The 70,458-nt window shown below is 43.7% G+C and overlaps 3 protein-coding genes across 3 annotated transcripts in view; all 3 read right to left on the minus strand.

Annotated features, from left to right (window-relative positions):
- LOC128275725 (ubiquitin carboxyl-terminal hydrolase 7) overlaps positions 1–1,774 on the minus strand; it is a 4,387-nt gene extending 2,613 nt beyond the window's left edge. The window contains exons 1-2 of the mRNA XM_053014322.1: positions 1,679–1,774; positions 1–780 (exon numbers count right to left, since the gene is read on the minus strand). The exon at positions 1–780 is cut by the window's left edge and continues 2,613 nt beyond it. Of these exons, the coding sequence (XP_052870282.1) occupies positions 1–776 (776 nt within the window). The 5' untranslated portion in view covers positions 777–780; positions 1,679–1,774. The remainder of the gene's footprint in view (positions 781–1,678) is intronic.
- An 11,538-nt stretch (positions 1,775–13,312) lies between these two features.
- LOC128272344 (CD63 antigen) lies at positions 13,313–19,823 on the minus strand. Its single transcript, XM_053010136.1, has 5 exons — positions 19,744–19,823; positions 14,868–14,940; positions 14,637–14,752; positions 14,181–14,567; positions 13,313–13,511 (listed from the first exon to the last, which is right to left on the minus strand). Exons 1-5 carry the CDS (start codon positions 19,804–19,806, stop codon positions 13,446–13,448), a joined length of 705 nt encoding a protein of 234 aa, XP_052866096.1. The 5' UTR covers positions 19,807–19,823; the 3' UTR covers positions 13,313–13,445.
- Positions 19,824–33,375: 13,552 nt separating this feature from the next.
- LOC128273062 (dynein axonemal light chain 1-like) lies at positions 33,376–34,191 on the minus strand. Its single transcript, XM_053010975.1, has 3 exons — positions 34,037–34,191; positions 33,752–33,863; positions 33,376–33,672 (listed from the first exon to the last, which is right to left on the minus strand). Exons 1-3 carry the CDS (start codon positions 34,189–34,191, stop codon positions 33,376–33,378), a joined length of 564 nt encoding a protein of 187 aa, XP_052866935.1.
- Between the last annotated feature and the right edge of the window lie 36,267 nt (positions 34,192–70,458).

Below are 70,458 nucleotides of genomic sequence, written 5' to 3' on the forward strand. Positions count from 1 at the left end.
GCCTCCGTTGGCATCTTGTACACCGCCTTCCGCAGCTGGTTTGTGAAGTATAGCGTCTGAAGCAACGAGTTCATGTAGCAGGTGGCACCTTGATTCTTGAGCCCCACGTAGCCAGTGTGCTTCTTGGAGTCCCAGAAGATGCCGCGCGGTGGTTCCGCGTTCACGTACACCTCCAGCGTGATCGTGTCGTTCTCGATGTACCCGTTCGCCGGGTCCTGTATCTCCTGCCAGTTCATGAAGGTCGAGAAGCCCCAGTCGTTCTCCTGCATGCAGAACGTGTGCCGAATGCGCCGCACAAACGGTTCGGCGTGCGGATCGACACGCAGCAATCGTAGCTCGGCCGAGGCCGAACAATTCCAGTTGTTGCTGGAGCTTTCACCGTTACACTGGAGGAAGAAACCAAGCCCCTTGCCGGGTGACACGGCATTCTCCGTGTTTCGGGGCATCGCCAGAATCTTCCACGGCAGGTTGCGCACGTAGTACGCCGGCGAGAGGACCGATTCCGTCATGCGGCTAAACTTTGTAATTTGAAAGCTAAAGGTCGCCTCCGATCGCACCTCGTCATTCATATAGTCCTGATCGTCCAATGCCATCGCTTCGCCCGCCCCATCAATATTCTCGATCGGAAGCCCGCCGCCGCCGATACCGCCGCCGCCACCACCGTTAGCAGCCGCCGTTGGTGGGACCACCGCATTGGTGAGGTGGGGAATGTTTGGCGGATCGATCTCATTATCATCCTGCGTATCCATTGCCTCGACCGTTTTGTCGTAGTCCATCGCGCTAGAATGAGAGGTTTTACATCGTTTCGATTTCGGTTCCGCCGCCATGTTGGGCGATATTTTGAAGCGCAAAATGAAAACAATAGGAACGGAAACAGGCCCAGGCGAGGGAATACGATGGTTGTTGGTAGGGTGGCGCAGATAAAAAGTGGTCAAATTTGGTTTTTGTTGGTGAATTTGATTGAATGCGGCGTCGTTGTTGGTGGGACATCGGACGTGTATGGGAAGCGATGTCGGCAACGTTGAGCAGGTGGCAGAGGGCCAAAGGAAGCAGAAATAGTATAACAATTATTAGAAACAGACGCGTTGTGGGAAAGAGAGAGAGAGAAAAATAAAAACAAACTATCAGAACAATCGGATGAACATTCTGTCTAGCAAGGAATGAAAGGGAAAGGGAAAATGGGACGGGAACTAGCTCGAAAGATCTCTAATGATCTGTAGGAATGGTCCACGTTACCGCTCTCTTCTTTTACAGCAGACAATGGCCATTATTTTATGCGCGAGTCCAGTTATTCTTCAAATAATTGAATAGAAACTCAAAAACAGACTTTGGAAGACAATTGACCGGTAGATTCACTACAATATGGCACAGTACGATCGACGAACGTAAGTCTGGAAGGCCACACGAAGCGAAAATAAACGATTTGACATTATTCTGTAACGTCAAATCGTTTATAAGTTCGCGGATTCATATACGATTTGACATAAGTGGGATTGGTTTGACATTTTTACGCTCGGATTTACGGTTCGTCTGGCCCTCCAGAGTGTCTTTAGGGTCAAACCATCACGAGTCTTTCTCAAAAGTAGAAAACGAGCCGAATACTTTCGCAGGAAGTGGTGGGAAGGGAAGGGAAACCCAAAGGACAGCCACTGCGGGCTGGCAAGGAGTGGATACGTACTTCAAGCCCCCTGTCGGAAGAAATTCCTTCCCCGTTTTTGCGGCCGTCCGATGCTGACGTTTTCCACCGAGAGCCGTGAGAAAGCGGGCCAGAAAGTTGAAGTTTACACCGCTTCCTCCACCGCTACGATCACCTTCTACTCCACGACGGCGTTCTCGACCGGTTTCGTGCGCCTTAGCTTCGCCCTCACCGACGGCGATGATGTTACCAGCTTTTCGACGTTTTGCAGCTACCACCAAGGAACTGACGATGGAGCTGAGTGACGATGTCTTCGAAGTTTGCTTCTCCTTCGATTGCTGCTGCCCAGCGGAAAGGACGATGCTTTCTGGCTCTTCTGTAGCGACACCAATCGACACCGATCCTCTGCCCTCTGCGGCTGGTTGTGACTCCGATACTACGTTGTTGGGGGCAGTTTTGTGAGCCTTGCCCCAGCGAATGCCGATCCTTCTAGTGAACCACTTTCCCGAGATTGACGACGAAGAGTGTAATTCCTGCGGTTGCAGTCGGTCCTGGTCCACCGATCCTGGGGAGGATCCTTTCTTTCGCCACTTCCGCAGTGTCACTCGGTCCGGCTTTGCCAATATTTATGATGAGTATATATATTCTTATGTTGGTCTCTGCTGCCCTCCAGAGTCCTTTTGCAGCTCCTGTGTGTGAGGTGGTGTGCGTAGTAGGCAATGCGTTTTGTTTTACCGAGAAGAGAAATGAACGACCATAAATTAAATGCACAAATGACCGAAACGGCGAGCAAACGCGCGTAGGTGAATCACAAATTTAGCAAATTCACGCTCATCCACCGATGCCGCGGCGGTAGATAGGTCAGGCGGGTAGCAATGAAAACATTTTCGAGAGCGGAGAATCTTGGCAACTTCTTCGAAAATCCACGGAGAGGTTCTGTCATTGCTTACGCCAATGAGACAATTGCCTGCTCGGTGAGCTGTGAGCGGTGAAGTGAGTTGTATAGCTGCGCATGAGCTGAGCTAGGTGAGCATGAGTTGTCAATGGGAGAGAAAAAGGGACCGCATTGCAAGTTTTCCGCCGTCGAACTGCCAACGCACACCACCGTTGGCACAAATCAATCGATCGCCACCCTTTTGTTGGTGTCTGATGTATTATGGCAAATCCAATTAAAACATCAATTAATTCATTATAAGTAGAACGACTTGCGCGTGACAATCCGCTATGTACACAGTGCAGTTCTGTGATAGTGTTGGTGAGATGATTCTTTCCGAAATGCCTCACTGAATCGTGTCAATCTTTTCTGCTGTCTCTGGATGTTGTCATACATTGCAAAGCGATTGCTTAATTTCTTACATAAGATAAATCGAATAGCAAATAATGCAAACGGAATATATCGCTAACCGCACCACCGAAAGGCACAAAAATTCGAGTGCACAAAATATTTGCACACACTTTCCATCCCAAATGTGATTCACGGTCTTTGCTTTCGCTGGCTTCTCACATCTCAAGCTCACAGGTTGACAACCGCATCTGATTTCGTTTCTCACAACTCATTGGTACGCCAATTCCGTACGATGGTGAGCACGCGACTCACTCCCCACAAGCTCACGCTGCTCTCGTTCTGTCCCACCAGCACATTCCTACATTCCTGACCACTCTGCAGATTCGTCGGCATCGGTACGGGGGAACTGGAGAAGACCCATCCTCACCTTTTCCGATGGATTGAGCCCAGCGTGTGTCTTCTGAATTCACGAATCGCGATTTGGTCCTTTCTTTGATGAGGACAGACAGCCGTTCCTGTTGTCGGTGCCTCTACTCTAGCCGGTTTAGCCACTGGTCCCGCTCTGTTTTCTTCTATCGGATTATGCAACGATACGCAGGGCGACGTTTAATTTCTGGTTCCTCGATCTCGTCGCATTCAATTCCGGCTTTCGCTAAAAACATTCGTTTGGATATCGCTGCTGCGCTTTACGTCACTTCTGCTGCCGTCGTCGGGAAACTTATTGATGCGTTGCACTGTGCATCACAACATTGATAGCCGCTCTCACAAATCTCCACCGAACGTCATCGAGCGAAGCTCCTGTCAGCACGACGACTACTAATGGCAGGGATGGCACGTACTTTCGGATATCCTTTCGCGACACACTAAACCCATTGGGTCACTTTTCTCACGGCACCACTTGATTGATATCAACTACTCTGCACAAATAGCTTTCCACATCCGTGCTTCTCTACACCGTGACTGCCTGCCTGCCTGTGTGTTTCTGCTGTGCATATCCGTCCGATCCCAGTAGCGGAGGAAAAGCAGGGTGCAAAAAGAGGGATAAAAATTAGCAAATTACCCTCAAGGAGGAGTTTTTAAAAATATCTGAAAAATAAAAATAACCCCTCTTTCCACTCCGCCTCCGCTGGGATGTTTAATTTTATAAATCGAAACGAAAGCGGAGAGGAAGTGGATGTTTTCACGCGTGGCTTTTTTCCTGCCCGATCGACGCACAGTCTACCAATACTTTTGCACCGCAAAAAGTTGTTCCTCACTCGGTCTCCCCGCGATGGAGAAGACAGCAATCGATGAAACTCTGCACCTCACAATGTTCCATTCGTTCATTTGCTCCGTGCATATTCAAGTGCAGCAACCCGAAGGATGTGGCCCGTTTTCCTAGTGTTCGTTTCTGTGTCCGTCCACAACAGCAGCGGGACGTGATTTTTTCCACGTCGTCGTCGTAACCAATCCGGATACGCCATCCGAGACCGTGCAGCGGCAAATTCTTTATTCACTGGTGCGTATTTTCTTCTCACACGATGACACAGCGAGAAGAAAAAGTGCCAACACCCCGCCGCCACCGAGCCGCGCATCATCATGGCTTGGGCAGCGGAGGTTGTTTTCTTCACCACCGCCACTGCCGCCGCCGCATAATGGCAGCAGCTCGCGCGGTGTGAATCCTTAACCTTTTCAAGGGGCAACGCAAAAGTGTCTCACTACTATGGTCACTGTCAACTGGTGTTAGCAGTCGCGTACCTTCGCCCGGAACTGCCCTAGCCGCTGGGCCACACCGATTTCGGCGTTATTTTTCACTAGTTTATGCACAACTTTGCAGCAGACGGAGCAGGGCGACAGATAGAAAACTCTTTCGTGTGTGACCTGCGAAGAAGAAAGGCAACCCCAAAGCAACACACACTAAAGAGGGCCGCACCGAGTCGACACTACCACACGGCGAATGCGGCTGAATTGTTACGCAGCGGTCGAGCGGTGCCGCACGCACACCGTGGCACTCCGCAAGCGACGACCGAAAGTGGTCTCAATTCTGCTGGCGACCTGCGTACCACCACCTCCGCTCGATCGGTGCGTAATCGTTCGAAATGTTCCTGCCCAACATGCGAATATTCTGCTGGGCACTTCCGAGGACGGCAAATCCAGTGAATGAGCGCTGCTAACCTTCACGGACGGACCGAAAAACACTTCTTTATTCCACCAGACGAAGCGGTTCGCACACTCTGGTGCGTCGTGTATTGAAAGGCGAATCGGTAACACAAAGTATCGTCCTGAGCGGCGGCTGTTCGTGTTCGTGCGTTGGATTTATTTTGACAACTGGCGCTGATTTCGAAACTGCACACAATGTGACCAGCCGAAGGATCGACCAACCTTCGAAGGTGTGGTCTAAGGCGCTCAGATATTTTGACAGATGGGGAACTCACGTCGATATTCGAAGAGTGCGCGCGGAAACGGCCGTTGCGGAACGGGCGCGGAACATTATTTGTAAACATTTGCATTTGCGTTGAACAGTGCCGCGGCAAGAAGTTTGTTTCACGGTAAGGAAAGATTGGTTTTTTGATTGATAAAAAAATATGAAAATTAATGTTCCAATTACTTACCTTACTTTTGTGTAATATCAACATGTTGATGCATTTAATGCACAGTTGCCACCGAAAACATATCTCTTAATATTATAAGTGTATCAAACATAAATGCCGATAAAATAATTGGTTATGCCAGCAGTTTCCTTGAAGGTCGAACGAAGTCCTCGATAAAAATGTGTTGTGCGGTGCAAACAGAAAGAAACGTTTCGAGGAAATGAAAGTAATCCTGGCCCGAACGATACAGGACTGCCATTGAAATTCCATTCACCGTAACTGTATAGCGCATTTTAAATTATGCCTAGTTTTCATAAATTCGGAGAATGCTTATGGTAAAATTTGATGGTTACGATGCTAAAGAGAAATTAATGGTTAATCTATTGAACATTCAAATGGCAAAAGGTTTGCTCAACATCAGATCAATCCATTATCTATTCTATTCGTTAGGCTTTGTAGGCATCTAATCGAACTTCAAGCTCCCGATTAATTTTACATCGGCATCGAAAAACTCGCGTAGCGTTTAATTATTGCCAGTTTTCGCCAAATAGGGTAAACAAGAATTTGCAAGCGCCTCTCAAGATCATGATCATTCACGAGAAGCGCGACGGTAATCATTCAGACGAAAATCTCGATTTACACACTGGGTCAGCTTATGTGCTGTCCCCCGGTCTTGTGTATGTATCCCACAGACAAGGCCACATCGTAAAAAAATCCGTGCAAACTTGGCGCCGGTGTCCTGCTCCACGGATCAACAGCGAAACCCATGGAGTACCATGACCTTTCGCCGACAGTAACATTCGCGGCGCCAGCCACAGAGCATGGTGTCTCCTGCTGCGAAGCAACCTTCGACCATTCATCATGCCAATTATGCTATTATGGCACTGCTTCAGGTGCCTCTGTTCCTGCTTTCGAATCGCACAGTTGGTCAGATGGTCCCCGATACGCAATGCACGTGTAACGCTGTGACCATACGGCGGAAGTAAGCACACTAGACTTCGTTCCAATGCTGGGTTCGGAGTTTGAGTAATTTAAAAACAGAAAAAATCAAGACAAAAGTTATAAAAAGTGCACCACAATCGACCGAGGGAAGGAACTTGCAGACCAACATGCTTGTACAACAGGCACATTAACATACGTAACGCCGTAGAATGCACCATATGTTGCTGTTGTGGCCATGGCCGAGTAGAATGTGGTAGCTTAGTTGGCTCAACATGCCTCAAAATAACCAGCGGCCGGTTCTTGTTCTCAGAAAACAGTAACACTTCCGTTCAAATGCAATAACACGACCCAAAATATAGGTTGACCATCATTCAATTGAGGAAAAAATGCAGAGCAAAAACAGCATCTTAAAGCAAACTGCCTGCATAAGTACGGTAATTAGAGCAGAACAAATCGCAAACAGATGTTATGTTTATGGTTTGCGATCCATCCCACCAGCGATCAGCAGTGGTACAGTAGAAGAGGTTCTTGTTTTTCAAGAATGATACGAGATACGATGCGATTTTCCAAGAACGATGGTATAAAAAGACAAAAACACTAAAACATAAACTGTAGAATGATAACATATAATAACAGACTTTGGCGTATCGATTATTTAACATAATCCCACATTAACAGTCAACTAATTTACGATCACATAAAATCCGTACCGCTTGCATAATTTGACCCGACTTTGCATTTGCATGTATGTGTCGATGGCTCTGACCTCAAAACATCATCCAGAGAGCGATTCGCACTTTCCGATGCACGTTGGACGAATTAGCAAACATAACATCCTTTTCCACGCCAGAAACTATTTCGATGATCCCGAGTGTGCTCCTCTGCACATATCGGTTGTTGCAACGATTTTTCGCAACACTTTGCGACGTGTTATTTCTCACTTTCAATCTCACGGGAGTTCATCCTCCGCTTGCCCGGGGGAGACTCATGGAATTTGTGTGTTTACTCATGGCGCAAAGTATGGCGACAGCTTGTTGACTGCTAATGAGTTTCCTTCTTCAGGTTGTACTGAAGGTGCAGTTGTCGGAGATATTTCTGGGGCCCCGTTCCGGTCAATAGAACCGTGCAATGCACTTATGTTTCATGCTCCGAACTTGATGTGGGCCGTACGTAATCATCACGGTTAGGCAATTGTGTTGAGATATAAAATCAATACGTGTAACGTCAACAACGCAACCGGAGCTCAAATAGGCAAGGTGTGGTTTAAAAAGGGCAAACAGACAGCAAAAGGCGATTGTCAACAAAAACACCAACGATGGGCAACGCAACGCAAAACGAAATCAAACACAACGACCGGTATAAAGCACAATTTTGACAAAAAATTAACAACGATCGCTGCACGATGCATATTTAAGCTCAAGATCGTGCTATTGTCACAACCAAACGAAATAAGAATTTTTGTGTTGCACTTTCGATCACTTTCGATTCACCTTAAAACTCTAGTTTTCTTCTAACCTTGCTTGATCGCTTTCTTAAACTTATAACTGTGAACGAAATACATCCGGAAGTTCAGTTTTTCGAGACGACTCCCGGTTTCGTGCGCGAAACAAAAAAAAACCAGACGCGACACTAAACACTCATCGCATCGAAAACGAACGCGAACCGGCGCGATCGCGCTCAAAACTCGAACTAATCGCGCAAAAAGTAAATTGAACCCCTCACGCAAAGGCAGAGACTGATTCCGCGCGCCGATCACGCCCCATGAGGCTTGTCTTGTGGTTGTCGTGCTCTCCCGGGAGATGCAGTCGCGTTCGCGCTGTGAGATTCGACATAGCCACAAAAGTTGACTCACGGAAGTGAGTGAGCATCGATCGTGATGCTCACGGCCAAAGCTAATGCACGGACGAACATCGAAGATCAATTGCCTATGCTTCAACGGAGAGCGGCACAAGATCTATGTTGCGGAGAGCGAACGACCAACTACTTTCACTATCGCCGGTGGCGGCATGTCACAAGAAGCTAGCCAGCCAGCCAGTGACACATTATCATGTTTCGTGTACAAGCACGATGGTAGTATTTTTAGTAGTCCACACCGTATCGCACCTATCCGAAGCAGTGGTCTGACAGGCTGCTAGACTCCACCGTAGTTGATGGAAATCGTCGAATGTTTTGAAAATCTGGGGCGCTCTCGAAATTGCATCTCCACCTCGGCTTCATCGCATGGCGCCGGAAGATAGCTGTGAGTGAGTTTAGAAGTTTTCGAACAGCAAAAACGTTCTGAAAGCCGATTTTTGGATTTATCGAAATCTATTTTATTTCCCATTAAGTTTCAACGCGTTCGGATTCCAATTTTCCGGCGCATTTCGACTGAAGATACGGCCCACAGAGAGCGATCCATTAATCAGCGATCGTTCAATGATGATTGACGATACCGAATGGAGCATAAAGGGATGTAAAGAAAGATAGAATGAGACAAACTGAAACTGGAACACTTTTCCAAACTGCTCTTCTGGAGAATCTTTTCAAGTTGATCAGCTTATGGGGTGCACTTCACAGCACCGTAGAGTGAATGCAGATAAATTTAAGTGAGAATCCAGACCTTGAATGCGCTCGTAGAAGCATGAGCTACGGAGAATTTAGTAATTAATGAAATTGGTGTGATTTAAGGCATGGATTTATGATGGGTTTTCTTGAAACAGGATCTTACGCGATTAACCTGTACACCCCTTACTATATATGAATATTTGTTATCTCATATATTTAAGTTTCGAATGTTTTTAAAACACATAACCCAACCATGCATCGTTCGAGCGAATGGAAGAAGTGCAATGCATCGGTTGCACCGTGTTTGCAACCACCATCAGCACAAAGGCACGGATTGGATTCTCCCATCAATCCATCAACATCGTCGGCCAAAGGGATTCACTCCGAGGGGGCCCAAATCGGCGATCGAACAATATTTCGATGGTCGATGTCGGTCGCCACTTGAAACCGAGCCAACTGCTAATCTACGCGAAGAGCATAAGCAAGCGGCGCCTTGGCGATAAGTTCTATGTCAAGGATTCGTGCGATCGTCCATCGTGAGGGCAGAACCGTTCGATCGGCTTCGAAGACTAAAAATAGTGTTCAATCGGCTTTTCATGAATCGTGTACAGCTGGTCTTTTGCAGGAAACTTGGTCTAAACAGTGGAAAGAATGCAGAAGCACGGTGTTACAAATGTTACAATATCCTATTGAGCAGTTACTTTTACTTTGTGGTTGTACATGTGATATCGATAACAAGTAGTATTTATGTTCATTATTTACCGAATTTCTTGTTGAGTATACCTTTATGGTTTAAAAATTTAGTTAAATGTAGGGAGCTCACTTTTTTACCTTGGCCTCCGTCAGACCCCCAACAACTGAATGTTTATCGAAGTTCGTAAAAGACACCACACATGGTTCAGAAAACTTTGTAATCAATCAAATAGCCAGCTTGTCGAGGACAAATCTCCCAACCTTCCGACGGTGAGCCGTTTTTCGTTTGAATCGAAAAAACACCTTACTTCTTCGGTTTGCCACAGAAACAGAATTTGTCGGCAAGCGGTGCGATTTTGTCTTTCACCTTCCCGTTTCATCTTTTCCAATCGGCGATCCGACGGCGTCGTCGTCGTCGTCGTCGTCGTCGTGTGATCACGTATCAATGTCGAGGCCCTTTTCAAGACCCGATGAAATTGCCTCGGAACGTGGGGCTTGTTTCGCGGAACTGTTTTTGGTGGCTCTGTGTTGGGCGCAGACGAGCGACCAGGCCGCGCATGATAGATTCCTTATAAGGAAATTCATCTCTATGCGGTCCGGTTTTGGTCTGCCGCGGTGTCTTTTCGACGGTGGCCTTCCAGCTCCAGGGGCGGCCCAGTGTTGGTGATCGGTTCATGTCGCAGTTCACATACTATTTTTATTGGCTTTCTGCTGTGATCGGCGTCCAGCGGCGGTGGACCGGATACCCAGCAGGAGCCAAACCGTTTCATCGATTAGACCGAACCGTTCCGTGATATGATTGCTTCCGTTTTTTGCTTTTACACGTGTGCCCTGTGTTTGCTTTCAGTTCGTTTGCCAGAAATAGAAAGCAATTTAAAATATACCAGCACGTCTACCACGGAAATGCTATCACCTATGGTGGGAACAACATCCGGAAGATAGCTGTCCTCGGTCGTGGTTGAAATGAAACATCTTACACACTATGACTCACCGAGATCGTCCATCATCTGCTGCTCCGGATGCTGGCGGTAAAATCAGGCTCTTCTGCGACCCTCGGTGTCTTTAGTAATGCACTTATGTACTGTTTATTGCACCAACTAGTCTGTTAAGCGAAACAGGAGCAAGATTTAAAAACTATCAATAACTTCACATTCACTGTGCCATTCGAACAACAACACGAACCATACACAAAACTGTACACTGCATAACCCGCATCCTGATTGAACCGATTATTTAAACATGAATTTGCCAAAAAATCGCACAATGCATTTGTGCAATTTCCTTGGTCGCAGCAAATACACAAAATCGCCGAAAGAAAAACAACGAAATCCAGAAATGTTGTTTGTTCTTTTTGACGTTTTGATAACGAGCTCCCTTGGAAAGAGCGAAGAGAGCGAAGCGTTCTCGAATGGGAGTCGGTTGTCGAAACGTGACAGTTCGAAAATGAGTGCCTCTCGTTCGGAAATTTTGAATTTTGAATTCGACGATAAGGCGAAGAAAACATCGACCGTTTCATGGATTTATTCGGCATTAATATATAATATTTGAAAGTGATTGCATTTGATTGTAAAAAGATTTCAACCTAAATTATGCGTGAGTTTTAGGTTTCCGTACAATCATTAAATAATACAAACCTTCAACCGGTCAGCGAAGAATGAAGTTCCGGCAATTATGTGTCCCATATATTTTATTCTTGATAGTTTCTAGCATTTAATCAGTAAAATACATTTATAAAAATATCAACACCGTCGTTCTGCGTACTCTACTTGCGCACGCTGGCGGCTAAGATTTCAATCGTGCCTGTTGCGTAAATAGAAACAAAAAACAAGAGATATTTGCTCGATAACTGGAACGCTCAACCCAAACCGGTGTTGTATGCTGTGTACGTACTGTGGTCACGATAACGGCAGCAATAGTAGTAACTACAATATTATTGACAAACATTCAATCTTGAAGCAAATTGTGGGCTAATGCGGTTTGTTGGTTGGATTGTCCGAAATCAAACGAAAAACTCCGAGCGAATATATAAACACACAATCACGATGAATTAGATTATCATTATTCGAACGGATTCGTTTTTAATCCCTTGGATTTACTATTGTTTCTCGATTAGAGGATTTGTAAATAGTTGTAAATTTTGCTGCATTCGTTCTATTCTTTGTCTACTTTTGCGTTTGAGCATTCACGGTCCATCTCCCTTGGTGTGAGGGCGGCATTGGGTTACAATGAAAAAAGAAAACGTCTGATTTTTTTTGTTTGATAAACTGAACTTTTTCGCACTGATTGTGATCGACTTCGTTCGAGCAAAGTGAGATTCATTTTTCGGTACGTGCGCATTGGAAAACTCGTGCATTTACGTCCTGGTGCCCTTCTTCAGAAATCCTAAGTGCTCGATATGAAAACACTTTTGCTACACCGCGCAGATAAAGAGTAATTTGGATGCACTATAATGCGCTTCCATGTTGTAAAGTTACAGATGGATTACACTCTACATGTAGGTATGATAAATGAGAAAAAGGATGAAAAATATATTTTATATTCATGTTTTTGCATCGAGCAATTTTCTTAATTTTCTTCTCTAATTTAACTGCTCCTCAAAGTCGCTGCTCATATACTTTCTGATGCGCCGAAAAGCCTAGTTGCTTAACAAACTGTGCCACAAATGGTTTCAATTGCAATATTACACAATTTGTTCTTCCTACTTTGTTGTGATGTCACTGCTAAATTGTACGGACTTCCAAGGTTTGGAATATACTTTCATCATGTTTTTCCGATTTGGTTACCTCAAAAGATCTATTAAACAGTATAAGCGAGATACCAGCGCATCATACCATTTAGCGGAAATGCTAAGTAGCATCACTTTGGGCGCTTTACTAAAAACGATCAAAGCCAACGGAATCCACACATCGAACTCGTATATTGGTCTTGCGTTCAGTTAAAGTTAGCTATTGCACGAATGGCAGGACCTTACCCAACTGCCAACGAACGGGGCAAACGAATTATCTATTCCAATATTGTTGGGATATACACGCTCGTCGCTCAATGTACCGTTTAATCTGATGCACTACACTATACATTTATTTCAAGCAACAACCTCTCACACGAAATGCGACAAAATTCGAACTAGTGATCATCGTACATAGCACGAACCATTCGTTCTTCTCCTGAACGGAGTTCATTCTACAGGCTACTGCAGTGATACAATTCTAAACGCCTCTAAAGTCTTCCCGATTGGTAAAATTATTGATTTCAGTTTGTTCCCATTTCGAAATTGTTGACTTGGTGGGAGAGGGTTTTGATTTTCCTGTTCACTACATGGTGGAGGTATTTTGTGAGATTTTTTTGCTTCCATTGGCCCACTCGTTAATGTAGCGCTTTACTCGGCTGCCAAAAACCGATCCCTTTTTCTCACTGAGGGAGTATTTTAAAAGGGGGTTGGTTGGCTATCTCTACATAAAGATGAGCAACTGTGTAAGAAAGTAAGGTTGAAAATGTGTAAAGGTGCTCTACTATTATTACTACTATTATTTGAGCTGCGGCTAGTTTTGATTACGATTCGCGAATTTCTGGAGCCGGAATGGTTTCGTTTCTACTCCGTGTACCTCTCTATGCTTGTTCGATGATCGTTTGTTTTCGATGATCTTCTGTTTGCAGGTGATCCTTTTCAGTACGCTTAGCCCCAAGGAATGTTTGTGTTTATACGTATTTCCTTCACGGCACGTTTCCATTCTTCTTACAGTGGTGTGGTGTTGCAAAATAAGCTGCCGTTGGCAATTTAGACGGTTTCGTACTGGCGCCGGAATGAACCATACAGACAACAGGCCAAGAGGACGGCGATGAGCTGAAACGAAAACGGGAAAGAAAAATGCAAAACTGTCTCACTTTTCCGCATGAAGTTGCCACAAGCCACTGTCCCATGTCCATCATCCTTAACATCATTCCTACTGATACACCGAAGTGTATTCAGAGTTCGTATGAAATTTGAAAGTGAAATGTTTGCCAACCACAAAACGTGAGCTTTCACGAGCACGCTCCAGTTGCTCCACAACTTCTGGAATCATCGGTCTGATATACAACAATTGCATTTAAAAGCCATCCTTATTAGCATAAGCAGCATTCGCATTTTTAAAAGTTGTGGTTTTGGACATTCAGAAACCAAAATGCAAACTGACTGACTGTCCAATTCTCGGAAGGGCGACAGAGAACACGGACACACGCACACATACACATCCCGACGGATTGTGTATTTAAATTTCGAGTGAGGTTTTGCCGCCTGTGTCTGACCCTTAAAACTGCTTTTAATTTCAGATGGAAATGGTCGAAAATTCCTCGGTTTGCGGTACCTTTATGGTTTATAGTACCTCGACGATTTGTTTGAAATTAATTAACAAACGGTCCCGGTTTGGGGAATTAATTGTTCTGTTACGGCCGGAAACCGAAACCATGGAAACCACATCCAAGTTTTCGCAGTCCGGCTCCAACTGATTGTTTCTTGCGTAAGCCAACTAACCTGAACGATAGCAAGCCCAATGCCGATGCCGGCCAAAATCAACGATTTGGAACCGAGGAAATTGGAGAGCTTCGAAAAGCAGCCCTCAGTCGAGGCGTGCTCTCTAGTACACTTGTTCACCCCGACCGGCATCCGGTGGCAGCAGGCTCGCGGTACGGTGTCGTTCTTATAGATCGGTTCCCAATCTTCAGGGCCTTTGATGCCGCAGCACTGCATCTCCGACTGCACCAGATTCCACGCTTCCTGGGCGCCCTTATCGGTGGCGTAACTGTCGAGCGTTTTGTTGAAGCCCTTCTCAAGGATGCCGCTCAGCTCCTCGTGCTTATAGTATCCAGCGACGCCGATACCGATTTCGGCCAAGAACACCAACCCGAGGAAGATCGAAAACTGTAACGAACGAAAGAACGAAGGTTTGAAGAAAAGATACATTTTACAGCCCAACGCAACATAACAGACCGTTATTATCATGCAAGGACTCTCCTTGGCAGCGCCACAACATCCGAAGCATGCCACCACGAAGATGATGGAGCCAATCACGATCAGCACTATCGGAGCAGTCCAGAAGCTCTCCCCTGGGAAAGAGAAACGCAAAGGGCAACATTAGAAAAACAATTCGAACTCGGCACAGCGCTTTTCGGTGCCCCTTTCGGAGACATTAGCCGCCCGAGCGAGGTGGTCAATATTTACCGACAAAGTTCGAGTAATGGTAGTAGTAAGACTGTATGACCGCGCCTGTTACAATCACCACCAGTCCGGTGATCTGCGGGAGACCAGGAAAAAAATAGATCGGTCAGGTTGAACAAACACAGGGGACAAAACCAATCAGCATTGATGGGCCGTGAGGACAAACACAATGAATTTAATTGCAATATTCCATGGAGTTCCGCCATTCCGAGGAAGGATTTATTTTTTTATATTTGCCGCGGAAACCGTGAAGTTCAGCCGCGAACGAATGGTGACCTAAATTAGTTTGTTCATTACACTAACGACATTTGCAAGGTTGAACCGAAGAACACGTTCGTCCGAATAGATAGTTTAGGCAGATAGTTTAGACTGGATAGAACGGTAACTGGCTACGTGCTTTGGATGGTTGGGTTTGTAGTTTGCTGTGTTTATCGGAAAAGAACGTCGTCCTTCACAATTTTAAAGTTTTGAAAATTCAATCTGTTTAAAAAGTGGACATCCGTTCGACATTAGTGAATATTTTTATGAAGCTTTTTATTTATGCGCTCGGCAACTTGGTAATTTGCGAAACCTTAACACGCTACGCTATTTTTGGTTTCATAGCCTTCGGGAGGTCCCACAAATATATTTATGTTTCGTGAGCTGAGATAACCGTTTGTATCCTTCAATTCAAAACGAAACTTTTGAGAGGCACCTGGTCTATTGATGGTGGTTCTAAAATTGCAATTCCAACGCTTGATACAGACTTCTTAAGGCCCCTGGAATGTTTCGTTTGTAGAAAAGAAAAAAAGCTTCATTTTCATCAATCACAGATGTAATAAATTTCAATTTACTCCTTTTCCATCAGCCAGCGTCCACAGCGTGATATCGCCAGCTCGCGTAAAAGTAAGAAATTTCCTGGGGTTCATGTTGGAGATTCTCTTGTGGTCGGCTAGAAGAATGTTCTTATCGGTTCCAAACCTTTTTTGACAATTGGTGCGTGTGCGTTATTGGAATTTATACATTTTATTTGTTTAATTTTATTTATATATTTTATGAATGTCTGGCCATTTGCAGGCAAATCTTGTTAATGCCCTAATACGGAATCCGTGTTTTTTTAGAATCTCCGAGACTAACTGAGAATTCGTAGCAGACGCAAGGCGACACAACAAGCCATCGACTGCCCAGCAAATCGAGACAGTAATTCGCGGCATCAGCCTCAGAGCGCAGTAGCCGCCAACGAAGATGATTAAAGTGCTGCCACGAAGTCGTTACACGTGCGGCGGGAGCATAATTCTGCACGACACAGACCAAAAACAACGAACAAACAAAGAGAAACGTTTCCAAAGATCCTGCGTCCAGCCGAATCAACATCAATATTGCATGGCACGTCAACTTCTCCAGCTTTCCGTCCACCCAGCGGAATATCCAGCGGACTTCCTTTAGTACGGCTGGTCAGTAAAGAAGGACAGCAAAATGAAAAATGGTACGCAGTGCACCATCAGTTCTTCTTTAAAGCTGGCTGCAGTTGCTTCTTGGGGACTATCGTCCTTCCGGGGGCAGAGTTGCACGGAGGAAAAACTAATTTACTCGCCACAATTAATCAATATTTCATAATGAGAAAATGATCAGCTGCGTCCCGGAGATCCAGCGGACATGGTAGCGGTTCCGAGCGAAACACATTGAAGTCTATCATCGGCTCGAGATTTAATGGGTTTAATGGCAGACAGTTTGCTAGAAAGAGGTGCGATGGGGAAAACTAGGAGGAGGCGTCTAGAGTTTGATAGACAGTTTTGAAATCGATAAAAGAAGTGCTTCGGTAATTAAAATTTCTCTCAGAAGACCCGTTCCGGTGCAGTCTGGTGGTTCGTTGAGTTTTGCACACTATATTCACCGTAGGCTATATGTATTTTGTACACTCCTATAAATGCAATGTTGCAATCTTTATGAAACGTATCTTTGAAGGAAGTGGGTTTGAAATTTCAATTTTTTTCAATTTGTTTGAAGCGTTTTAAAGACTTTCTAAGAAGTTCTAAGACTTTACACAAGCTAAAGTGAGGAGCAGCGGACCACCGTCGCTGGCTTTGAACGCTACTATCATCATGATATGCTGCTTGATGTGAGTAAAACATCACAGTAACATAACGCATCTAGCTTTATCAAGTCATACAGAACGCGATAACGAAGCCAAATTGGTCCACTTTTGAGGTTGTCATTAGATAGTATCCGAACAGTGCTTCCATTCTGCGTGTTTTTTTCGATTTTTAATTTCAGAAGTCATGTACCCACGTTTCCGCGTTTGTTTGATAAGGTCGTTTAGGCTTCTGGCCGAAGAGCTATGTTGCAACATTGGTACAGCAATGAAGCAGTAGTAGTGCTACACAAAACCAGACGGCACACGGTTTCAACATTTGTAATTACCAACTGTTGGAAGGTGCCATTTTCTGCAGTTCAAACTTGTCAGAGTGATTCACAGTTCAATACCAAATTCATTTATATTGAGCAAATCTGGCACAATTTAAAGTACTGCTTATGTCACATAAGCAGATCCTTCAACGAGCTGTCTTCAATTATCGTTCAATTTACCCGTTTGCTTTAAAAATTCTATTGAGATTCTTTTTTATCATTTGCCATCATCGTTCAGATGATGGTAGACTTTGATTTGACCAAGCATAGCCTAACTAATTACGTTGCATGACTCTTCTACGCACTTCAACCAAACATTCGAACTTCACGGCAGCACATCAAATGCTTTGTGCTAACGTCCATATAAACGCACCCGCTGATTTGCCCAATCAAATGACCACCGGACCAGCCATTCCTCAGTCAGTGGTAGTGCATGTGCATAAAATGTGCAACTGCGTGCTCCTTTTACTGGGACGTAATTGAATGCAAATGTATCTAATCATGTTAACAATTTGCAACACATTGAACAGTCACACGCTTGGGATCTGACTAAAGAGGTTATTATAGTAAACGGAATACATTGATTTGTAGAATATATAAATGATGCATATCACGCCAAATAGGTGGTGGATCTCATTTTGTGCATGTTTTGCTCTTTTTACAAAAATGTATTAAACATCAAAAAACGGACACAAAACTCAGTGGACGCGAAGAGAAAAACATTTTCCATCGCGCTGATGGAGCATCACGTGGAAGCGAATGCTGTGCTCGAATAAATCTAGCTTTTGAATTAACATTTTAATTAAATTACTTTTGCCATCACCACACGTGCTTCGGCCCGTCGGCTGTCCATGCATTGCAGCGTGATATGCACTGCGTTTTGGAGATGTAAATTTACATCAAACCACAACCACAAATTTCGCGCAAAGGAGCGCAACGGAATAATCATTCCATTTCCTATAATGCATCCATTGCACGATAGCATATGATTGAGGTCTTTCCGTTATTCGGGCATTTGTTTTGAAAGGAATTTAACAATTCGTAGAGCCTGTGATGTTTTCGGAAGATTATTTAGGCTCCAGAGCTAACCCAAAATTTTCGCAGATAAATGTTTCTACCCAGCGGAGATATTCGACAGCGACATACGAAACCGGCGCATTCTCTATGAAGTTTGCGAAATTCCGGAATCCTGAATAAAAAAGAAACCCTAAACTAACCATTCTCGTATACAGCTGAAACGTAGTGGGCCTATTGGTGGAAACTTTTGAATGTTTAAAAAGATTGGATACAGAATTTGAAATACATTCCACATTCTACCCTTTGAGAGATGTTTTGGGTACGCTCGCAGCAAAAGAAAGGCAATTTTCCACTCCAAACGGAAGCACGGCACACTTTTGGACCCTTTTCAGGCTCATTACGTTTAAGCACCGGTCGGCTGTAGAAAGTCCGTAACGAAGTTCGAAGGCCAGACCTCTTGCATCATGAAAATTCAACAGCCCCCGATCCCGCCGCTGATTGCTCTCGGTAGGCCAATTTACAGTTCCATTTTACACCGTCAAGCCATTGTTAGGTCATGTTCGTTTGGTGCGTTTTTGGAAGCAAGGTGCCCGTTTGTATATGATTGTGCCAAGTTTTGGTGAGCCAGAAAGGGATTAAAATCTATTAAAAGTATAAATTTGAAGCTATCGCATTTCTTCGTACTGGATCTCTCGTGGGCGAGCGTTAAGAATTTTGCTAACAAAATGATGTAATGGGTCAGGTTGGTGCCTGATAACAGCCGAAACATACACAGTTTACTAACTTGAACTGTTTATAGCACAACCAAAGTAAGTGTATTAATTCAATTTGAAACTTGCTCGAAACAATTGCTCCTGAGTTTTATTGAAGAAGATTTTATCGTGTCGAGTTATTCAACTAATCAAAAGAAAACTAAGACAATCTAGCGTAAAACTGATGCATCTATTTTCTATCGTCTTATATCAATCATACAATGTTAACTAAAAATCTTAGCTACAATTAATTAAATCAAACTGCTTTTATGATGCATATTTAAATTAATATCCTTTCACTGGAATCAACTTGAACTTCTCCCTTTTAGCCATCATTAGGGTAAGTTAAATAAATTTCACTTCACCGTTGCCGCTCTTCGATCCCTATGCCAATCGCGTATTTTATTGGCATCTCTTGACAGCACCGGAAGCAAGTGCAGTGATGCAGTCAGGGTAAAGTTTCTACCAAACTGTAGCCTCGCTCCAGTACCCCTCTCAGGCTATCGTTGAAATCAGGGATATACCGCTACCGCCACATAAAATACCACAAATAGCCTTGGGTGTAAAGTTCACTTTGAATACTGTTCGCGGTTAAGATTTGGCGTTCGATGTTGGTTGCTGATAGTCACATCGGCAATCATTCTGCGCTGTCAACACTGCCGACAGTAGTTTCCAGTTATTGAATATGTGCTGAAAGTTTATTGGATCTTTTTAATGAAGCTTACCGCAAACAGGAAATTGAAGAAAAACACCAAATAGCGCACGCACGATATTCCTAACGAAGGCATTATGAGGCTTGCGTGTTGAGTGCTGCAAATAGAAGACAGAATGTACTAAGTTATGATTGAACTTGTTTGGTAGATTGAATACTATTTTAAAATATAAAACATAAAAAATGAAAAACAATAAATTGTATTAAATTGTTCCACTAGCGCGAGGGGCATCATTGGGATAATTCATGCAAAACATGAAACATCAAACGTTTCCCATATCATCTAAAACATGTAACACTTGCGATGGTGGCAGCCCTTATTTTATTTGACTCAAAACTGGAAAAGTTGTTTAACGGAAGTCTTACGTTAACATGCTAACTTCTCCCGGATGTTGATTTTTCACGTGTTTGCGTGCAGTCTGTATGTTTATCGATTTGCTGTTTGAATTTGAGGCACTTCGTATATTTCTTCAACGAAATACATCACAACATGGACCGCAGCTTAAAGGGGATCCGCTTGAAAGGGGAACGCCTGAAACCGGAGAATATTTAGATACTTTAATCGACACTCAATGAAGTGTGGATTAGGCATTCCTTTTTCTTTCGACTCAATGCGGTTTCCCTTCAAATATATTCTAAGAGGGTGTTTCAAATTAAACTTCCAATCAATCGGAACGGAATTCTGTCGTCCTGCACAGAGAAGCTATACTTTCGTTGTCTAATCCAGCACTTTTCTGGTTCTCAATGGTTTGCGAGGGATTTTCAAAGTCAAAGGTAACATTTCGACATACTCCTCATTTTACTTTTAATTAAATTAATCCACCTTCCGTCTTTAACCCTTGACCTAACGGACTTAGCTTGACCCGCACAGGAAGGCAATCTTGAATTACAGAGCGTTAAATAACAGCTCAACCCTACGCTTGAAATCAAGTTGAATAAATTAGACCAAATGTGTGAGGGAAAACGAATTGAACTCAATGGACCAATGGATTACTGAATATTATACCGTTTTTCATGGACAAAAGTTTGAAGGTAATTAGATATTCTTCAGTGCATAAACGTCTATTCGCCAAACCTGCCGTACTTTGAAGCTTCAATCTGTTGAAGCCAATCAGTGTATTTTTGCAAAATTAGCACAATGTCACAGGAAAGCTTGCTTAGGGATGATCAGAAAGTAAATTGATCCTATTCCCGAAAATTCACTTTGACCATCAATAAAACGGATGTTGGCCAAGCGATAAGCGTTCGAAGCCGATGTCCGTCGTTTTTGTCTTGCTACTTTGCGTCGTGTGTCTAAACCCTCGGGCGTCTTGGGTCTAGACCCTCAACCGAGGATATAAATTCAAAACATGTTTTTCTATCCCATTTTCCGGTTGTTTGCCAGGCGCTAAGTAGCAACAAGCGAAAAAGCTAACAAAATCCCAAGACCTAAGAAAATAATTCAAGTTTTTTTTGCTTGCAAGATACTTCCTTAAGATCCCAAGTAATAAAGTAGAGATTATGTTCGGTCAATGGGGAAGTTCATCCCCCAAATGGTGTCACACTCCGGAACGAGGAAAACCCGAAAAGCAAACGAATCCGGTCAACAAACAAAGTAACGATGAGTAAATTTTAATCTGGCCACCAGATTGGTAATCGAAAATCATAGAAAAATGTGACCCAAACTGAAGTGGGACGTAAAATGGGTACTCTCGAAGAGCATAAAGAGTGTGACCCTAACAGAATTTTATTTTCTGCAAACCGTGCATTTCAGCGGTTTGTGGTCTACTGGCGGTAGCTTACAGAAGGCAAATACGGTTGCTGAAGTTATTCGATTTCCACGTATTTTTATTTTCTATATGCGCCGAAACCGTGCACGCCACAACAGGTACTGCTCTTTGTCATTCAAAAAGCCCTCGTAGTTGCCACTGAAGATGACGCTATCATTCTAAGGCTTACTGCTGCCTTCCCATAAAAATCGAAACATAAGACGCGTCTGTTGCAGACGGGTCTTCAAGAGGGACCAAGCCTAGCCAACCCTAAAGCCTAAGGACCATTGTCCTCTTAAAATGATTCCAATAAGGAATAAAAACAGCAAAAATGCCTGTTGCGTAAGGCAGTGCTGAACACAACAAAAGCTATCGAGCCCTGAAGACCGCCCACTACTGCAATTGATGTGATGTCCCCGGTCTTTCTGTTATCGTCAAATATACTGATGATTGATGTGGGGATACTAACTATGCTGTGCTGTTCCCTAGCGCTTTTTATTAACATTTTTTTATCAGAATTGAATGACAATCCTGCGTTCACCTGCGTATCGATCAAAAGGCGCAGACCGTAGTGTGTATACCCTTTCTTTAACAAGCCTGAACGCACGCGTACTTCAAATCACATTTAATCAGGAGATTGAGAATATGAATCAGGATCCTCTGTAAACCGTACAAACAACCAGGCGTCTCCATGCTTCTTGCTTCAAGAAAAATGAACATCATTCATCAAGATCAAATTCTACAGTTAGAAAATATTATACGGTAGATAAGGTTGAAATTTATAATCACACAACTTAGACACGAAGAAAAGGAACGCCAAAACAAGTTGCGGTAATGTGTATTGGTTAACTTGATTTTATTGTACACTGTACCGATTTGCTATAACCTGCTCTTATGTGCATAATGTATAAAGAAATGTTTCACATAAATGTTCACAACAGAAATCTTCGTACTTCGATCTCAGAAAAGAAAAAGAGAGCAGTAAAACAAACAACAAGCAGATTTTCTCTTCTTCTCTATTGCTGCATGCATTCTCACTAGTTGAAGCTTTAACGGAACTCGGGCACAAAGCACCGTTTCCCTTTGCCGTTCCAATCTGATAGGGATTTCCAACGCTTAAATCATCGCATCATTCAAGCGTTGATTTTTTTTTCATTTCCTCAAGTGCATCGAAAAAAGAAAAGCTCTGCACGCCAGTACTGCACGCTGGCAACCAGTTGGCTTAAGTGCGAATAAGAGGGAACTATGAGCTTCGACTCATCTCTTCGACGTGGACTGCAGCGACGAAGCCAAACAATTTGTGCGGTGTGATGCGAAAATGAAATTCGGATCATCATCAAAAGAATGCGAAAGAAAAGCAACCGATGAAGCGTAAAATTGAAAATTTTATAAAACATACCAGGCTGTTTAATAAGTTTTGCGGTTCAAAACGAAAAACACAATTTTATGGTTTGAAACACACTTTATTACACTTTTACACTTGTCGTAGATCGTCTTCAAGGTTTGTACGACCATGTTTAAACTCAGCAAACCATCGTTTTTACTAATTGAAGGCGAAGATTCCTTATATACTTAACAAAACAAAATAAAGTTAGGCTAGTAGCAGTGCCTTCCGTTATTGAACCGCAAAACTTGTTGAACAGCCTGGTATATCGTTCAATAGTGGTGAAATTGAAAACAAAATGGTTCCGAATTTTTTTATTTAAATTTTTGTCTCCTCGAGATGAACCCACATGCCGGGTACCAGTAAAATTCATTCAACTTCGAAAGATGTCGTAGAAGTGGGCTTTGAATGATACGTAAATTGAAAAAACATTTTATTTGTTCCACTAACGTTCTTGAGTTCCATCAGAATGCGACCAATGATTGGAAAAATGTAGGGCATCATGTTGTGCGAATCTTCAACAAAATTCACCACATAAACAGGAACATATTTCAAAAACCTGTAAAGTTGTTGAAAATTTCGAAAAGAACCATTTGTCCAATCATTTCCATAAAAATACATGTCCTCGTGCCTTTGGCGACCGTAAGGGCCAACAACAACCGAATCATTCAAACTAACGAAGCGACCAGAAGCAGAAGAACATCTTCAATAATTCAAACCCAGCCCTACACACCTCATGAATATTCCATTAACCCCGATCGAACGTCAATTGCCCATATCACGGAACCGACAAGCCACACGGCCACGGCGTGCAGGACCTATGCCTTGTCCCGTTTAGTTCGACGAAACAGGACCCCAGATACGTATACATGAAGGACTTGCACATTCATCGATTGGGCACCATTTTCTAATTTAAATCTCCCCGGAGGTGGATTGTCGTTTCCGTGACATTTCCGGTGCGGAACGAAATGGACAACCAACCAGGTGGCACGCCCAAATCGGTAGTAACATCTGCCCGGCAGTGCAGTCACTGGAAGCACCCCAAAACAGAGCGTCCTGAGCGAACCGGTAGCAGGGCCGTGGACCTATTTCGTCTTTTACTACGGGTCGATACATCCTAATGCCCGTGAGCCTCTCGTTTTCACGGATATGCGTTCATGATTTGGATTTTGGTTGTGCCTTACAATTTCCCCCAGGCGTTGTCAGAGAGAGGATCAGCAGAGACCATTTGCCAGCTTCATGCGTCCTGGAAGGTTCGTCCGGAGCAACCACAGCAAGGTTGGCGGCCGCGATGGTCCAAGACGCGGGAAACCAATCGCAGCAAAGTGCTGCCAGCTGTGGTACGTCATCCTGTGATTCGTCCTTAAATTCTCGTTCAGGTTTTTTAAATCTGTTCCAATCCCAGCAATGCTGCTGCTGTTTCGATTGACGGCACTTTATTTGCCGCCTCTCGTCGGCTGATGATTACTATAACATTTACTCTAGGCAAAAGCAGACCATACGTCTGCGTGTGACATCACTCGCGTGGAAAATAAGCAGATGCTAATGATGGGGCAGATATTTGATTGAAAGCTGTATGCCAATTTGATACGGTATTCGGCTAAAAAAATCCAGGTAAGTAATCCTTGCAATGTTATAGTCGGTTCAACAAGTCTTCTTAGTGAGCCAGTGTTATTTGTGCTCATTTAAAGCAAGTGTCTATGCTTTAGTTGGAAATTGGCGAATTTACTTGACTTAAGTTTATAGAATAATAGCACTTTTTACCTTTAAATTATCAAACTCTTCCCTGGGAGTGGAAGAATGAAATATCGAAACATAAGACATCATGCCAGGACACTCTGTGGATGTTCACGCAAAATAACACAAACTATGAACCAACTTTCATCATACTGGAAAGACATCGCGTGACCTAGACAATCGTAGCACCTGCTTCACAAGTTCTACCCCGTCCAGATGTGGTATATGAAACAAACCTAGCGGAAAAGGCACGTTCTTCGACACCATCATTATGTCCTTTCTTTCACCATCTCTTTAGAATGCAATTTGTCAAACATTGACATGTCAGCAAAGTGTGTGGAACCAGTTTTGTTCGTTGTGAGATCGTCAATCGACTCTTCTATACTACGTGCATGAGAGCGCCAACACAAGGGCTGTTTGTCCATGTGACGTAAATCTCTTTTATCCTTTCCGAGAACACAGACTGCGATTCCGACGATGCTACGAAGGACGATGGAGAGGTTATTTTTTATCTATCTTCAAGGCAAGAAGGGGGAACATAAATAATTTATATTCATGTGATTTTCTTTGATGCAATGTAGGAGCATGGTTCATTGCCTTAAACTCAGGAGCTTATTGCGAAGTCCTTGCTGCATAAACCAACTGCTGCTCCTTCATCGAGCAATGCAGTCATCGAGTCGGGATTCTATTGACATACATATTTTTACGACCAAGCGTGCATCACATTTTCCGATAAATTGAAGCAACATTTTATGAACATGAACAAGATCACGACCATGAATACGACCCAATTCGTTCCTCGAAGATTAAAAAACAAGATCACGGCTGAAATCTATCTACTGATTCTACTGATTATGTCACTAGAATACAAATTTAACTTAAATTCAACAGATCAACAAACGTTTGAGAAAACTTTACCGTTATTTATAATGGATTATATGAAAAATTTACGATTTTTTTGAGGGTTTTTTGTTTCACAATTTTCCGTATTGTTTGGTTTCATGATTTTATACAAGGTTTTCATGATTTTATACAATAGTTAAATTTAGTATGTTTTCATTTTGTTCTCTATTGCATACCAGTGGTGTGCGTTGAGATTGGGACTGTTAAAAAGATGGCTGTACCTGTCGATTGGGACTTCCCAGTTTAGCGGTTCATTCATCATTACCTTGTTTTGACATCAGGTAAATGATTTCAGGTAAAAAAAAAAATATTTCGGTTTGCAACCCATCTTTGAAAGGGTTAGACCATGACAACTTTTGTACCTGAAAATGACGTATGGCGGGGATTACTATTTTTCTGCTCCTCTTGAAGAAAACTGCTTCGGAATCGCACCAAATGCTTGTCGGGACTTGTGTTTGGAAGATCGCAGTGCGTTAAGTGGTTTAAAAAAATTCAAAATGGCGATTTTGACTCTACAAAAAAAACCTTGAAGGACTTTAAAAAACGGACTTTCTGGTGGGACAGAAAGGTGTGGTGTTTCACAAGCTCCTAAAACCTGATGCAAACGTTAATTCCGATCGCTACTGACAACAAATGCCCTATTTGAACCATGCATTGATCGAAAACGACCAAAAAGCCGGTCACGTTTTTTTTAATGGAGGCGCCTGGTGGCCCGTGGCAACAAGCACCAGGCGCCCCAACAAACAAAACTGTTTCAGGATACTATCAAATCACTTGGATGGGAGCTGCTATCCCTCCCCGCGTTATTCCCCAGACTTGGCTCTTTCCGAATATAATTCTTTTTCATCGATGAGACACGTATTGGCTGAGCAGCCCTTCGTTTTTCTACGAGGAAGTCGAAATGGGATTACTAATTAGTTTACTTAAAAAGTCGACGAATTCTTTCGTCTGGGAATCCATGATTTAGCAGAGAGATAGGAGAAATGTATAGCTAGCGATGGCACATACTTTGAATAAAATAGAAAATCGCATTAAAATTTTATAAACATTTTGTGTGTGTTAAAAACAGTCCCAATCTCAACGCACACCCCTGGTATGTACCTTAAGCCATTATTTCGCAATTGTGGTCAACCATGTTTAAATATTCGCCGAGTAATCATGATCATTCGAATACCGAAAAGTACTTCAGTAATCTAATTTCATGTTTAATTTGGTCACACGTGATTTAGTATGACTGTGAAATTGTTCATGGTTGCAAATTTGTAAATGGAAACATAATTCTACAATATTTTACCTTTCTCGTTATGGACCAATAATATGATAACATGGTAATGATACTGGAAGTAACACGGGGCATAATTAAAACTTTTTCTCCTGTTCGGGAACAACACCGTTCTGTAGCAAGCATAATGAATAAGCCGTCACCACATCGAGTGCAGTCCATTAGCATTGTGTGAAAAACGATAATTAACAAACACACACTGCACAGTAACAAAAACCAAAATAAATATTGTTTTCATACAGACCCTTCATTTTGCGTGTTGAATGGAGAAATATTGACAAATGCAAATAAATGTGCAAAACAGTCCTGGGCATAGCCTCTTAATGAAAAAAGTTTAATTGCGAACGCGATGACCGATGAGAAAATAAAACCGCTTTAACATATCGGTTCATACACTAGTTCATTTGGAATTGCATACAGCATTTAAAAGACCATGCAATGCGTAATGCAAAGAAATTATTCATCGATATTTTTGCATGGTTTTATGTAAAAGTATGGCATGTAGTTGATACTGTAATGGGCGCCAAATATGGAGCCAATATCGTGGCCAAATAGTAGTTATTGTAGCTTGTATAATTATGAAATCAAATTAAATACGAAATATATTATATATTTATTTACTATACGTACGGGATGCGAAACCAAACAAAGAATAAAAGCAATAATGAAGAAGTGGAGAGGTAAGAATATTAATTGCCAATAACATTGCTAATATGTTACAGTTTTAGGAAAAATATTGTGTAAATCTTTATGATTTAAATTCTTCGCACATTTCCTAATTTCGATGGTGAGCAAAAATGGATATCACCAGCGCGTAGCCTATTTCATTACATTGCTTTACGATTTATTGCCACATCACGAATTACAGTTATTCGCGTGCTTACAAATAAACTCTACCTAACACCTGTGCCAAAGCACCGAAGGCGCCATAAACGACACGTGGTAGAGCAACTGTCCTTTTGTGGTTTCCAAGGATTTGTTCAATCTTTGCTGAACAGAACACGTTGGCATAAACCATCGTTAGAGAAGATCCCTCCTGCTTCATGCAAGGAATGTGTTATGCGTTCAATCCGGACATAACGAGTAAGGAATACTCCACGGAAACGTATAGGTTTTCATCAACGCTTCGCTTCTTTACTAACAATCTTCCATCAGACGCTGGTGGTTGGTCGAGGAGCACAACCAATCAACTGTTGCATTACGTACCGCCGCACGTGCTGGCGGCACATTATTGAGGGCATGCTCCATTTTATTTTTGTTGTTGCTGCTGAAATCAAATATCCGGCCAATGGTACGTTCAAAAGCCAGGAACTGAAGTTGCAGAACGTAAAATAATGGATCTTCCCACTGGGAGAAAGATTTCACAAGATAAGCGTAAGAGCCAACTCCAATGGAGCATTAGGACCAAGAAGCGTTCGTACGTCTGAAAACGGAACCTAGTGTGTATCGGGATTTGATGCGATAGAACTATAATCCGTATTGCGCAGGTCAATTTAAATCGTTACAGCACAACCCATACGAATCGAACTTTAAGGATGTTGCCGGAAGTCTTTTCGAGCACTTGTACGCCCCATTTTTATGTTAGAAAAAGGACACAACAAAATGGTCCAGATAGGAAGCCATCGACAAAGATCGATCGATTGATCGATACCGTTGTTGACCATCTGTGTCTTACCAAGAACTGCAAACGCAGCACTAAATCACATTTATGGTACCAAGCAATGGAAGCTAGTAGTAAACATGCTGTCCCGCACATACCAAAGTAGTTTGTGGAGCAGAAGTATTCAACGTAGGTAAGAGTTAATGGCTTGTATTTTATATGATTTTTATGATTCTTAAATTATGCTTTAAAAGTGTTGTCCTTACCCTGCACAATCGTTTTCGTGTCAAATGATCTTCTATGTTGGAAAGTTCAAAAGCAAGTTAAATTCCGAAACGAGTTGCGTGTTAAAAACTAGAAAAAATAGTGCGAATCGTAAAAAGTGTTATCACAAACAAAAGGACAAACAAACACAACCCATTAGCCATCGGAGACAGCATGCTCAAATCAATTCGCGCCAATATTTGTCGAAGGGGTCATTATCTACGGTCACTGTTTTCCCCATAAAGGCGCACGAGGAGAAAGTACCTCTAGAACCTCGAGTTCAAGCGAAGAATGGCCCAAAGGTCCACAACAACATTCATTGAAAATGATCGGTTCTTCGGGCTTTTGTCAAAAACAATCGTTTAGTGGAAGATTACTTGAAATGGCACCCATTTCAGTTCGATTGCATTCACCGTTCACTAACATTGTCCAACGCTGCACATCTGCAGCTTTCCAACAGTCCCTAACGTTCCCATAGGACGTGCCATCGATGCCGCGCGGTACGGTATTGATTTCGAGGATATTCAAAATCTCATCCTTGGAATCGAAAGCACGTTTCACAATGATGTCACTAAGGGGAAGGAAAACGGAGGATTGAACGCTTGCTGCCAGATTGTGTCATGTCCACCGAACTGCACGAGCGCTGATAAAGGACGCTCTCCGCGCCATTTGAATCATACGGAGGTGTTCCGCGAAACGTTCGATGTTGTGATTTTCACCAAAAAAAATGGGGAAAATATTGCACCTGTAAGGGACTCACTGTCACCGCGGCTTAAAACGTCCCGCAAACCGTGGAACGTACGTCGGGAGTTTTTGGTGAAGGGTTTCATCCTTTTGAAAATGCGATTTGCGCGGAGTGCATAGAGAGAGAGAGAGGGTTGCCAGGCTACAACGGTCACCGTCGAGAGGAAAAACGGTGCTGTTCGCCTGAGCGAAGGGAAATGTCCTCTTTGCAGCACCAGACAACAAAGCGCTGATGGTGGATGGATGCAAACGTAACGACGTGAAACAATTCGCTGGCATGTCTGGCACGTTCCGACGACCAGACTGGAGAAGTGCGTTTCATGGCCACGAGGAAAAAAACGATGCCGCAATTAGAACAAAATTTACAGATTCAATTTAAACATAATTTCACTTTGTTACCGAGTTACTAGTCAGGAAGTGGATGGCAAAACGTCAGGAAACGATAAGAATATTCTGCACTGAGCCCACTCTTTCGGCGAAGCTACCATCCGTCTTCAAAGAAAATTTAATGAAATTAAATGTTTATTCGCAAAGCAAATTTAAAATTCTCACGCAAGCAAGCATGAAACGCAATTCGATGAAGAATTTGAATGCTTTTGAAGGGGCAAAGCCCAAACTTACATGATACTTTGTGGCCCATGGAATTTATTTCAACTTTGTTTGCACAGTGAAATGTTTATTTTTACTTTTACAACGATAATACAATGAACAAATAATACTTTTTGCATAAAGCCACGGTTTTTATGCTGTGCTGTGCGGCTTCTGTACAAAAGCAAAAACGACACTGAAAACCACCGATTTTCAATCGTATGAAAGGATTTTTTGTTTTAATCTTAGAAGAACGGACCGGGCCGTATTTATTAATTTAAGGATTATTTTTTGTTGACTTTTTACCATATACTAGGTGTGTGCGTTGAGAAACGAACTTTTTTAACACACAAAAAAATGTTTATAAGTTTTTTATGCAAATTTCTATTTTATTCGAAGGTCAAATTGACCATTAACGTTTCCATCAGGTTTTAGGAGCTTGTGAAACACCACACCTTTCTGTCCCATCAAAAAGTCCGTTTTTTGGAGTCCTTCGACGCTTTTTTTGTAAAGTCAAAATCGCCATTTTGGAATTTTTTAAACCACTTAAAGCACTGCAATCTTCCAAATACAAGTCTCGACAAGCATTTGGTGCGATTCCGAAGTAGTTTTCTTCAACAGGGGCAGAAAAATAATAATCCCCGCAAAACTTCATTTTCAGGCACAAAAGTTGACATACTTTAACCCTTTCAAAAATGGGTTGCAAAACGAAATATTTTTTTTTTCGACCTGAAATCCATTACCTGATGTCAAAACAAGATAATGATGAATGAACCGCTAAACTGGGAAGTCCCAATCGGCAGGTACAGCCATCTTTTTAAAAGTTCGTTTCTCAACGCACACACCTAGTATATTCAACATTACACTCGTTTTGCCCTAATATTTCATTCCTACGAACCATTCCTACGTTCGAATACAAAACAGAAAGACATATGAGAAAACAGTGAACAAAAAGAAAATAGTGAAACCCACAGAACAGAACAGCGGCACACTAGTGAAACAAAAGGACTATGACTATCAAAAGGATTTCGTCCTTCGGCATGATCGCGATTGCCCCATTTCGCGTACCCGTGGTTCCTTTGTTCGACCCATCACAACCATTACTCCACGCTCCACGAGATGCAGCTGAAAAGGCATCGTTTGCTTCTTAAGGCTTCTCAGAGGCAGCAAGAGATTAGTAATGCATTTTTCAAGCACAACGCAAAGCGCATACTTCTTCAGATTCCGACCGAGGCCAGAGCAAAATCTTATGAATCGCGTTATTTGCCAACAGCTCTTATGTTTTTTGTATTTTCTTTCAGCAAACTTTCGATTGGAGCATGAGCATGTGCTAGGCCAGTTTTACCCAAGAACGACCAAGAAAGACTGAAATCCCTATATTTTATGGCAGGTAGCTGGCAGGATAAATATAGGTCGGATTTCTTTTTCAGCGCAGTTCGCGAGAGAAAATTCGTAAATGCACTGCAAAGTGCACGATCGAGAAATGCAAACAATAAAAAGAACCGCTTCAAAGCGCCACGGCACACAACAATTAGAACTTTTCCATTTCCCGAGCAGAAAACTCATTACCTCAGCCGCCGGGTGGCCGCGGTAAGCTCGTTTGAAAAATGTGTCAGCCGAGCTTCGGTTGCAATGGCCGCAGCTGTTATGCTTCAGCGTTGCTTCCGAGGGAAAAGTGCGCTTCCGTTGCATTCGCTTCCATTCCATCCAGTGGCGCGTTATATTAAACTTTGCGATACAATCAAGTGTTGCATCAGATGGCGGAAGTAAAAAAGAAATACGGCAAAGAACGATGGATGGAAACCCAAAATGTGGCCATTGTGAGCAACGTTGGCCGGCCTAGGAGAATCTCGGTCGCCCTACTCAGTATTGAGATGTACTTCACGCTCATTAGTTCTCTGCTGACGGTCACGAAAATGGCGCCAGGCACGCGAAGGATTCTGCTTGGCAAGAACATGGAAGGAAATCACGAAGCACGACAGGTTTCCTATGAGCAAGGACCCCCGCCGTGTTATCCTCGGCTGAGAGCGCTCTATAAGAAACGACCATTTTTGTGCTGATTAAGCGGGGATTTCAGTTTTTATTCTTGTCCCGATGCAACAGTGCTGCTCTGCTTGAATCTCGTTACTCGACGCCATCTATACATCTCAGCAAAATGCAGCACCACACGGTGTGCTACTCTGCGCCTTCGTTTCACTGGCCAGTCGGCCATTTAGAGAGCTTAAGCGTGTAATAAAAAGGGCTAGTAATTAAAAGGCCACTCGATAAAATGGAAAGGATTTTGCTGCTGAATAAACCGGAACGGAAGTAGTGTGCTGATGCTGCCTCAATGTGTGCACTTAATGAAGATGAATGCTAGTTGATGACTCACCGAGATTAAATGAGTCTTTGAAGTTTATCTTTGCTCCGTTCCAGTGATCTGCAAAAAAAGGGAGAAAAACAGAGCACATATTATTTGATGTAGCTGAATATACAGTTTTGCTTTAAGTAGATCATTCCTCAGGCTGTTTCACGGTCTGTTCGCTATTTTTTTAGGAACGTTTGGGAAACGCCAAACGGCGTCCATGTAATAATTTGAGAAAGGTTTAAAAAAACAAATGTTTTTGTTGGAACACTGTAAGTCTGATTTTAGCTGAAGCTCATAAGCTTGATGAGTCAGGCTCGTTCATTGCAATCTTTGTGTTATTCCGAGTAAAATATAATAAAGACAAACAATGGAACATAGCTAATAATTCCTTATGCAAAATCCACTACCAGCACCATCCGGACCACCACCATTGTTAAAAGCAAGCGGAGAAACTATTCCCAAACCTTTACTTGTACCAACCATCCCCCTCGCATTCATTTTAGATATTTTACAAACTGTACATTAGCCCAACTGTGCAGAGTGTATGGCTCAATTCGGTTGTTTGCTCATTTTAGAAACTCGACGCGGAACCGCGAATTCAAAATGGTCCAAATACACTGGCGGAAGGGGTTCAACATAACGGGTGGAGAGTTCCTTGTCCCTGTGGCACACTGAAAGCCCGTGAAAGCATGCACGTATTAAAACGAACTGCACGGTACAGAAGCGCAGGACCGCCATGGCACCATCGCCATCGCCGTGGAACCTACTTGTGCAATTTTGTAGCACTTAATACTTGTTTACAATCAATTTCGATGCTCCACTGGATGCTGTCAGTAATGTTGCAGTTCCAGTATGTGCCTCGGATTGTATTCTCACGATAAAACTTCTCGCTGAAACTATGATGAAAGTGAACCAAGTTGCCATTTTCCTGCCCACCTATCACCGCACGGACACGGAACTTTTGGAAACTTTTGGTGCTCGTGCGTTGTAAACCATAAACCGAAACCGAGATGCTTTGCGCAGTGTGTCTTTGAGACCCGTGCTACTCCTATTCGTCATCGTCCGCCAGCATTGGAACCCCATCGAGCTTCTTCAGCTGCGGCAACCGTTTCATGACTTCGCGAAAGTAGATCGGTTCGTCGAGGTTTTCGACAAGCGGATTTCCGGCAAACATCAAATCCTCCAGCGCGGGCGCCGCCTGCAGTTTTACGAGCTCGGTCCAGTCGCGCACCGAGTTGTTGGCCATGTAGAGCACTTTCAGTTTGCGCAAACTTTCGACACCCTTCAGACGGTCGATTTGGTTATAGCTGATCCACAGTTCCTCCAGTGTATCGCCGACCGCTTCCTGGAAGTACGGGCATCGATAGGATACGGTGCAGAAGTCAGTCAGCTGTGCGGAGCTGACACATGTCGGCGCATCTTACAATGCCACTCAACGATTTGATGTAGTTTCGACCCAGCGAAAGTATGCGCAAGTTCTTCATCCCGTTCAAGCCGGAAATTTTTTCAACCATGTTGGAGGACAGGCTCAACTTTCTGCAAATACAGATGTAGCGCTTCATTAACGCACACGTATAGCAAATAATGTTAACCTCCGAAAAGGGGTTATGGCCAAGCAAGAAAGGATAAAACAATGGTCACATTGTTGCGAACGTTCTCGCCCACTTCTCATGGCCGGTGAGTGGCTCGAAGAGCTGTGCGAAACTTACTCACAGTTCACCAGCGTCCCGAGGGTGCCGTCCATTTTCTCCATCGGAGGCCATCTAAACTGCAGCTGAATGTCTTTCGCTTCGATTGGATCTTGTCCATCGTGTTCCTCCTGCCAGCGCTTCAGAGCTTCTTTTACGGTTGTCGAACGGGACATCGTGCTGTGTCACAAGAGCTCTGCTCAAGCATCCACTATCCGTGTTTCTTATTGTGTATTGCCTCTTCGGGATGTTACAGCACTTCACGGACTACGGTCCACGGCCGCTTGTTCTGCGGCAGAAAATGTCAGTCATGGAACACTACGAAAAACAGATGCCTACTTCGTCGCCCGCAGAGGGTAAAGGGAACCGTTGTGCGTAGGAAGCAATTAATTAATCACCTTCCGGCCACCGGGTGATGGGCAAGAACGACGTCGACTGAATCACTGAAGCGTCACCATCGGCTCCCGACCCCCATCACATTTATTTCGAGCTAATTGTAGCATGGAATAAACGAAACGTTTAATCGGCGCAAGCAAATAAAGGCATGGACCCCACCGCAGCATCCTTCGATCGCTATCTCAAATATGTAACGTCACGAATGGAGACGTTGGATAATTTAATAATAAGCGTCGAGATCGTGCTGCAGATAACGACGACCAAAAGTGGTAATAAAAGTTCGATACCAAACTGTAAGCCGTCAGATGTCGCACCCAGGACAGTTCTCGTTTTGGGTCACGCCTGTTTGAGTAAACCAACTTTGACCGCAACTATGGCTCATGTCATTCTTGCCCGTCTGAACTTGCTTCTGATGGCACCGAGGATAATGAAGAAATCTTTCAAATGAAATATTCAGCAATATGTTATCAAAGCCAATACCGAAAATAACTCAATGTGCGTATTCAGAACGCGTAGAAAAATAGAACATTTCTTGCGTCAGCCTCATCAATGTTCCAAAGAGCACTTTCGAGAGCTACTTGAACAAATATGTGCTCGCAAGGCAACTGAAAAAAATAGAAACAGTTTCTCTAACGAAAATATTGAACCGTTTTAAGCAGAACCAGAACATCCAGAATGATACGTTCGTTGCGAACGTTTTCTCTAGAACTGACTAATATTCTTGGACTCGGGCCTTTTTCATTGCATACTCTTGAGAAAATTCATTGAAAAGCCCCATAAAATGGCGTCCTCATAAATTCAAGCCGATGGGCACCGTTGGAGAAGTTATTAGAAGGAGCCTATTACAGAATGCCATACACTAGTTAGTATGCTAGTCGATATGGTCGACAATTTAAGAACCGCCACCGGTCGGCAGCAACTCACGAGCCCCGCAATTTAGCGGACCCGGCCATAAATTGACGCCAACGAAGACAGATTTATGAGAATTTCGAGCCACATGGCCACAGCCTGACTGAACCGGGGAGTAGCAGCAGAAGCTGGGTGCGAAATCGAAACGCATCACAACACCATCGTAGCAATCACTGCTCGAAACCCCAGGCAACCGGCAGAAAACCAATAACGCGTACTGTGGGAAATATAATGAGTAACAGAGGAACGGCAGCAGTCGTCCAAGTGTGGCGACGCATTGAGCTCCGGAACGTGCAGCTTCTGCGTTTGGCGTCCGTACCGCTCGTGGACGTGGATTTTCTACCATTCTGGGAGGCATACGACGAGGCACAACGTGCGCTGCTCCAAGCCTGTGATTCACTGTCTACTGCCACCACGGCCTATCAACGGCAAAGGACCATTTTGGCGTTGGAACTTCGGGTTGTATCCCTGAAACGGCAGAAGGTGAGCTGCGTGAGGAACATTTCCAAACTCAACCAAACCCGGAAGGACGTACCGGGCCCACTGCTGAAGAAAACCGTGGAGCAGCGCCTGAAAAAGTAAGCCCCAATGCTGTTAGGGCCGAGAAGTTGTAATGTAAATTTTGACCTTCCCATGATTTCTAGCGCAGTAACGCATTTGGTCCGCTTCCACGGCTCGTTTCGAGAGCAAACCGAAACGGAGATTGGATCTCTCGACGATATCTACCAAATTGCTGAGTTGAAGCAGCGGCTCTCTAGGACCGATTTTCTGCACCAAGTCGTTTGCAAGAACCATTTGAATTGTTTGCACACTCTCCGGCTGGACGACATTGAGCTCACGCTCGGTCTGCACTGCGTCCTGTTACGGTCGGAAGCCAACTTCTTTCTCGTTCTCATTCTGGTGCAGTTCAAGGAGCTGCTGGAGACGATGGACAGCGAGGAGGATGTACGCTCGATCCAAGACCTCCTTCAGGAGGAAATACAGCACGCGTTGAATGAAAACCGCGAAGACGAGGAGGAGATTTTGGAGCTACGCAAGAAGCTCTTTTCTTCATCCCTCAGTCTGACGGCGCAACGGGACATTGTTATCGAGCAGCGTGATCAACAGGCGGCCGTTCTCGAGAACCAGATTCTGCAGATCGATCAGCTAGAGAGCGAACGGAATCAAATTGAGGAACGTGTTGCGCAACTCATCGAATCACGGGAAAGCATCCAGCGCCAACTCGAGAACTGGCAATGCCTGTCACAGAGTAGCATACGTGACATCACCCGTTTGGAGAAGCTGTTTCAGATACTGGAGCGAAAAATGTTGTTCCGTAACGAACAATATCAGCGAGAAGCTCTCGTGCTGCAACAGAAGCGTCTCGAGATTCTGGAAGATGCCAACTTGGCCGCGGACGAAAGGACCCGGCGGCTGAGTGCGTGGGATGTGGAACTAACGGAGCGTCAAAAATCGCACAAAAGCAACATCGATATACTGGAAGCACAGTGTGATAAACTTAAAACAATGAGTAAAAATTTGGTCGGTAATGCGGATACCTTGAGGGCCGAGATGGCCCAGGAGCACCAGGTCGCAATGGCAGACTTAGAACGTCAGAAGCAGCTGGTACAGACCGCGTCACAGTTAAGCCTCATCGAAGCGACTGCACGCAACAGACAGAAGGAGTACGACAGGAGTGTGGCCATGGTGGAGCGCGCTCGGGCTAGGACCGAATATCAGATGGACGACCAAGGACGCTACTATCTGAACGATGCAGGCGTACGAATCTATCAGCGACACTCTGGTGCAACTGAATATCGTTTAGGAGATGACGGCCAGTTGATAAGAGCTTCGGACTCCGCAGTCAGTCCGAGGAGACTAATTTCAGAAGCAACCAACAGCCCCCGGACATCAACTGGCCAGCAGTGGATAACAGCTTCGCACTCCACCCTCAGTCCGAGGAGGGAAACTTCAGAAGTAACCGGTAGCCCCCGGACATTAACTGGCAAACCGCCATCCGATGAATCTATGCGCGAAGTACCCACACCATCCTCTTTGGTAAATGACTTAAGCAACAGTTCTAAATCGAAGCCCAGCAATTCCGACGAAGAAGCTAGCCGATCGTCTTCGGTGGTGTTTGAGTCGGAGTCGGAAATTTTGCGCAAACGTGTTGCTGCCGATGTCGCTTACGCAATCGAAGCGGTAGGTTTGCCGGTACGCAAGGGTATGGCTGCCGTTGCTTTGCATCGGCCAACCGATCCAGTAGAATATTTGGCAAATTATTTGAAAACGTACCGAGAAAATAGCATCGCTGCTGAGGTGCGCCGAGGACTAATCGAGAGTCTGCAGTGAGAATATTGATATCGAAACTTGAACGTTCGCATTCATTTTTTAAATTAATAATCGAAAACTTAACAAATTAGAATCCAAACCTCAATTTAAAAAAAAATGTGTTGGGTATAATTTGCCTATTTTCATGCTTAATAATGGTCGTTAAATAAAGCATAAATATTATTTACATAACTTATGTTATGTTTTTAACCGGTATGGTTACCGAATATGTTTTTTCCGTCCTCTAGCACCTAGGATGCGTTACTGTTACAGGACACGGTTGATGAATTATGAGAATGGCATAAAATGATATTGATGAGACCTGTTATATGCTAAAAAACATCAAGACCTTCGCTATTCCTTCCAATAGTCTAAACCCTCCAAAACCATTCAACCATAGTCTTAGAGGAAAATATATAATCATTCATGACTATACTACTGACAGTTTGATTTATTATAAATCGAAGAGCTATCTTAGTGATTTTCTTCCAGAATTCGTGAGCAAAAAATCAATTCCATACCAGCACCATCGACAGCAACCATCAGTACGCACATTAGTCACGCAAGATCTATGCATAACTCGAGCCAGGCACTTTCCCAAATCATTTTCGCCCAAAGATTTGGGCGAACGATGGTTAAAATCTTTACGTAAATGGAGGCGCCTTGTTACCACAGCAAGCCACAGCATGCACCAACTACCGGGCGGGTCTGTTCCGTTGCGGCTCAGCGGGTTCCGTAGCGGCAAAACATGAGGCAACGAAAGTTTCACCACACATGTTGGGTGATAAAATTAATGAACATCGTGTATCAATTCAATCCATCTTCCAACGTCTTTCACACCGATTTCCGGCAGCTCCGAGGAGTCCTGGTCTGACGGTTCCGATAACGAGTCGAAGGGTGCGCGCCCACCGAAAACATGGCTCCGGAAAGGCTTTACTTTTTCGCCCGATCGAACCCCGATCGAAACCAAAATTTCGTAACACCTAAACGATGAGGTCAGGATGGTGGATTTGCACACATCCAGCCACGAAGGTTGCCAAACTACGGTCGAGGAAGCACCGCCAATACATTCCGTGGTAAACGAAAGCCAAATTATAATCATAGCTATCATCATCATCATCATCATCATCGTCGTCTACTTCTTCCCAGCAATAGGACCGTTTTCCATTTTCTAGTGAAACTTTCATCCCCGCATCCCTCAGGAGTGCTTAATTAAATCAGGATGATAACCGTGGCCGAGTCGGTTCGATGGCGGTTGGCTAGTGACGGCAGCGGTAGCTGGGACGTCGCAATTGAATCTCAGAACGGAATACATGTACGCTACACTTCCGGGCTAGCATTATTTAATTGGCCTGCAAGCGCGATGGCTGCGCGGATGTCCTTCTGTCCACGGTTAACCTCACGGGGACGAAAGTTTTCTCGCCTCGCTAGTTAAACAATGACTCAGAGCGAAGTTTGTCTTCGTGCTTCTTGGGCCAATAATGGTTTCGTGGATGAAGTTTTTCGCTTGATTTTTCTAGTGAAATTTGATTGGGCCATTTTAGGGATAACGGCCTTCTGGCCCGTTAACGGCAATGACAGGCGTTGTTCTTCATGATGATGCCGATGTTGCTCCATTTTCAGATGATTTGAGCTTAAAAAAAGATCCTCCCTTAATGCTGCTTTCCATCGGCAGACATACCGTTAACATTCTCTCTTTTTTTTCGACAAATCTTTCGCTGCCAATCAAAATGTCATGTTAAATATCAAGAAAGTTTCATCTTTCTGGTGCAAAGCAAAGGATCTTTTTTTCGTCCATAACAGCAGTAGGCGGTTTTCTGTCTACGAAGCTACCGTGGGTTGTTTCTTTTGTAATTTATTCCACAGAGAACCACATAAAAGTTTGTGGGTTTGTGGTAGTGAAGTAGAACACAACAACGTACCGAGAATACACATCAAAGATGCAGCTAAATGAATCTCAAGCACACGGGCACATATCGAGTAAAATATTATACCCAACGCCTAGCGTTGGCTAGTTTAATAGCTTCAGCCCCATGACGAAAAAAGTATACAATAATGCAAACTGAACGAAAACTTGAGAATACTTGATTGTGAATCCCTTTGGAATGATACCAAACTGAACTGCCTCAAGCGATAGATATATAACGCGTGCATGGAGTAAATAGTAAGTTCATCAAATAATTAGATAAGTTTGAGTTCGGTCAAACGAGATAAAGAGAGATTAATTACACACCATCACAACCAAAAACGTTTACTAAGTTTCGATAATAATCGAATAGATTCGAAATGATATAATGTATGACAAGGTCAAGGAAGGTAAAGGATAATTATGTAAGCCTTTTTCGTAAATTTTTGTCGCTTATCGATTATCGCAAAGCATAGCAAATGGATTAACATTTGCCATATGGACAGTAATTTTACAACAACTTTGTCAGCTAATACTGTCAATTTAAAAATTGTCGATAAAAACCTTACCTCAATAAATAAAAACAACTTCAAATTGAATAAAGGCTCGTAAACATTACTCAAATACGGTCTCGTATCCATAAATCAAACAAAATCAGCAAAAGGGTAGCGAAGGGCAACATATTGAAATGAAATAGGAGATGTTTCTGAAGCATGAAAATACACCTTCTACCAAATAGACCGGTATTATTCCAGGCCTGTCCAGGTGTGAATTCTTTTTCGCAACCGATCAGAAAACGTGCCTTCCCCATAACCACAACAAGGCTGTAAGGGCGCTTGGTTTTTAAATACTTTCGAGAAGGAGGTCGGATTGGTTCTCGAATTTCGCCCCACACGACATGCATGGTCAGTCGCGATAGGATTTCATTTCCGATTCCACCTCAACCGATAAACCGGAACCGAGGTAGCGTTGGATTGATTCACCGGCTCGGTTAGTATCAGATTCGACGACGGCAATCGATACCACTCCGGAGGAATATCATTCGTCCAGACAAGACGTTAGGAGTCATCTGGGAAAGGCCCCAAGCCATCAGTTCTCTTTCTTGTGAAGTTCTCGGTCGCCTCTTACCACCCTCGTATTTGCCTCTGAAGGCGTAGCCGAATTTCGAGTTTACTGCTCCGGAGGGAATGTGAAAACCCGTAAACACCCGCCACCGTTAATCGAGCAGGACGACGTCTCTTTTTCAGCTTCAGATTCTGAGCTTTGCTGCTTATCCAACGTCCCCGAAGAACCTGGGCCCGGCGTTGAGAAAGCTGCTTTTCTTGGAATTAAATATTTCATTTCCATCGGAAACGGAATATTTGTGCGTTTATTTATTTCATGCTTAATGATTTGGTGTTCGTTTTGGGATTTCCGACCACGAATCAAGTCAACTGGAACCAGTAAAGTAACGGCTCGGCAGCTTCTCGTTTGAAGTAGGCTATCCGAGCGCAGCTGTAGTTTGCGGAACGCAATCTTCGTACGGAGCTGTGTGTTAACGATTACAGATTACTGGAAAGTGTTGTAGAAAGATTGAACATTAGTCTGGAAAGAAGGACCAAAGCTTTACGCATCTGGTTAAGCAGTTTAACACCGTTTTGTCTTTTAGTAGTGCTCCATAGTTCCGATACGAAAATTTATATTTTAGCTACAAAAAAGATTATTCTAAAAAACACCCAAAACACCTCTTCAACTTGATAGCATTTGATAAAGCTTCATTATACTGCATCAATAAGCATACCTTCCAAATCGGAATATTAACAACTTTTTAAGTCATTCTAATGAGTCTAATGTTCCAAACACTTCCATAGCACAACCAAGCAGAATTCAAGAGCCGTGCGAAATATAACAACTGAATTCCGAACGTTCCGAACGTCATAGGCAAACTAGAGTAGCTCCAAAACTTACTCATAAAACATTCAAAAGTACGTGCATGCGACAAAAATACTTGCCAAGCAATGCAGCTTTTTCATACAATGCACACAATTTAAATGAGATGTTCACACATCATCCAACACGATGCAGAAAAAACTCCCCCACGCACACACGGTTGTAGTTGGTAAAGTGTTTAGTAAACAGCAAAAGTGCTGCTGACGTGACGCAGACGAGCGAGATGTTTGCACCGCGTGAAGAAAGTTGCACCCGACTTCACCAACAGTGGCGAAATTCCCGAGTTCGTTTTCTTATCGCCATCTCGGAGATGTGGCAAAAAGTGTTGGACTCACCGTCGGAGATAAGTACCTTCCCTCGGCTGCAAATAATAAAGGAGATGAGCCACACGGTGCCCCATATTCGGTGAGTTTTCTCTGCAGCAACTTGAACCCGCGATAGTAGATGCGTTGCGCATTGCAATTCTCACATTTCTTGCACCTCTCAAGGTGTGGCAAATGGAAATTTTATGACAATTACTTCCTTCATCGGAATGCCCGGGAAAAGTGGCACACCATGGAGCAACATAAAGCCTGTCCCACGTTAAATCGGGAAAAGTTGTATGTCTTCTAGCAGTGCCTCTAGTGGTCGGATTTCTAATGTTTTGACAGCTATGTCTTTAGTAAACATTCGACTTTCAGTGCTGAAAGTTTCATCTTGGTACGTGGAGTTTATAAAAAGTTATGCTCAATGGAACTCGAAAGAAGAAAAATAATTCTGCACACTCACGTCGAGAACCCGACGTGGTCTGCTTTAAAAATCTCAAAAACACTAAAATTCGCAAAATCAACTGTATATTCTGTACTTTAACGTTTCCGGCAACCCAATACCGTAGACCGAAAGATTCAGAGTAGGTGTCGTAGTGAAACATACGACCGGCAGCTGATCTGGAAGGTGTTGAGATCAATTAAGGCAAATCCTGGACCCCCGGTTCGGGATATTGAAAAAAAAATCGTGCCAGCAGAAATACTGTCCAGAGGATCTGTCTATGAAAAAGCTTGTGTTTTTTTCTTGCATGTAAGCATCCAAAAAGGACATTTAAGCAAAACTTAATCGCTAAAACACGCGCTAGAAAGTTGTACGAGAAGGTTCTGACGAGGTAAAAAGTATGGTTGCTTATGGACGACGAAACATACATGAAAATGGATTTTGGACAGCTTCCTGGACCAAAATATTTTCTCGCCGCGGCACGGGGAGATGTCCTATCCAAGTTCAAATATGTATTCGTCAATAAATTTGCACGGAAACTACTGTTTTTGTCAAGGAATTTGCACCTGTTGACCGAAACCAAGGTTTTCATCACAAACACGATGTTGAACTCAACGCTGTACAAAGACGAGTGCCTCGAAAAGCGAGTTATATCATTTATTAAGTCACACAAAGGTCCGATTAAGTTTTAGCCTGATTTGGCAAGCTGCCACTACACCATGGAGGTAGTTCAGTGGTACCGTGACAATAAGGTGGATTTCATCGCAAATGATATCAACCCACCAAATTGACCTAAACTCCACCCAATCGAAAATTATTGGGCAATAATCAAATGGAAGTTGAAGAAGACTGGAAAGGTGATGTAGGATGCTGCAGAGATGGCAATAAATTGAAACAAATCAGCCGCTGAGGTGGACCAGAAGATTGTGCAGAAAATAATAGCGCGCATTCCAAAGAAAGTTCGAGATTTCATCCGACCACCAACAAAATAATTTTTTTGAAATTTTTCTCTTAAAGTACAATAAAATACCTTCATTTTGACACCTTGACATGTTTCCTAAGACAAACCAACCCCGAGATAGAGCTAATGCAATTGTTCCCGATTTTACGTGGGACAGGCTTTAATTCTCCTTATGCTTGTTTTACTGTGACGCCAGGAAGCGACGCCATTTGGTGTCTCTGTAATTGGGTTGCCAAAGGGGAAGAATATCGTGATAAAATGGTGATTTGAAGCTCAGAAAGTTTGTTAAAAAGCTTTTCAACATACTTTTTCATCAAGATTATTATTGCTTTACCCCGAATCGGCGACGCAAAATTTTGCTACAATAAATGAAAAAGTTTTGTATGATAGTGATCAACCACGAAAACAGTTTTATTGGCCAGGAAATGGGCGTTATCATTGGTTGGTCTTTATGGTTGCAGTAGAAGAAACAATATTATGTTTCCATTTATTTCGCTTGCCATGCTCGCTCCTCATAACAATGACCCTGTGTGTGTGTGTCCAAAAACTGGAAAGCGAGCCTCCAAGAGAATCGCGAGAACGAAATTTCGTCGACCGAATTTTAACAGCATCTCAACCGTTTTGACATGGGATTCCCGCGCATTCCGAGGTTCATGTGTCGGGTAGATCGTTTCCAGAGGGCACGAACGGGCGCGCACACTTCCGAAGGACGTCCATCTGTTCTGGAATGATGTAAAGGCGTTTCTGGGGCCGCGGGCGGTTAAATGAACGTTGCTGACATTATCTAATTAAAAATAATTAATCATCATTTGCCAGAAACCTGTGAAAACTGTGACCGCAGCACTCTGGTGTGTTTGAAAATTAATCATCTAATAAACACATTAAGTTATAAGGATTCGTTCAAGCAAACCTGGCGTTTGCGTATAAAAATGAATAAAAAGAACGTATTTATTTGACATTATAATTATATTGATAAAAAGCAATGCTCCGATCCGGTCTCTTCGGATACAATGGAAGCGAAAAGATTTATCACAAAATAGATAACTACATTTAGTGCGAAGGGAAGAAAATGAAAAGCCAATAACGGCGGCAGAAAGACGAGCCTCCGGAAAACCCATCGTGTACGAAAACCTTTCGAGCTGCTGGCGCAACACATTCAACGTTTTTCGACCGTGCCGTTATCAAATGAACTTTTATCACATCGACAGATCGCATTAACAGCGTCTCGGTAGCGACCATAAATAATACATTATATTACTGGGGTTCGCGAAAAAAAGTTTCCGGTTGTCTTTCTCCGGTATCGAAGAAAGTATCACTCCCCTCTTCCGGAAAGTATCACTCACAAGTACAACACAAGCGGTAAGTAAAGTTTCTTTTTTGTCTTCCGCCGGTCCACATATCGGGGGACCTTTAATCGTCTTCCCATCCGGCAAAAACTGTACAAGGATAACACGCGCTGGGCTCGAATAGGGGAGCACAACAGGACGATACACATTCGGCACACAGGATTTTCGCATGAAAGTTTACGCAATACACGGTAGTTCCGTTTGAAGAGCAGGCAGCACTTCTTAAACATTGTTTCCCGTACGGTAACTCTTAAAGGCACCAAACACCGTTTGCCGTGCGCCGTAATATGGGGGGAAATTTTGTAAAAACATTTATTTTTCTGTCAGCCAGTCCTGTATGGTAATTTGCTTCGAATGCTGCGCGGGCGGCACGGCCTCGGCGGGGTGGTTGGTTTATTGCCCATTTCTTTTCCCAACTGCCGCCTAAGGAGTTTTAAGGGCGCTGTTTATCTCTGGTCTTCTGCGGACTCGAAAACAAATCAACAAAACACAGTGGGAACGATACAGCCTGCTTTGAAGTGTTTGTATCGTCGTTTGTTGTCGAAAGTAATCGTGTTTTTCGTTTGAAATTTTGTTTTCAAAAGTAGAGCAGCAACCTCATTCGCAGGAGTTTCGCAAATTTCCATGGAAACTGTATCATCATCCAGCAGCAGCAGGTTCGTCTGTCCGACTATTTGAAGTTTGATCAAAGTCCCCTTTTCGACCGCAGTAGGATTTGAAGATGATTCCTGCGCTCGGAACAGACAGGTAGGATTGTGGGATTAACGGCTTTTGGCCTACAAACAGGCGAAACACGTGACTACATTCCTGCCTTTGGCCACGATTTGGGAACGATATTTGTCAGATGCCAAACCAAACAGATGGAATGTTCTCCGGGCTAGTGTTTAAATTAAAATCTTTTGAAAGAAACTGTCAATTAGTTTTATCGAAGAGAATATTGTTATTTTTTTAATTACTTCAGTTTGAATATCATCATACGTCTGAAGAGGTTCCAATTCTTTTAATTTAAATTTCATTATTATACGATAGGCTTTGCTGTCTTTATTCGCGTCTTTATCAGAAACAATTTCGGGGAACTTTGTGCCCGCTCGTGTGATTTACAGCATTATCTCGAAAAGGTTTGACTTTTGCCATGCGCCATGCTGTCCATGCTTCGCTTGGTGTCGGCTCCCTTTAATGAGTACCGAAGGATCGGTTCGCGTTCGGTTCTCTCAGCTCGTTGAACATTTCAACTTTCGTTCCGCAACAATCCTACTCATTTTGTCAAACATTCCTGCCCCAATATACGTTACGCAATGGGAGGAATTGTTTTCACTTGTCCCGGTTCCCTTGCCGTCGGAAACGACATGGCTCCGGCTTGTTAGCTACTACAAACGCTTCCAGCACGCTTTCCACCGAACCTTCCGGAACGATAACTTCTTCTTCCGCCTGTTGGCGACAGGAATTAAAATTAATTAAAAAGGATTTTGTCGACCGCAGCGTGGAAGTGTTTAGTTTGACAGGGTTTTACGTACTATTTGCATACTGATGCTTGTCAGGGGGAGGTTTGTTTCGGTAGTTTTAGAGCTTTTTTTAAATTATTCCCTAAAATAAACGATTCATGTGCGTTAGTAACATGGTGTTACTAACGGCAAATTAGGCATGATAAAATTATTTAATAAACAGTTCACATAAATTTATAAACGCAGCACCACAATTAGTTCTCTTACCTTTAATAAGAATCACCAAAGTTAGAAAACTGAAACGAAAAAGATATAACTCAAAATTAGTATACGAATTGGTTAAATTTAAATTTAGTTTCTCTTTCGTTCATTCATTCATTAGTTTAACATTTATATCGATTCAAGTAACTGTCGAGTTATGGAATATGTTTCTTATACTTATTACGTTGTATAAAATTCGTTACCACCATTCGGGTTTAGGATGTAATTGGGTTAAAAAGAATCAATTTGGTGCTTTGCAGTATCGTGTCCCGAAACATCACAAGCATTGGTAAAAGAGTGCCGTTAACTGTTTACGATGGTGTCCATCCTTGCGCTGGTGATGATGTTCGATGGCAGGATGACATTGTACGTTAACGAGGAACAAATTATTTCACAAAACGACCAGAGAAAACGTGTGCAAGGCGAGATGAGAGACACAGACATACACACACAATACAGCTGTTATCGGGACACACAGTGCCGAGTGCTTTACGGGTTGTTTCTGCAAGAAGACGAACACTTTGAACGTGGCTGCTGGCGAGAACGAAATGACAAAACACAACGGTGGGTGAAATTTATGAACCATGGAAACCCATTTTATGCACCATCTAAGACGTGCCTTCTTTTGGGGTCGCGCATCATTTTAACAAGAAACCAAGAGCCATAAATTGGGATGACGAGGACACGGTGCGCCCGGTTGCAAGGACTAACTTCCCGATTATTTCCGAGCACAGCATCTTCTCTGTTCTCTCCACAACAAAACGAGCTCTCCTGAAACAACTGTGGAACACTGAAGAGGTCCTTGGAGAATAAGTCACTTCTGTTAGTGTGTGTGTGTAGCAGCACTATTAACAAATTTATCCCCGATGAATTATTTATGAATCAACTAGTTTGTCACATTATGCTCGGGACCCAACATACGCCCCAGTGCGAATGATGCATAATGGATTGATACATTTTTCCATCCGTCAACACACAAAAAGCACCAACATTAATCATTCAGCAATCCCTAGGAAGACAAATCACACATTCACAGTTGATTTGACTATTGACTCCAGAAAATAATTAATTGTACAACCCCTAAAGAGATATCCCAAATGAGGAAAGCACTTTTCAGTCCACCACCATCCAGAAATCAGATTTTCTTTAATTGAAAAACTTTCATCCAGATTGCGCGACACCAAACAACAAAGTATTCATGAGGATCCCGAAAAGGGGGCTGAAACTCCACAAAACCGGCCCCGTTCATTTTTTCACGGATCATGAAGTTACTAAGTCGCCCGTAAAAATGGCCCAAATAATGGTCTCAGAGCAAGGGCGTACACAACGAACGGAATGGAATCGACGTGATCCGATCTAATAAACCTCTTATAAAATACACCGCACAATGTGTCTGGACACTCGCCTTCCACATTAAACAGCATCAACCTTTGTAGGAGTCACGCGGAAGAAATTCGACGAAGGAAACTCGAACCATATCAGAATCTAACGCCTCCGGCTGACGTCATTAGGGTCAGCGTGATTTCTTCGGCGAATAAATGATTATGACTGTGCCGAGCGACGATCATTACGATGTAGCCGATTGTGGTTGCGTTGGTGGTGGCGGCGGCGGCGATTAGTTTCTGTCCGATGCCCGCGAACCACCAACGAACGATTGTCCCCGGAGGAACTACGCGATTGCACCGAATGAACATTCGAGCCGTCGATGCTTCTGTCTCCCTTTAATGCGTTCTTTCATTTTAGCCCATGTTGTTCCACTGTGGCCTGTTGCTCGAGGACGACAGAAAAATAAACCCTCATTAAATGGTACAGCTCCATAGAGACAATCACATACAATACGTAGCACCGCACCATTGTGGACCGGACATTATTCGAATAAAATATGCATATCGTAGAACCGTCAAGACAAAACGCCCACAACAAAAAGGTAATCGTTTTATGAAATAAAACAGGAATCAAATTTTTGAAACGATTAACGGTGGTATATTGTTTCGACGATGGACATAATGGGTCCTCCCCCGCCCAATAAGGCAGGCAGCCGATGTCTGGGTTGTGCCATCCCCAAGCGCAATTCGAGGTGGTTAAAATCACGAACCGACAATAGATTGTAATGGTAATGGTGATGGGTGGAAAGAAAAAGAACCCCGGACAGCCCGGAAGAGACCTCACCCTTTCCTGACGGAGAACCCTCCCCAAGGCGACATCGGCGTGACGTGTAACGAACAATACGCACGCAAAACAGAAGGTAAACAAATGGAACGCTACTCTCGAAAAGCACGCAAACGCGACACGGCAGAAAGATAAATTACCCTCATTATTGTTCGAAATTGCGCGTAAAAACAATCGAACTCATCGCGCGCCTGTGGAAACAAAACACGCAACGCAAAACTCGCAACGAAAGGGACAATCCGTACTGGGTTTTCCGCACACAAAAAAAAGAATGCTAAAAAAGGCAGTGGTTCTGAGCTAATGGCGGAGAAGCAACCGACAAAAATGCCCTTCGCAATTTAATCGGAATCCCCGTGGCGGAGAAAAGTTAAATGTGGCAAAACAGGAAAGCAAGAAACTTTTTTCTACAAAAACGCGCTTTGACCTTTTTGGCACGTTTTTGGGTCATCCAACCACACCGAAAGCGGAACATCTCGCATTTTCGGCTAATTCTTTACATTCTACGGTTTAGTTAAAGTATTTCGGACCCATCATAAAATGATGACACCACCTAACTAAAATGCAGCGACACGTAGCGAAAGTAATGGTCTATTGTTTGACGGTACAACCCGAGGGTACCATACAAAATTGCTACAATGAATTGGGCACCGACTGTCGATTCGCTGGGCGCTTTAAGGCAATTTAAACAAATTACTTTAAATTTTTGACATACAATTTTGTTACAAAGAATAAATCGTTTTTATGTGTTAAGAAGTATCACAATTCAAGGGCAACTTATTGCCGAGCGAATTGTTACTTTAACTAATGATGATTGCCTGTAATGATCCGTCACCGTCAAATCGTACAGAGTTTAAGGACGTTTATAAGAACTCTCACGTTATGCATAGGTAGACAAGAATCGAAACGTAGGCACGTAGGAATCACATGAGTGAGAGCGCACTGTGAATGCCGGCATTTAAACCGGCTCTTTACAGTTTTTGAATATACACAGCTGGTCAATGAAATAGGTAATTGTGTGAAGCTGATACAATTTGAACTGTACTCAAGCCATTACTAAACCAATGATCACCAAACTGCTACTGTACTTAGATATACTAGTTTATGTCATTTTTTTGCTATGTTAGTGATACTTATGTCAAAAGTGACAGGTGTGTTACCACTTATGTTGACAGCGGTCTGATTTGGCCTGGTCAATAAAATAGGTAATTCTGCCTATAGGGTAAATTTTAATGAATTTACACGGTTTACTCTTTTTATATTATCAAAAGTCAATATTTTATTTCAAAATTAGTCAGTACCGCGTATATCCACCATTGTTTTGGAGCACTTCATGCATTCTTCTTGGCAGTGAATCAACCAAACCCTGAAAAGTTTTTACTGGAATGGAATATCAGTCCTGCCGCAATTTTTGCCTCAATTCATCTTTGTTTGAAAACTATTATCCAGCTAACTTTTGCTTCAAGGTATTCCACAAGTTTTCAAAATGGTTTAAGTCAGGAGACTGACTTGGCCAAGGCGAAACTGACACATTATTGCCATCAAACCACGATTTCATAAGCTATGACGTATGCTTGCGATCGTTTTCTGGTTGAAATATCCATCTCAGTGGCATGATTTCTTCTACGTAAGGCAGCATAAACGTCTTCCATAATTGTTTTATACTCGAGAGCATGCATGGTGCTATTTACTCTGAAATAGGGACCTATACCAGATCATGAAAAATATCCCCAAATCATGATACTTCACCCTACATGTTTAAAATTTTTTTTGTAAACCTGGGATGGAATTATTTGCTAGCAGGTCGTCAAACATTACACTGAGAGTCCGAACGAAACAAATTGATTTTGGTTTCGTCGTTCCATAAAATATTATGCCAATTTTTCGTAACCCTCGATACCTTGCCATGAACCATATTGAGCAGCAAACTGTTACCTCATCTGTAATTTTTTTTTAATCAATAGTGGCACTTTTCTTGCAATTAGCCCTGGTAGATTAGCTTCTTGTAACCGCCTATGGACAGGTTTTGGGCTAATATTGTTATTTATTACTGAGCAAATCGCTCTAGATGCACCAAACGGATCCGCTTTGGCCAAAAATGTTATGCGATGATGTCTCGTTGACTTGATTTTTCTTGGTCTATCTCGCGTTTCTTTTGTTTTTATCCACAACAAAGCATTTCTCACAAAATTTAGTGATTTTCCTAGTACTTTGGCGATGCTTTCGTACGTTGCGCCTACCTTACGCATATTTTTCACAATCTTTCTTTGCCCATGGTTGCAATGAGTGCATCTGCCCATTCTGGATGTCCTACCTGCAAAAAACGATGTTTTTTAGATTCACAATTGAACATTGATTGCAGCAAGATCAAATAAACCAATTCCTTTCAAGAAGTCTGGTGAAATCGCAGCGTATACAACGAATTACCTATTTTATTGACCAGGCCAAATCAGACCGCTGTCAAAATAAGTGGTAACACACCTGTCACTTTTGACATAAGTATCACCAACATAGCAAAAAAATGACATAAACTAGTATATCTAAGTACAGTAGCAGTTTGGTGATCATTGGTTTAGTAATGGCTTGAGTACAGTTCAAATTGTATCAGCTTTACACAATTACCTATTTCATTGACCAGCTGTGTATCTGTCAACCCAAGGGTCAAACTTTTAGTTTAATGTCTACCATTTAAGAAAATGAATCATTTAACAACAGAACAACGCGTTAAAATTATTGAAATTTACTACAAAAGTGGAGATTGTAACATAAATACGATTCCATTTAAATTTCCTTCAACGAGACACATTTTTCACATTCACTGGGGCACTGAAAACCCTCAATCGGTTGAAGAGAGGCCGTTATATCCAGAAAAGGTGACTGTATGTTGCCCATTACGGGTTTGCGACGCCATAGGACCTTGTTTTTTTCGCAAATGATGAATGGAGGACCACTAATGTCAATTCCAAGCGATACCGCCAGATGATAACAAATCATTTTTTGGTCTACATTAGAATCATAGTATTTGAATAATATTGTTTTGGCCTGCATTTGAAGATATGACGATATTGTGTTTCACGCATAATGGCAAAGTACAAACTTCATAATAAATTAAAACATTTCATTAAACACTTAATTTTTCATGTGTTTTTGAAACTTTTTTCTGAAACTATAAAAATATAAAATTTAAATAAATGAGTATTGAAAATAACTAAAAGAAGTATCCGTTAAATAAGTTCCAAATAAGAATTAGCAACTATTTTAGACATTTTTGTTATTACTATTTCTGAAACGCATCAGAAGTTGCTGTAACAAACTGCTGCTCGTTGAATTGGAGAATTTCCTTCCCTAGAAGCTTATCCTTTAAAAAAGTGAACAACAAATACGTTGGTTCGAGAACAATCGAGCGAATGTGGGGTTCGTCATGCCAGCAATTTCCAGCACCGGTCCCGCGAAACGGTCTGCAATGGTCTGAAAAAATTAAATTTGTTCAACCATTTAAAGCCTGGTGGGTGTCTGTTGTCTGAAAGTTGAAAGACTGCGGTGGGTGTAACTGGTACGCATTGTTTGCTTCCCCAGCATAGTTAAGGGTTCGTTTCGCCAGCAACTCACCACCATTCAACATCAACCCCCGCGTGCGATTGAACTTAAATCGACCTTTTCACCGGCTGCACTTTACGTGCCCAACAATTACTCCGGTATGTTGATGTTGGGCAGAGTAGACTCCCATTATGTTACCAAATTCCTGGCATTCGCTGTTTCTTAATTTCTACTAAAAGAGGCTTTGTGCGGGTCATCGATGGTGGAAAAGAAAACAGCGCACCGAACCCGACACCGCTGCGTTTGACACCATTTTGGTAACACATGTCGCATACAAAATGGACGAGTATACGTTACAGTAAAATGGTCGCTGCTTCCCAAGTGCCACCAACTGCCATTCTGGGCACGTCGGTATCGTTGCGGGCCCAGGAGTTCGTACCTGCCGGTGCCAATGCCGGGGTGAAATAAAAACAATTTCAACACCATTCAGAGAGGTATCAGATGGCACTTTCCGGTGAATTTTCCCTACTACTCCCAAACTGTAATAAACCCCTATAGCGCGCGGACGGATGCTGATGGTGATCGTTTGCTTTGCATGGTCCGCTTATCGGCCAAAACCTTCCGCATCGTTCCCGGATAATTAAGGTTGACATTCACCTGACATTCCCGGTACGCCCCAGAGGCGCCACGGCGGAAGTTATTCCACCGTGAAATATTAATGGAATCTTGATACGAGCGACGCACCGAAAGGGCAGCACGCGGAAATGGTAATTTTAAAATTAAAAAAAGGCAACGTTGGTAACAAATACAGCACACGGAGAGCGATAGGGGCACAGTTAAGCAAGCTGTCGCATATTTCAATTTAAACCGGCTAAGTGAATGTTACGACCAGTGGCGTTCGACAGGCCACGGCCTCCGGTATCACAACACGAGCACGTGTTACTGCTGGTCAATGTCAACGGGATCTGTGACGTTTGAATTATGTTCCAACAACCATTGAAAATATGGGAACACAACACCGGGAGAGTGATATAAATTTTCATTACATGTATCCTTTTGGAAGTTGAAGCATATTTCTTTACTTTCAATTACACTTTGTGAATCCTAGGAAAAACCAATCTTTATCACTGTCAAAAATTAATCCTGGTTTCGCAGGATGTTCAAAAAACCTCGTCCCAGTTGGCACATAGCAAATGTTGTGTCGAAGATGAAAATTTTATTCCCAGTCTCGTGGTCCGTGCGGCATCGCGTGCAGTTGCACCGGGAACGGCGGGCTTTCGGAAGCACATCGCTCTCCCGAGACACGCCGCACGAAAGGCACGGATTTCCGTTCTATCCACCGGCGGGCGAGAAAACCTGCGTGCGCCCGGAAAGAGGCTCGAAAACCTGGCTGACGGAGCATCGCGAATCGCGAAATCCACTCTGTAAAGGAAGGAGCGCACAACTTTTACCATTAGTACAACGAACGGGAACGAAAAAAAAAAAACAATCCACTCTTGACAAAGTACCATAAGCAATGAAATTGGGAAAGTTTTAGCCGTAGGCTGCGGAGACGGTGGCTCACGGCCACTGGCAGCAAGCGCGGATGATAGTGTGGTGGTCCTGGTTCTGGCTACGTTTTTTCCGTACCAGGCTCCAGGCTCACGATGGTCACTGTGGCTTACAACTATCACTTCCGCTCGATTTCGAGTAGCAACCACAAGGCAAGCTTACCATCCTCGCACGAGAATAGTGTACAAAAAATTAACAGAAAGCATTCTACCTTTGGCCGCATTTAAGTTGTGCCGCGGAGGTCCGCGTTCCTAGCAAAAGTCGTGCAAGCGTTACAAAAACTAACAGGAATAGTCGCTTCTCTCCACGTTGAGGTAGCGAGAATTTATTCCCGAAATTAACTCAGCCAGGTGTGGCCACAACAGTATGTGTTGGCGGAATAGTACATCTGTTGAGCCAACTTCAAAATTGGATTTTAAAAAGTAATGTAATGGCTACAATGTAAAGTTTAAGGTGAAAAAACCAGATCAACTACCTACTGTAAGCGTTACGACGAATTAAAGCACCCAGAATAAGCAGATATTTGAGCTTCGTTTCTAACAATGAGTTTGTAAACTAAATCCGAATTCCGAACAGCAGATGGCGCTTTTTATTATCACAATTACGTCATTACCTTTTAAAAATCAGGGAATTGTGAGGAGTAGCTTTGAGTGGTCTATCATGATCTGCTCTAAACGTGTTGTGATTTTGTATAATAAAGTGCCATTGTTACAAAGATATGTTCGTAATTTATTTGGACACTTAAAATATTGCTTAATTCACGTACAAAAATTTTAAAATTTGAAAGAATAAGACTAAAAAAATGTCAAAGTCAATCAAAAGATCTACTTTCACAGGTTTATAAACAAAATGTGCCGGTCATATGTTTTTTAGATACATTTAATTTTGACCTTTCAATGTCAACAGCTTCAGACTTTATTTTGATCGTTACCACCAACACATTTCGCGAATAGAGCTTTCTTTGTGCCGAGTAACATCTGGAGTATCGTACGAAGCATTGATAGGTCGTTATTCGCACCACATAAAAGCGAAATTTCTTTCACTCCGCTGCTGCTTAAGGTTTTAATCTAGAAATGTCACTCAACCGTGGCGTACAGTATCGGGCTGCACAAACCCAACGTTAACGTTTGCACAACCTGCGTGTCAAGTGGAAAAAGTCATGTAATTGAGGTTTAATTTCTGTTTGCAGGGTTATTGTGGCCGACCACCTAACGAGAGCACCCCTCGCCGACAGGCAAGCAAACACTTTTCCCATTCGAATCGCCATTCCATTGCATAAACTCGTTGCCAACATCATGTGCTGCTGCTGCTTCACCTTTCTTTGCTGGAGCACAACCACGCCGCTTTAGTGACGGAGACAAAAGTCGTAGCATTTGCGTTGCAATGCGTCAGGTTCAAAACGATGCTTACGAAAGCTTACGAGACGATGCCGCTTAGAACCGACCGGAGAGCTGGCCGACCTTAATGGCTGAAACGTGATTTTGCTCTCGTCGACGGCGCGCTCGGCGACAATCCCCAAGATTATGTTGGCCTCTTTCCTCAAAATGAAAGAATTTTCTCTCCACTGTCTTCAAGTGGAAAAAAAATACAGCAAATTCGCCGACCGTGCCCCGACAGTGAATTTAAATTTTTATTACGAATCATTTCTGGCACTGGAACCACGAACGAACGAACGAACGAACGAACAGATGCTGCCCGTGACATTAATGAGAAGCCGAAGCGACAGCGGTACTCAGAAATATCGATTTTTTCCTGCGTCCTTTAACCCACTTAATAGGACAACGGCACCCAGAGTCCTGCGGTTTGGAGAAGGTTTCTCCGCACGAAGCAAAACGAAGATGGAATCCGTATAAACATAATTGAAATACCTCCGACGTACTCCCGAATGAATTCAGTGGCTGGACGAGCAGATTCGGAGTATCATTTTCCTTCTCTCTTTCCCGGAAGCCGCCGTCAAAAAGAGCAATCTTTCGTCGTCCGAATCGTCCTTTCAAAGTGGCTACCGACCGAATGTGAAATTATTAATTTTACAGAACTAATATTATGATGGATTTTTCATTTGATTGGTGTCCTAATGAAGAAAAAGTCAGGATTTTCCCACGGCGGAAAAATCGAAAATTGGAAGATAAAGCAGAAAAAATTAACATTTTTTTTTTTGTGTAGCTGGTGTAACTGGTGTAGCTCTGATTCTGCTAAAAGCCACTTAGAAGATGGAACTCGGTTTACGTTTGATAAAATCATATTATTTTACCTTGCCATTTCACTTCGTTACTTCATTTTCGCTCAGCAGTTAGATGATATTTATTGTGTCCTTAGCGATTGATCGTAGGCATTTAATTGATTTTTTGACAATTCCAAGTAGTTCACACTTTTTATTAAAAAACGGATTTGAATCTTTTCAAAATGTGCCTGGTCGTCAGAATGTGTAAACGTAATTAAAAGCACGTGAACAATATACAAACTATATGTAAGCTTTCCATAACAATTTAGAAACAGCAGAATACTCAATGCATCTGGGTGGTCTAACGCTGAGGAATAATGCGGAAACCGCAATGTCCAATTCAAAGGACATATAAGTTAAATAGAAGTGATGGATGGTTGAGAAGATGCGCCTTCTGATTTATTGTGTGCTCCTTGCGATGGTATTCTTACAATGCGTTGACATAAAACTAGGCGCTTATATTGCAACGTCAGCACGTTCACAGAGGTTTACTACCGGAACACACGAATTCAATCGTTCATCATGGACCGTGGGCCACCATGGATGTTCAACGGAACAGATTATGAGGTAGTTTTCTGAGTTCTTTCAGCCTAAGCATGCTGTAATCCATTTTGTCAACAAACAGTTACGGCCAGCCAGCTGCTCTACTTTGTTTGTAACTGAGGCATTTTAATGAGCAGCTTTATCTATATATATAAAAATCAAGTTGTGTCTGTATGTCCCTTATAGACTCCGAAACTACTGGACCGATTGACTCGAAATTTGGTATACAGGGGTTTTTGGGGCCGGGGAGTGCAATAGTCAAGGTTAGAAACCCCTCACCCCCCTCTTTCTTTGCCCTCCCATACAACTAACTGTTAAAAACATCAATTACTCCACAAGTTATGGATCGAATTTCATCAAAACTTGCACAGTGGTTGCTGGTCACCTGAGAAACCATGTGACGAAATTTGGTCCTTGCAGGACGAGGGGAAGGGGGGGGGTCCCCATACAACCCCAATCCTTAAAATACGCCCTAGGGCAATATGGGTATCGTTTCTTAGGTTTTGGTGGTCTGTAAATCGATTGGTTTCCCTTAAAAGCCTTTTCCTTCCTTCTTCCACCTATCACCACCCCTCATTCCATCCATCTTGAAGTAGAACTGATGTTGGGGGGAACTGTATAGTTTGCGTTTAATTATTGCAGAAGGTGAGAAAGAGAGAGAGGGAGAGGGAGAGCGAGAGCGAGAGAGAGAGGGAGAGAGAGTGGGAGAGGGGGAGAGAGGGGAGAGAGAGGGAGAGAGAGGGAGAGAGAGAGATGGACAGGGAGATGGAGAGAGAGATAGAGAGAGAGATGGAGAGAGTAACAGAGATAGGGAGAAAGAGAGAGAGATAGAGATAGAGATAGAGATAGAGATAGAGATAGAGATAGAGATAGAGATAGAGATAGAGATAGAGATAGAGATAGAGATAGAGATAGAGATAGAGATAGAGATAGAGATAGAGATAGAGATAGAGATAGAGATAGAGATAGAGATAGAGATAGAGATAGAGATAGATAGCTGGTACGAGTTTTGCCATGTATCTAACAGGAAGCGGGAAGGGAAGCCAATCGGATACATCACCGGGAAGCCCTACCATTTGAAACAGAGTAACGGGAGGCGGAAAGGGAAACTGAACATATACGTGACCGGGAAGCATGATCGTCTGAAAAGTAGAAGTAACGGGAAATGCAAAGGGAAGCTGATCGGATACGTCACCAGGAAGTCCTTTGAAACGACGGATAAGCGAGAAATGAGGATGAAATGAGGCGTGGCAACGCGCGCCGGGATCAGCTAGTGGCCAATAAAGTATAGTAGACCAACAAACATTTCCTGTCGCTAAAGTGTTTGAACAGATGACAGAGAAATATCGAGCACCACAAATATTCATCTTTCCTTTATTTGGACACTTGATATTGTTTCATCCCAAGCTTTAAGATTTTGCGGTGGACTGAATCCAGATTTAAACGACCCTTTGCGAGTCTTTAAGGAGCAGCAGAATAGTAGAACAAAGCAGCATATGCGAGTGCCAAGTGTGCACTTGAGTGTAGTGTCTCCCCCGCCGCAAGCTCCTCCGGAGGTTCTGAGCTTCGACTGCGAACCAAAAGTGCCCGCTGGGATGCACTTCAAATAGTGCAATGCAGTACCCCGACCCAGCATATCATTCGGGGCATGATTAAGTCCGTCCCGACGGAGCTCCCAGACGATGTGTTAGTCGATCGATGGCGCAGACTTGGATTACGCCGAGACGATGGCACGAAGAGACCAACACTGGCAGATTTCTCGTTTCATTCCGAAACCAGAATCAGCAGTTGGTCACCTTTTTGTTTTTGGTTTATGTTATGTTTCGGTGAGAATGAGCCAGACTTTCAGCCGAAATGCAACGAAACTCTCGCCTGCGGTCGAGGACTAGCCCCCGGGCGGCTGTCAAGAGCCACCCAACACCACCGCGGTTTTTGGGGTTTTGCTGCAACAGCAGGACTTTGGCACAACTTTGTCCATCCGATTGTCCTCTCTGTGTGGGTGGCAAAGGTCTGGTGTCGGCGGCCGGTCGGAATGCAAACACATTTGGGTGAAAAATTTACGTGATGTAATTTAAAGTTTGCCACTGCCACTGAGGACACTAATTAAAAGAAGATTTATCAACTGGCGTTTGCACTGCTGGCAACCATCTGGAGTTCAGAAACTTTGGATAATTTGGGCTGCGTTGTAAATTATGATCTCTTCCTCTCAGGCATTTGTTTTACTTTGTTTAGGCTCTGAAACTCCGCCTGCCGAGTGTACATTGAAGGGTCCGACGCAGTCTGAAGTATCTTTAAAGTGCGTCAAAAGTATATTTTCATCAACCTGATGATGGAGCGAAGCTTCTGCTACGGTTGTCGGAAACAGATTCTACGTTGTTAACCGAACGCTCTAGTTGTCAGTCTTTTCGTGATACGAATGGCAAGTCCGCGTGATGGAGTTGATTTTTTTTCTTCAAATAGACGAGAATACTTCATCTGTTATTCGTTCGGACATGCTTCCCTGAATAGAAACATATAATTAATGGGGGAATGCTTTACCTTTCACATTTCATGAATGTTGCCCCACGTCATTTTAATGATCATACTCATTTTTATGTTCAACTAACCTAGTTCCAATGTGTAACGAATGTGAATGTCCTTTTCTAACATGTACGAGCTACAGTTTTTTCCGTCAGTGGTCTGACTAAGCCACACTTTGAACGTACATCATGATATTGCTTACATATCTAACCTTTTCTTGACTTCCGCACGTCAACGAGCCGATTCTGGACGGATGAAAGCGTTTTTAAGGTTTCCAAGAACGGCACATACCACACTGCAGCTCAAAGGATTACGCAGTGTAAGTATTTCCTGTAGTTCACTTTTGCATACACTGCTGCTTGGGTCAATGCGGTGCAAGCCCCCTGTAAGAAGGTACGCATCAGAAGTTTTTTTGTGTAGACAGGAAGAGTCTCCCGTAGAACGTCGTACTCGTCGAAGGGTTGTCGGCAACAACGTTTTGTTATCCCCAAAACTCAGTGTAAGATGAGATGGCTATCATGCAAAGCGAGTCGGTGCGAATAATTATTAAATTATTCTTAATGTTGCTCGTTTCAAAAAAGTTTATCACTTAACAGTGAATTTTAAGTATTTCACTGTTCGTGTAGTTGATAAACACTACATGAAGCTAAAGCCAGACCCAGATACTTTGGCAGCCCATTTGTTACAAACGGTTCGCTGCCTTATTAAAGCACATTCCCCGCAGAATGTCTGGAATCTGAATGTAAAGTGCCCACCAACGAACGCGGGTCTGCTGTTTGTTATCCTGCGCTTCCTGTGGGTGTTGTACGCGTAGGGTTGTGTTGATTCCACAGCAACATGGTGCTAGTTGAGCACATAAACCCTATAGCCAAGCGGTTCCTGCAGTCTGGTAATGGTTCATTTTTACATATTTTTTCATACCATTGACTAGGCGTTAGACCCAAAACCCCAGCGGGGCGTTAGAATATGTGGCCTGAGTGTGGCTTTGAGTCTGTGTGTGTGTTTGTTGTTGGTGTCATCAAAGATCAAAAGAAGCTGGCGACACCACACAGCGGGCGCGAATGGGTCGTCTCGTTCGGAATCTGTACCCAGAGTGCGGTAGTCTGCTTTTAATTCACCTTCAACCGCTTTCTATCCCATTTTGATCGTTTGTTGCAAAACCACAATTGGATGGACAAGCCTTTCAGAAGGTGTACCGCCAGCGATCCTAACGTACAAGTACTACGCGTTCGTTGCAATTGAGTAACTGCCTCTTTTTAGTGGTATTTTCCTAAAACACAAAAAACTACAGCAGACGCGATAAGCGAGTTCATTTTTAGAGGTGGCAAACATGTTATTCGTTGCTTTGGGGTGTTCCTCGAACAGTCCTGTAAAATCGACAATTTAGCTGTCGGTGACGAGTGTTCAGCTGTTTAAATACATGCTGCCACCGTCGTTTGGTCGTTTGCTCATGGCCTGGTAGAACACAAAAATGCGTCATGTGTCAGGCTCCGAACACGATCTGGTTCGTCGATTCTCTCTCGCATTTCTGACGCTGATGAAATAATTAGTGTTTGGCTCAAACCAGAGTGGGGCGGAAGAAAAAAAAAGTATCAGCTTCGTTCGCCAACAGACGGTGGTGAGTCAAACCTTCAGAACAGGCTTCCGGCACGGGGGGCGGCTTCGCTGATAAGTAACTTAATTATACTTGACTAACTAGGGTAAGACCTTTGCTTGCCAGACCCAGAGCTCGGGCAAATGCACGCCGTCGTTCAGTTTTCTTGTGTTGGTTCACCATTTATTTTATTTCGATAAAACAGACGGGTTTTACATTGCTGCAAAATGTTTAAAACTGATTCATTCGATGCTCCTAATCCACTTGTTCCTACCATTTCGAGTGAATCATTATGTAGCTCGAAACATTCCATACCATTGATAATGTGTTCTGTTTACAAATAAGGATTCGTCACTTTTTTTCTGGAATACTTATTAAATTTATGCTCACTCTGAATTGGTGAGCCTTTCGCATGTGCTTATTTCGACTACACGACCGTTCACCCGTCGCAAACATCAATAAGTGTGTGGATGAGAAAACTTCATTTCCTGCCGTCAATTTCCCGATTGTTTAACAACATCATTGTTAGATACTAAGATAGAAAGTGATCCCGAAGGACCGCGCGGTAGAGCGAGAGAACAGGAGCCACGAGGGCCACTCACGGAGCGCTCCGAAATGAACTAATGAACTAATGATCCGTAATCTAACTAATCCCTTAGCCTATAAAAGCGCGTGCTGTTTAGTTGTTAAGTAGCTCTCTTATAAAAAATACACAACGTAGGAAAGTGACCCGCTCGTTTTTATTCAGTTCCCCAATCATTTCGACCCAACGCAATCCCGTACCCAACATTTGGTGCCGTGACCAGGATAAAGAGTGAAGAAGATTTGTGTGTGAAGAAGATTTGCGCGTGAACAGATTTGTGTGTGAAGACATTTGCACGTGAATAGGTTTTGTGCGTTAGTGTGAGAATGCCGCCGAAGAGTTCTAAGAAGGAAGAAGACTCTAGTGAAAAGGCCGTGATCGTCCTTGATCGTGAGTTGGTGAAGCAACTAGAAGCAGAGAATGCCGAGCTGCGCAAACAGCTCGAAAATGTAATTGTTCCCGCTCCCGTTCCCGCTCCCGTTCCTGCTCCCGTTCCCGCTCCCGTTCCCGCTGCGAAGGAGCCCGTCAGTGCGCTGCGATCCCCGGTCACTGAGGAGATCGACCGAATGCGCAGGATGATGGCGCCCGAGGTATGGAGCGAGACAAATGAAAAAGAGCACGTGCCGGTGGCGAACCTAACCTCATTATTCGGCAACTTGCCGGTACCCGACCACATGCTTCAACGAGGAGAGCGATGCCCTACACCGGCCGAAAAAGAGGCACGAAAGGCCATGGGCCGAGAATTGCCGACCTTCGACGGCAATCCGGCAGATTGGCCGCTCTTTATCGCGACCTACATGCAGACAACGATCGCCGGTGCATATTCGGCAAGAGAAAATATGATCCGCCTGCGAAATTGCCTCAAGGGCGCTGCGTATGACGCGGTAGCTGGAAGCCTAATCTTGCCAGAAGCGTGCCCAGAGTGCTAGACACTCTTGAAATGCTGTTCGGGAGGCCGGAGATCCTGATTCAAGCATTGTTGGAAAAGATTAGGAAAGTGCCGGCACCATCCGCAGAACGCCTAGAAACGCTGTGCGACTTTGCGCTTGCGGTTCGCAGTTTCAGCGATCATTTGATCGCAGCTGGGCAAAGGAGCCACCTAGAAAACCCGGTGTTATTAATGGAACTAGTAGAAAAGCTGCCAGCACATGTGCGGTTGTCGTGGGGCAACCATCTCACGGGAACCAAGACAGCCGCAAATTTGGCGAGCTTCAGCGAGTTCATGTTTGGAGTGGCGCGTTCGGTAAGCAAAGTAACGCTTTACACCGGACTCAGCGAGAAGCCTAGGCAAAAGAAAGAGAGAGAGCGAACGGCGAACAGAAGCTTCTGCCATGCCGCCGTGACCCAACCCGATCCCGTTGAACGACAAGGAGAGAATAGTGAAACCCAAGGACGAAACGACCCGCCGAAGACTGGATTTCAACAACCCGAGAGCAAACAAAAATTGTTTCCCCCATGCCCTGCCTGCGCAAGGGACAGGCATTCGATCATAAGTTGCGAAGTTTTCCAACGAATGACCGACGCAGATCGACTGCGCGTGATCCACGAAAAAAGGTTGTGCTGCAATTGCTTCAGGAACGACCATTTTGTTCGTTTCTGCCAATCTGCCTTCTCCTGTAGACTGTGCAAACAACGACATCATAGTTTGCTGCACAACGCATACGTGAAACCCCCGGTACCCGCTTCGCTCGCAGTGTCTGCGGCTGCAACGCACACCAACGGTAGCAGAATCTCGACAGCGAGTACGGCTGTACCCACACCAGCAAACCCGTAATTTTGTCCACCGCAATCGTTATCATTATCGATGGATACGGACAAGAACATCTTGCTAGAGCGTTGTTGGATTCGGGATCCCAACCGAATATTATGAGTGAACGATTGTACCAACGCTTGCACATCCCGCGAAAAACGAGAAACGTACCCATAGTTGGAGTGGATGGCACACAGACGAATGCCAAGCACTCTGTTGAAGCTGAACTGCGCTCGCGGCATTCCAATTTAAGATTGCGCATGGAATTTTTGCTGTTTAAAAGAGTCTCCGGCGATACCCCCGCATTTTCTTTCCCTACGACGCCGTTGGAGATTCCCGAGCACCTTGCATTGGCCGATCCGGAGTACAACACTACAAGTAAAATCGATCTATCATTGGAGCGGCCCACTTTTACGATCTGCTGAAGAGCGGTAGAATACGGCTCGCGTCAGGGACGCTTACTTTAGTTGAAAGTTATTTGGGATGGATCGTAGCTGGGCAAGCAGCAACCCCCCTCTTCAATGCGCCCCTCTCCTGCAACACTGCCCAAATCGAATCGATAGATGAAAGGATGGAAAAGTTTTGGAAGCTTGAGGAAGTAAATGCTTCGAATTATTCTGTGGATGAGCAACGCTGTGAAGAGTTCTATCGCGAAACCACACATCGTGACAACGATGGCCGATACATTGTGCGATTGCCTAGGCATCCCGAATTTAACCAAAGGCACGGAGATTCAAAGGAAATTGCCCTGAAACGCTTTCACGGCTTAGAACGCATGTTAGAAAGAAAGCCCGAAGTAAAGCTCGAGTACAAGCGTTTTATGGAGGAATATGAAACGTTGGGGCATATGAAAGAAGTGAGCGCCAAAGACCTTGATAAGAAGGAGGCCTATTACCTTCCCCACCATCCCGTGTTTAAAAGTGATAGTTCGACCACCAAGGTCCGTGTGGTATTTGACGGTTCCGCGAAGATGAGTTCCGGATACTCATTGAATGATTCCCTGCTTGTCGGGCCAGTGATTCAGGAACAATTGCTGACCACCGTGTTGCGATTTCGACAGTTTCCTATTGCTCTTGTCGCGGATATAGAGAAAATGTACCGCCAAGTTCTAGTTCACGACGATGACCGCCCATTACAACGCATTCTGTGGAGAACTGACCCTACCGGACCCATAAAAGCATTTGAGCTTGCCACAGTGACATATGGCTTGTCCCCATCCTCGTTTTTAGCCACGCGAACTCTGCAACAGCTTGCAGATGATGAAGGTGCCCCATTTCCCTTAGCAAGCCGAGTGTTAAAGCAAGACCTGTATGTAGATGATTTAATTTCTGGTGAATGGACAGTTGACGGAGCCATATCGCTACAAAAGGAGTTGAGGGAGTTGGTGCAGCGTGGTGGATTTCTTCTACGCAAATGGGTCAGTAATGCACTCCCTGTATTGGCCTCAATTCCCCAGGAGCTGCATGGAACAAGGACGCCCATGAAATTTGATTCCGGCGAAACGATAAAGGCACTTGGTATATTGTGGGAGCCCGAAACGGATACTCTACGATTCGAAGTAAAGGTGAAGGTACAGGATTCAACCCAAACAAAAAGAGAAATGTTGTCCACCATTGCTCAACTGTACGACCCGCTGGGATTAGTATCCCCCGTAGTTTAGGAAAACATGCTTTGAAAACATGCGCCCATGTTCGCGTACGCCACTTATGCTCGCAGTACGGGTAAGGTACGCGTACCTAATAGATGTTTAATAATAGATATCCTTCCCTGTTCAACGAAGCACGGCGAAGCGCATAAAGGCACGATTTTTTCCTCACACAACCATAATTACTAATCGTGCGTCAGTCACTATCGATCTTTCCCGAGACAAAGGACCTCCTTTGTTTCCGGTGTGTTATGTAAAAATGTGACTAAGCGCGAACGTATTCCGGACGGGAGCTACAGAAAACTGGACTATTTCGAAAATTTTCTCAAAAATGGAACTCGACAGATGAAACAACAGTGGAAGGTTTTGCTTCACAATCCAACCAGAATTAATAAAATACAAAGTGTAATTTTTACGATACTTTTCCCTAACTCAGCCTCAACGCGATGGCAAAACATAATACTTTACGCCCATTGGAACGGTCGGTATGACCTGTGGAGTTATAACCTTTTGATTCGTCTTTCTTCACGAGATGCGATATGATGAAATAGTCCTCGCCCTTCGAGCAATAAAATCTTCGTTATTAACGAGCGACGATGGAAGTGTTTGTGCTGTGACCCGTCCTTCTGTTGGGTGGATTTGAACGATTACATTCCCCAGGTACGGTCCAACGAAATGTCGATTTCTGTCTCGTTTTCTCATCGATTCGAGTGCTTCCTCCGCAGCACATCAAACACGAATCCCGGCGAAAGGCTGGCGCCCCAAGTGTGGTCACCTTGCTCCGGTTCCGTGGCGTAACGAATGGATTTCTCGCTATCATCACAGCGGAAACCGCTCGACGGAACCATTTCATTGAACGAAAAATCCACTTTTCGACACAAATAATTCTCGGGAAATCCGGGAGGATCTCAGCAGGAGAGTAGACCCTACACTGCGGGGAACGCTTCCACGCAACTGCTGATTTGTGACATCCGAGATTGATACACGGCGGCAGCTCAGGTGGCAGCGCAACAGCCGGCGCCGAAATTGGACAGCAAAGCGGCGGCAGTGGTCGCTATGAAAGCGCAAAAGAAAACGACAAAATGTTTCGCCAAATTGAGACTTCTGCAACTTCTGCACAGTAGTACATCAGTCTTGAGAGGGTGACAGCGAACATACGAAAGCCGTACGCACGACGCGCCAAACGATTTGGACTTCGTGACTCGAATTTCCACGAGCCAAATGTGCCGCTCGCTCGTTAGCGGGAACGGGCGAGTGACAAAATTTATGAAACGTGCCCTCGCACTTAACGGCAGATTGACAATTTTATCTTCATTGCGAAATCTTAATCAACGCGATAGTAGGCAGGTGAGAAAGGTGAAAATTGAACCGCTCATTGGAAGCCGTTTGAGTTCCGTGTGGCGGTGCCTCTTCACGACATTTTTGGGCGTATCGTAGTGCAAACAGTTGATTTATGCAAACACCCTGCGAAGTTTGTTATGTCGGTATTTTCAAACGGCATTTGAAAAGAAAAGACAAAGACAGTTTACATCCTGTCTGCAAACACATTCATCATACCGTCGGCCTGAAAAGAAATATTTTAGATGAAGCGTAAAACCGACGTGGGAAAGCAAAATGACGCAAAATCAATAAATATAGACAAACAATCCCACCTAAGTAAAATGTAACACACATAAAGAAGTGAAACAAGAGATCAAATAGAAGAAAATAAAATGCAAAATTTTTGCACATGTTTCAGAACTCTTTAGCTTTACTTTTCTGTAACGCTTAGCCATTAGTAAAAGCACTAATTAATATTATGATATAATTTTATCTATAAAAGACAAAAATATAAAGGGTCTTTGCCCCACGATACAATATACACCGCAAGTTCCTTTTATAATAGCGAATTAGAAGTCCTTAATAATTGCCCCACGGCACGGTGTAAGCCGCCGGTAAACATAATTATTTAACATCGCCCTACGTAGAAAAACCCCAATTTTGTCTTAATGGAATCTCACTAAACGTACGATGCGCGGTGCACGGTGTAATTTTCTCGGAAACCGCCGCAGAAACGTGAACTCTCTTGCGGAACCGTTCAAGATTAATTGAGCATGGCCAAGAAGAGAAGGAGACAACTTTAAAATACTGTCACAAAATACTAAGCCGTGACCAAAAACCGACCCGATACGGTCGCCGACATCGCACGTCTGGTCGACATGTAAGTGCTGCGTAGATGGGGCCGTTCACGGCCGCAAGTGCATAAAAGCAGCCCCCCCAAAAGCCTTCCACAACAAAAGCCTGTTCCGAGCCTGGGTTCCAGGAAAATTTTCACCATTAAAGTTCTCGCGATCCTGTGTGGCAGCGGCCAGGGATTACAAGTTTTCCACCGGTAAAATTATCGCGCAGCCCAGCGAGGCAGAGACGAACGCGTTTCCATTATAGACCATTCTATAATTCCATTAGCCTCCCGGGAAGTGGTGCCCCGTGGCATATCCAATCGCTTTCCATTCACCCTCCTGCCAGATTTTGGAACGACGACTCCTGGATGATGATAGATTTGGTCGCTAAAACCTTAAAACTTTTGCGCAAGTGGCATTGTTGTACGTGCCGTGGCGCCAGGTTCGGTTTGGTTTTGAATGAGAAGCTCGTGGCGGTTTTAAAATTTTCAGTTCGCATTATCCTTGTTCGGCCTCGCAGGGCAAAGCTTTTTATCACCCTCAGACACCCGGCGTTGGCAGGCGCGGGTCATCCGGTGGCCACAGGCGGAAAAATTAATCGACAAGACTTACGTTTTTATTCGCTCTTCCATCATTTCGGTTGGCTTTTCTGTTCCCGGCGGGGGGGTGCGGAAGGCACGCGCTTCGAGCCGATCGTTAATGCATGAACTGCATCAAGGAAATTTATGGTTTCATCATTCACTACCATTCGTAATGAGCCGTGGGAAGGGCGGCGCGCATTAGGAAGAGTGCTTTTTACAAAATAAGGCACGAAACCTTATCTTAGCGAAATGTTTAGCGAATGCTCCTAAATTATTCAATGTAATCGCCCAAGTACGGCCGGAGCCTTACCGGAAATTTTCCGGATGTCGGTCGGTTGGTGTTTGGCAAACAATACCGTTCAAAATCTGCGAAGTTACCAAATCACGCTGGGGTTCGGTTATGTTGTTCCAGTGTGCTTTCTGTTGTGAAGCAGTTTCATGCTCGTTCGCTGGGGAAGACTTATAATATTCACAAAATTTATGGACTCAGACCGCTAATTGTCTTCTCTAATTTATGATCGAGCTAATACGCCGCGTACGATTCGCCATTCGTATGGCTGCACTTAGCAATGCTGTGAATAGCCAAAGAGGCCTTTATGTGCTACGCCTCTGTTTAACAGCCACAACGTTAGGATAAATCATGATTCAGGAGATTGAATATTAATGACCAAGTATAAGAATGGATTGAATTTTCACCATATTGCAAAAGTTTGATGCACTGCATTGTGGTAACTGAATTTCAGCCACAGTTTCGCAATTCACAGTTTTCACAAAAATGAATTAATAAAAATAAATTTTAGCAGAATGGTCTTGAATCAAGTCAAACATCCGATCTTTCCAATATTCAAAGATTGTTGATGCGCAAATATAACGTTGTGTTCTGATATCATTTTTTTATCGGTAGTAAACCAAGAAACAATACACGCCCCTCCTATAACTTTGATCCTTGTTCCGAGGAATGGAGAACAGCGGAGGGGCATGATGGAACGTTGAAGTTTTATTTAATTAAGCGACCCGTAAAGACGGTCTTCTCGCTCGGAAGCCATTGGCAGGAGCACGGAAAGGTCTAACTCAACCTCGACCGACGACGGTGCTGCGTCCCCAACACCCCGCATCTTAATCAATGGGTCAAGATGAGTTTCGAGATGCTATTGAACGAGCACTGTTCACACATTGGCCCCCTCTGGAATGTGTTCAACTTTACTTCCGTTTTAACGTACCCTACCAGGATTAGAATACCATTACCAGGGCCAGGGCCATGAACCACATAAGAGCGCGGACCATAAGGAAATTTCGATCCATACGCAGGGTCCGTGCACCGAGCTCGGAACCGATGAGAATATGTGGACGAAAACAAAGCCTCGGCCTCGTTTCAAAGGAGCAGAAATGGAAGATTTATTCCTCTCGTACCCGGAATCGTAGCCATAAAAATGCCAAACCATTGATCCCACTTCCCTATGCATCCCTTTTCTCAGGAATGCTTCAACGTAACGCATAGCGTCTAATCTTGGGCACAGTTTTGAATTCCGACGCCAGAGGCTGTTGGTGACAATTATGGCGTGAGAGACGCTGGTACGCTGCTCTGTCAAGCGAAGCATAAAGAAGCCGTACAATTGCCACGCCGTCGTATTCATATATATGGTGGTAGCGTTTGTGGTAATGAAATTATCCAAGCCCCCGGGGGAGTGCGTTTACACAAGACGCAACAGCCCCGCCAGAGCGCCAGAGCGCTGAGTTGGAAGTCAAATCAATTTCTTGCCAGGCATTGCGCATCGCCGGGAACTAAACAACAATGAACGGAAGAGCCACACTTGACGCGATCTTTGGCACGGGGTGTTTATGTTGAGCCAGCGACGAGGTGGAGGAGAAATTTCATTATCAAAATCAATTGACGAAAGGTCACGCAATCAAAGATCAGATTCCCCTCGAGCATAGGTGGCCCCCTTTCGCTATCAACCCCAAATAGATTTTATGATGTTATTAAACAATCGGGAAATTGACGGCAGGAAATGAAGTTTTCTCATCCACACACTTATTGATGTTTGCGACGGGTGAACGGTCGTGTAGTCGAAATAAGCACATGCGAAAGGCTCACCAATTCAGAGTGAGCATAAATTTAATAAGTATTCCAGAAAAAAAGTGACGAATCCTTATTTGTAAACAGAACACATTATCAATGGTATGGAATGTTTCGAGCTACATAATGATTCACTCGAAATGGTAGGAACAAGTGGATTAGGAGCATCGAATGAATCAGTTTTAAACATTTTGCAGCAATGTAAAACCCGTCTGTTTTATCGAAATAAAATAAATGGTGAACCAACACAAGAAAACTGAACGACGGCGTGCATTTGCCCGAGCTCTGGGTCTGGCAAGCAAAGGTCTTACCCTAGTTAGTCAAGTATAATTAAGTTACTTATCAGCGAAGCCGCCCCCCGTGCCGGAAGCCTGTTCTGAAGGTTTGACTCACCACCGTCTGTTGGCGAACGAAGCTGATACTTTTTTTTTCTTCCGCCCCACTCTGGTTTGAGCCAAACACTAATTATTTCATCAGCGTCAGAAATGCGAGAGAGAATCGACGAACCAGATCGTGTTCGGAGCCTGACACATGACGCATTTTTGTGTTCTACCAGGCCATGAGCAAACGACCAAACGACGGTGGCAGCATGTATTTAAACAGCTGAACACTCGTCACCGACAGCTAAATTGTCGATTTTACAGGACTGTTCGAGGAACACCCCAAAGCAACGAATAACATGTTTGCCACCTCTAAAAATGAACTCGCTTATCGCGTCTGCTGTAGTTTTTTGTGTTTTAGGAAAATACCACTAAAAAGAGGCAGTTACTCAATTGCAACGAACGCGTAGTACTTGTACGTTAGGATCGCTGGCGGTACACCTTCTGAAAGGCTTGTCCATCCAATTGTGGTTTTGCAACAAACGATCAAAATGGGATAGAAAGCGGTTGAAGGTGAATTAAAAGCAGACTACCGCACTCTGGGTACAGATTCCGAACGAGACGACCCATTCGCGCCCGCTGTGTGGTGTCGCCAGCTTCTTTTGATCTTTGATGACACCAACAACAAACACACACACAGACTCAAAGCCACACTCAGGCCACATATTCTAACGCCCCGCTGGGGTTTTGGGTCTAACGCCTAGTCAATGGTATGAAAAAATATGTAAAAATGAACCATTACCAGACTGCAGGAACCGCTTGGCTATAGGGTTTATGTGCTCAACTAGCACCATGTTGCTGTGGAATCAACACAACCCTACGCGTACAACACCCACAGGAAGCGCAGGATAACAAACAGCAGACCCGCGTTCGTTGGTGGGCACTTTACATTCAGATTCCAGACATTCTGCGGGGAATGTGCTTTAATA

This window comes from Anopheles cruzii, chromosome 3, assembly GCF_943734635.1.
Source record: "Anopheles cruzii chromosome 3, idAnoCruzAS_RS32_06, whole genome shotgun sequence".
In the NCBI taxonomy this organism is placed as follows: Eukaryota; Metazoa; Arthropoda; class Insecta; order Diptera; family Culicidae; genus Anopheles; species Anopheles cruzii.

Excerpts from the sequence above, each read along its gene's own strand:
- LOC128273062 (XM_053010975.1), bottom strand. The coding sequence starts at position 34,191 with ATGTCCCGTTCGACAACCGTAAAAGAAGCTCTGAAGCGCTGGCAGGAG. Across the intron at positions 33,864-34,036 it reads GGGACGCTGGTGAACTGTGA|AAAGTTGAGCCTGTCCTCCA; the intron begins GTAAGTTTCGCA and ends CTGTATTTGCAG. Across the intron at positions 33,673-33,751 it reads TCAAATCGTTGAGTGGCATT|GAAGCGGTCGGCGATACACT; the intron begins GTAAGATGCGCC and ends CCGTACTTCCAG.
- LOC128272344 (XM_053010136.1), bottom strand. The coding sequence starts at position 19,806 with ATGCCTTCGTTAGGAATATCGTGCGTGCGCTATTTGGTGTTTTTCTTC. Across the intron at positions 14,753-14,867 it reads CCATTACTCGAACTTTGTCG|GGGAGAGCTTCTGGACTGCT; the intron begins GTAAATATTGAC and ends TCTCTTTCCCAG. Across the intron at positions 13,512-14,180 it reads TTGGGCTTGCTATCGTTCAG|CTCATCGCCGTCCTCTTGGC; the intron begins GTTAGTTGGCTT and ends TTTTCGTTTCAG.